The following is a 72,089-nucleotide window of genomic DNA, read 5'->3' as shown; positions in this document are numbered from 1 at the left end:
AGGACTCTGTTTTCCTCATCATTGAAGCGTGCAGATGCAACCACTGAGGTCTCCTGCTGCTGACTGCCCTCCCCTTCTTCTAATGGAAGAGACTGAATGAGACTCTCACCAGCACTCACCCCACCACCACCACCACCACCAAAATGTGTCCACTCCCAATTAAGCGATTTCTACACCAAGACAAATTTCCCTAGCCAATTCCAGTCTGGGTTTCGTCCCAAACACTCCACCATAACTACCCTGCTAAAAGTTTGCAATGAAATCCAGTGTGGAATGGAACGGGGACAACTCACTGGTGCAGTATTCCTAGATTTTGCAAAGGCTTTTGACACAGTTGATCATGCTATCCTGCTTAACAAACTCCAGAGCTCTGGAATAGGGAAACATGCTTTAAACTGGTTTCAGTCCTACCTATCAGGAAGATCCCAACATGTGTCCATCTCAGGCTCTAACTCCAACCCCCTGGATATCACTTGTGGTGTCCCGCAAGGCTCTGTTCTGGGGCCCCTACTCTTCTCAGTGTTCATTAATGATCTTCCCACAGCTTGTAAGGAAGCCTCAATACACTTGTATGCAGATGACACAATCCTGTATGCACACAGCCATAGCCTCTCTGACCTTCAACACATACTTCAGTCTGACTTTTTGAGACTCGAAAACTGGATTTCCCAAAACAAACTGTTTTTAAACACTGACAAGACTGTAACAATGGTATTTGGGACCAAGACTAAATTTGTAAAGCTTCCAGTGACTGAGCTCCTGATTAGAACCAACGCTACCACCACCCTAACACCTGTCACTAGTTTTAAATACCTGGGCTTATGGTTTGACTCCCACTTAACATTCGGGATGCACATTGATACCCTGACAACCAAGACCTATGCCAAACTAGGGGTACTTTACAGGAACAAATCCTCCCTAAGTCTCCTGGTCAGAAAGCGTATTGCACAGCAGATGCTAATGCCAATTATTGACTATGGAGACATAGTATATGGCTCGGCTCCTCAAACCCACCTTAGCAAACTTGACACCCTCTACAATTCAATTTGTCGTTTTGTTCTCCAATGCAACTACAACACACATCACTGCGAAATGCTCAAAGAACTAGATTGGTCATCACTAGAGTCTAGGCGCAAAGTTCACCTTTCCTGTCTCACCCTCAAATACTTTCTGGGCAAGCTACCCAGCTACCTGAACAAGCTCCTCACCCCTACCACATGCAGTACCTATCACCTGAGATCAGACTCCAAAAGACTATTCATGGTCCCAAGACTCAACAAAGTATCCGGACGTTCCTCCTTCTCCTTCCGTGCACCCCAAAACTGGAACAACCTACCAGAGACTCTCATATCCACCACCAGCTTAAGTTCTTTCAAATCTAAGGCTGTCTCACACTTTAATCTGGTCTGTAACTGTTTCATACGCTCATAATATATATTTTCTTTAACTGTGCATGCAATGTCTTGTATATAAATGTATACCTTGTTCATTTATGTAACTGTATTTGTAACCATGTATTATTTGTTTTACTCTGTGCCCAGGACATACTTGAAAACGAGAGGTAACTCTCAATGTATTACTTTCTGGTAAAATATTTTATAAATAAATAAATAAACCACCACCACCAGTCACACACCAGTCACACGCCAGTCACACCACCAGCACTCACCACACCACCAGTACTCAACACACCAGTCACCACACTATCACTCCACTGACTCACACTTGCACTCACACACCTACTCCCACTACTCCCAGCCATACCTAAATCAATCACAAATAAACAACAAATATATTAAATGACACACTCTCAATCAAATTTCACTTTCGCAAGACGAAAATTTGGTAAATAAAATAAACAACAGAAGACAACACTATCAAAATTCAAAACCACTGCAGCAAAACCAAATCCTCCAAACAGCCAGCTCTGTCTGTCTCTCACTCACTTGTATGTCTTTATTTATATAGCGCCAAAAGTATACTCAGCGCTTCACAAAGAATACAGTACAGGGAATTATAATTATGCAATAAGTGCAGCAAAATCAGACAATAGGAAAGGAAATCTTTGCCCCGAAGAGCTTACAATCTAAGAACAACACAGAGAAAGGTTACAAAGAATACAACACTTAAATAAGGCGCTCGACTAATTGTTTGCCTCGTGAGGTTCTCGCCCACTGTGGCAAAAGTTTTATCAACATGCCACGCAATTTCCTAGTTTTTACAGACATGATCATTCTCGCCATTTTTGCAAATGTTGCTATCACTAGTATGCAGACCTTTCTGCATACCGTGATAGCAACGCTGTCAAAAATGGCCATTTAAAAACCCTGGTGATTTTTTCTATCGGACTTTACTGCATAGGCCCCTTAGAGAGAGTTGAGGTTCCTTACAATGCATCAAATCTCAGACACACTATTAGAGAGGGTTGGGGTTCTTTACAATGCATCTGATCTCAGAATCGCTATTAGAGAGGGTTGGGGTTCTTTACAATGCATCTGATCTCAGAATCGCTATTAGAGAGGGTTGGGGTTCTTTACAATGCATCTAATCTCAGAGGCGCTATTAGAAAGGGTTGGGGTTCCGCAGAATTTCACAATATAATTATAGGGTTCCTTAAACAAAAAAAAGGTTAAAAAGAAACACTGGTCTAGTGTGACGGTGAGCGGGTAACCCCCAATAATAAATGTTAAGCAAGGTAACCCCCAATAATAAATGTTAAGCAAGTTGGTAACCCCTGATCCATGTTTTGGGGTCCTAAAGTGTCAGCTCTTGGACCCCCGGCTGTCGTTTATGCATTACTGTGACTATGTGTAAATTATGCGACCATTGAGATTTTTGGTGTTTTTACCTTTCATGGGATGCCAGCAAGCCGGAATTGCTAGGCTGATAGTTTCAGGGTAGGTTTGACGGAGAAAGTTTTCACAGATTGTGGCTATGTAGCGGGGTTCCCGAGTTACAGGATACCCCAAAGATGTAGAAAGGTGGAGGGAAGTATCCGATGCCACTGCAGACAGTGAAAATTGAATCCAACTCCGGTAATAGTGCAAAAGGCTTTATTTAGAAAAACACACACTAAAAACAGCAGGCTACAACACAGCCTCCTCCTCTACGCTTTTCACGCTGTGGTAACGCTTCGTCTGGGAGACCCAGGACGAAAGAACTGACAGGGGTAAGCTTACTGCCCCTGAGCCCTGACTACATGGTGGTCCCTCTCCATTCTCCGTTTTGCTGTTCCCTGACAGTTATCTACACCATCTGGTGTTGTATTTACCCAACGTTATGCCTGAGCGCATGACAGTGTAAACATTCCTACCCCAAAGATGTACCCGGGAATCAGGTAAAATTCTTGGATACATTGAAGCACACTGCTCCGGTCAAACTCCTACCCTGAAAACCTTTTGCCACTTACCAATAGGATTTCTGTAGCAGCACAGAAAGGTAAATGGGGCATAAGAGGTTAATGTATCCCTGCAACATACCCGGGGTCCCTAGTATAAAGGTGGGATGCCCATTATATGCCCAGGTCACCCTGTATCCAGTATAGGGGTTCAGGGGATACTCCAGCTATATGAGAGGTTTTGGTAAAATAACAGGTCAGGTTTTTACAGAGTGTTAGGGATAAGGCTAGTGAGTATAAAGTAAAGATTCACATTCTATCCCTCGCACCAGAACAGACTTTGTTATTTTAGCCAAGTGTTAAAGCATATTTTATTAAAGTGTACATTTAATACAGGTATATATGTTTGATGCACTGTATATGAACTGTGGTATATCCAAGTCCTGGGTTCCGAGAGACCAGATGGCCACCAGGCTTGGTGCCACTGTGTCTACTTGGTCCCAGACTTGAAAGCCTCAGGGATGCCAAGGTGATAGGGCAGGCGGAGTTCTGGAGTTACACTCAAGTACCCCAATCTGATAGCACAAAGGGCTATCCAGCCACCATTTGCCCAGCCCCCAGACTTTGCAGAGCCTGGACAGCGGGAGGGCTCAATATGCTAAGAGGCAGAGGTGCAAGGTTGGCGCATGCCCCTTTGCAGAATTGAAATCGGTGCCCACCCGGCTTCAGTATACCGGCAAATCGGTGATAGGCTGGCAGGGAAATTCCCACGCGCTAATTGACTGTAGTGATTTGTGAATGGGACTCCAAAACCTGTAAGAAACGTTGCAGCCAATCAGGACCTCAGATTCTAAGCGCCAAACCATCAGCAGCAAATTCAAAGATGCTCTGGGAGAAATAAACGCGAGCCGGCTTCAGAGATTTCAAGGCAAGACATTTTCGAAGTCCCGCTATTCAGGGGCCAAGTTCTAAAAATGAAACGTAGCGATCGTGGCTGGAATTGCATGCCAAATTGTTCCAGGACTTTTGTGAGTACCTTCCGGTCAATGGAAAGGACTCGTACGGACTTCATTTTGTAGCCATTTGGACTAGGAAAGTTTAGTTCGTTAGCCAAGATCCCCAGTAAGTGTATTTTCTATTGCATATTGTGATCCATTGTGTGTATGTCTTTTCCTGGAATAAATTACAATTTATTTTACCTCCTTGTTTTGCTCAATCATATGATCCCGGTATAAAAGGTGTTAATAAACCTGGTCTCCCGTGACATCTTGCATGAGATATACAGAACCAAGGGACAGTTAAATAAAGAGGCAGCACTGGATGGTTTAACATAATTATCTTTAGTTATTATTATTTTTGGCAGGACTGGATTGGAAAAAAACTGGAGGGCCAACTCCTCTCGGGCCAGATCCTACCTCTCTGAACTGAGGCCTGTAGGTTGGCAGCAGTAACACTAAAGGAAGCAAAATAAAGGCCTGTCAAATCTCACTCACACATTGAGCCTCACTCATTAGAAGGTCATTTCACCTATTCGTATTCCTGAAATGCAGTATAGTTAAATTATGGTAGATTGAAATACCACTCGATGTAAAAAAGTCATTCTCACTGTAAGGCAAATCTTGGAAGGCAGTCTCATTTACAATTAGATAGTCATAAGACACTGTAAGACAAGATGCTTGGCATCTAATTAACAGAATCTATAATGCATAAGACATCAGACTATGCGGTGGCAGGAATCAGATGACAGCAATGGGAAAGGGGTAGTAATTGCCTGTCAATAGGGCTTTCTGTTTCCCAATGAAGGCCAAATATGACACCAACCAAACAACCCCTACGTATCCCACTTTAAAAATCCATTTATTTCTGACGCCGGGCAGAAGGTGATGAGAAATGGGCAATAATAAAGATTCTGACAATGTACAGTACTTCAGTGGGTTAAGCATGGGAATATGTCTAGGATTTGAATTAATGATTGGACCAATGAAGAAACCTGCAATTACAAAATTTGTATTTTTAATCTATTATACATTTTATCTACATTCATCTAGATCCTATCTCTCACTGTCAATGTGTTTAATGTGTAAAAGACCAGGTCTGTTTAGAAGGATGACCAGCTATACGTTCCTATTGCCAGGGCAACCACAAAACAGTTGAGTGTAATTGTTTTTTCCTTTTGTAATTGCTATTGAAGTGAAATGTAACACCAACCACTTCCCTTCCTAATCTTATGTACAAAGACTTATTTTTATTTGAACATTTTGTGTGGGACTCTTTTTTCCTCTGCACCGCTCCACGTAAGTGTCAGACCAAATATACCTGAGCTAAAACCCGCTACTAGAGCTCCCACTAGAGCTCCAAGACTGGAATAATACTTCTCATTTTGAGTTCTTGAAGTAAATTCATTCTTCCAACTATCCATTCCAGGACTAATACTGTATGGCTACTAGCACTTGAGCAATTATCGAGTCTGAAACACAAGAAGAAAGACAACCTTTTAAGAAATAGTTTTTGCCAATTAATTTGGCTTTTAATGCACAAATTGATTTTTACAATTACATTGAACCATCTCTAAAGCACTATAACCTAAAGAAGGGAATGTGGTTGTTTGTGTTTGCACAGAAACATGTGTATCTTAATGTATGTGTAAGTATGCCTGTGGGCATTGAGCATGTTTGTGTCATGTTAGTGTGTTAGGGCAATATATGGTGACCATAATGTGAGAAAATCACCAGGGACAGGCTCAGCCTCTACTAATTGTATGTAGCCCCTCTTCCGGGACTACTAATTCTATAAGGGGTTAACAGCCTTAATGAATTAACCAGGCAGGTATTGTCCCTCCTCTGTGTTTCTTCTGATCAGTGGTATCAATGTAGGGAGAAAGAAAGGTGTATATAGCTTTATTCAATGTTCTAGAAACAGGTTCTACAGAATTTTGACTGGGGTCCTCACTGCAAATAGGTTTGTGTGTATAGCTAAGTGTATTAAGAAGTGTCCTGACACAGTGGCCAAATTGATACGGGTAAAGTACTTTATACATTATGGGTTACCCGACAAGACTTTGGTCCAATCAAAAAGAGATTTTGAAAGTCGTCTCATAAAATAATTACTGTCTTTATGTGGGATAAGAAAATCTAGGATGATGCCATATCCCCCACAAGGTAACCCTCAACTGGAAAGGTTTAACAGGGCACTGCTAAATATGTTGGGCACTTAAGAGACTATACTGTATGTAGCCAGGTCTCCCCAGCATTCCAGCACCCCCCTCACCTGACTGCCGATCGCGGGGGCCGCCGCGTTCAATGGCGGCTCCGTTCGGCGATGGCAGGGGAGAGGGCGGTTAGGTCCCGGCTCCGGGGTTGCCGGGGACGCGTGCGGCCGGTTGCCAAGGCCGCACGCGCGTCTCAGGGCTCCCGGCGCTCCCGGAGCCGGGCGAATAGGGCGCCGCCATGTTGCGCCGGGTCGCGCATGCGCAGTGAGTCCCCGGCGGCCCGAGATAGTCGCGCATGCGCAGAAGATCGTGCGAGGGCAGGGAACAGTTGCGTGAGGGCAGGGAAAGCGCAGGAGAGTCGCGCGAGAGTAGGGGTAGCTAGTGAGAGGCTGCGGCGGCCATTAGGGGTTAGTACAGGCGCAGGGAAGGTGCGCACGTGGCCCCAATGTAAGTACAGCCTCCACGGGACTACAATTCCCATGAGGCTTAGGGCCAAGCACACCAGGTGCTTCATAGGAGCCAATAGGGCTGCAGGACTGCCAGGAGAGCAAGTGGATACATTTCGCGGGCAAAAGAGCACACTAGTCAGTCAGAGACCGGAGCAGCCCAGGGAAGGAGGTAGGGTACAGGAGTCAGAGACTCCCTGTACTAGGCCAGTACCCCCAGGGCCAGAGATAGCTCAGCTCCCCAGTAAGGTGAGTGTTGCCAGGGGCAGCCCTCAGGTTAGGGACCCTGCCACTTACATTAGTGGGAGCTGGAAAAGGAAGGTTACAAAGAGCTGGATTCAGGGAGCTGTGAGGGAAGGAAGGGTGCGGGGAGCGAGTGCAGCTCCTGCCCCACATAGGTACCCACACCCCAGGTAGGCTCCAACTCCCCACTAGTTGGGTGGGTAAGTGCTTAGGGAGGCCCAAGATAGGGACGCTGCCCTTAGCATAGAGTGCTGCGCTGTTAGAGTCACAGCGGGCAGTGCTGTGAGGTCTGACAGGCAGGCACCTTGTTTAGCAGCACGTTGGCTGTTAGAGTTAGTGAGGCTTAGGGATGTGGGTAGTTAGGGGAGTGGGACAGATCCTGACCCTTTAGGCCCATAGGAGTATCCCAAGCCACCATAGGTTGCTGTATTATAGGGACGGCCTATAGTGCAGCACGTGCCCCTTAGATAGGTAGGGACACAGTGAGGATTGCTGTTCCCGTGAAGCGGTTGGACCCACGTTGGGGTCCACAGAGACTGTTCCGGAGTGGGACCGCTTGAGCGGTCCACGTACAAGGAGTGCCGTGGAGGATCAGAAGGAGGCATCGCCCGACTGATCCTTTGAGAAGCTTGTTGCTGACCCGAGCACCGGAGTGCTCGGCAGGTATTATACCAACACATGTGCACCAACAGGCCTAGAGGTTCTTAGTGACTGCGCAGTCACCCATTGACTATCTCTGTAGGAGTACGGGACATTGGGTGGGGTTCTTGGGACACTGGGTGGGATCACCTAGTGTTGGGGAATCGTCCTGCGAGACGTCACGGTTAGTGTCTCCTAGTGAGAGGGACACAGGTTATTATTATTTGTTAGTAAAGTCATTAGTTATATAATCACTGTGTGTGTGGTTTCTGAGTGGGTTCCTATGTTAGGGTCATTCTACATTTCTATAGAATCCTACATAGGTGGAGGCGCTGAAAGAAGATCCGTTCCAGAGGATTCACCCCAGGCTCTCATTAGCGGAGGCTCAGACCTCCTGTGAGCCTGCAGGTATACGCACCACACCGGTAACACCGCATGTTCTACTCACCCACACTATATATGCGATTGGGTGGGGTGGAATACCCGTTACATGTAGATAAGGGAAAGTGTCATCAGCATGTACACCATTTAGTACATGCATACAACTGTACTCATAACAAAGCCACCAGGTACTCCCCTTACTACCTCATGTTTGGACGGGAGGCCAGGTTACCGGTAGATTTATCCTTTGGCGTGTCAGCAGATGAAACATCGCCTACTACATATATGCAGTAAGTTCAATGGCTTAAAGAACAGTTAAGTGAGTCATACAATCTTGCCACTAAAGCACCTGGGTCTGTGAATAGGGATAACTAAGGCCGCGCTTATAGTCCTTGCTACGGCAATGGCGTGACATCATCCATCGCCATTGTAGCAGCGATTTTTGCTTAAAGTGTTAGTGACATGAGACGGCGACAGGGGGTGTGGCGCGGGCGTGGTAATAGAGAAGTGATAGACCCTGAACTGACGTGGAGAGCACTCTGCCTATACTGTAAGTCCTGATGAATGATTGAGATTCTTGCAACGGACATCTTGGTTGCGGTGATGTCACGATGTAGTGATGCGGCTACGCATCACCCAAGTGGTGCGGAACCACCGAGATACCGGAGGAGTGCAACCTGATGGACCGGTCTGATGGACGCATCAGCAAGAGTTCGTGAGGATCCCTGCATACAGTTCCTGGACTACGGAGACCCTATCAGCTATACTGTTCACTGCTCTTGATGCACAGACATGTTGTAAGTGCATTTTTATTCTTTGTGCCTACTAAAGGAAATCATACTATACTATGAGGTGTGCGCTTCTCTCTTGTTTATATTTCTATTGGGTATTTAGTAAAGTGCTCAGCTCAGAACGAGGGCTCTACTAAATCTCCTACCACCCGCTGTTCGGATCAAAATAATCATCCAACTGCTACCTGTGAGAGGAACGAAAGTGATGAGTTTGACAGTGACAAAGAGTATTGTGAGGAAAGATTACTAGGTCATTTGTCAAGTATGATGGACACTAATATGCTAACTCTTGATCATAGTATGGCCTACCACAGGGCCCTTAACCTAGTGCCCCAAGTGAGCTCGATCCTGAAGCTAATGAGTTTTTCCCTCGGGAACCCATTCTAGATGAGGAAGGGAGTGAAATTGAAATATCCCCGGAAGAGTATGTAGATGATCCAAGAGTAGGGGAAAGGGACCAAGAGAGACAGTCAGACTTAGCCCCCAGCGAGGAAATAGCAGAAGTACAGTATTATTAGAGCCTATACTACCCCTTCCTAGACCCAAACAGAAAACTAGAGCATCAATGGGATTAACCTATGACGACCCAGGGGTATCTAGAAAAGACCCATTCGTTAGTATGACCAAATATTGACCAACTGTTGACCAACTCAGAAAATGTGATACCTGGTGGTGCACAAAGAAATCAGAATGTAGAACTTGTCATTAAAGGATGTCACCTATTGTTATAACCGCCAGTGTTTAGTTAGGTATCTAACTATCCGACATTGGGGGGGAGCTGCTCTGTTGCTCCGTGGGACCGGGGGAGAAAGTGGCAAGGGCCATCTTGGGAAAACCGCCGCCATACAATTGAATGGGACTGAAGTTGCGGTGGCCATCTTGGAATGGCTCTGCATGTAGTGAAGCGGGACTACGAGTCCCAGAATTCTCTGGGGGGGATAGAGCATGTGGGCTGTGCCATCCAGCCCTTTCGGAGCAGGATATCCTCTGCGGACGGAGAGCCTGCAAACCAGTCACGTGAGAGCCGAGGAAGAGGAAGGTAGTGTCCAGGGAGCAGTTAGCTTCCTGGACTAGGCCTGTAGATTCCCCCCAGGCCCAAGATAGGCCCCGATCCTACCACAGAGCAGTATTGTAGGGAAGGCCCTAGATATGGACCCTCTTGATTAGAGCTGCAGCCTGCACTACTGAGCTGGCAGACAGACGTCCGCGCAGCAATCTGCAGCCTGGACAGAGCTGCACGTGGCAGCAAAGGTGGAACACTCCGGCTGGAGATTGCACCGCAGACCGCACCCTGGATATGGTGTGAGGGTAGTTGTGTTGGAGGCCCCGCTGCGTGAGAACTGATCCAGCATCCTCCTCTCTTTATTCCCTGGTCTGGCCTGTGAACAGGAAGGTACCAATGTGCCCCTACACATCACAGGGGCATAGCACTACCTCATACTTGGGTGGGATTGCTTGTGTGGACACCAGGGTTATAGGTGCCCCAGGCTCCCTCAGTACTTTGGGGGAACCCTTCTGGGTGTTGTATTATTGCATTATATTATTGGTGTATTGCATTGAGTGTGATATATGCTATATACTGTTACAGTAAAGACTATATATATATATATATATATATATATATATATATATAGTGTGTTATTGTTATTACTGATTGTATTGGTTCCTATGAGGAGTCATCCCGACAATGCTGGGATCCCTTATAAGTTGAGGTGCTGCACTAAAAAAGAGAGAGAGCTCATCCCAGGCTCCCAGAAGTGGAGGCTCAGGTATTAGCAGCATGAGTAATCGCCCACGGTTTCCTTAGTCAGGAGGATAGGGGGTTACACTGAATATGATGCTCAGTAGTCGTATGGGACATAAGCGAGCCACATGGGGGCTGCAGATTGCAAATACAGATTGTACTGGGATTTACACTTGGTATTTTCTCCGGCACTGAGAATAGTAAATCTTGCTACATCTATACTGTACAGTACTTAAAACAGTATTGTTCCAAAAGTGCCATATTTACTGCATAGGGCAGATGGCGTGTTGCACATTTTACAATATCTGTGCCCTTGTATGGCAGGAACACCACAGGTGTCTCAATACGAGATACAATGTAGAAATAAACATTTTAAACACTGTCTTTCTTTGCTTAATGACCTTGTACTTTTCATCAGAAGTACTGTTGCAGTTTCACACTTTACTTAAATCAGTATTCATTAAACAAATTTGTCTCAGTCCGTTTATACATGTCATGGAACATGTCACTTTCTAAACCAGCCTGCAGTTATGCTACGAAGAAAAAAAAAAGGCTGGGAGAATTCTATTCATCATAACTTAAACATTAATGATTGCTTTATTTGAATAGCACACCAAGGCAAGCGGGGTAAGTACTGGGGACTACATACGTCATGGATTGGTATGTTTTATTATGGCAACTTTTGAATGAGAAAGAGATTGAATAGACCTTTCTGAACCAATCACTCTGATCTGCTCCCACCCAAGTAACTGCCCCAATACCATCACCAGTACGGACTAACCAACTCTGAAAATGAGATTAACCTATACCCTAACTACACGATTGAGTCAAACAACTGCAGGCAGCACACCCCTTTCATCAGGCCTTTCATCAACTCATACAACTTCTACAATGGGTTGCTTCCCATGGATAATCAAGATAAATATAAGTTTAGATAGAGCTGTCATTCCAAAATGACCCTCATATGCATTCCATATAACATGCATGCACCTACATTCAAAGACACACATGTCTGTTTTATAGAACACGCATGCGCCTACATTCAAAGACTTGCATATGCATTCCATAGAACTTTAATCATTCTTCTTGATTATTAATTAGTAAAAATTTCCCAATTATATCACAGAATGAAACTGTAGAAGGAAAAGCCTGAAGAAGATTTAAGTATAATAACATTTTAAACTTTTATCTACTAACTTCCGTTACTTGCAAGCCCCGATCAGCTTTTCGCCGCTTTAAAATTGAGAATTTCTCTCCAAACTGTCCCAGCACAAAAAGTTGGCAGGAAGGTGGGGAGAAGCGGCGGGGGAGCAGTGAGGCGGGACTTAGGAAAAAAAGCCATTCTGAAAATCTATGTTTTAAGCATGGAGTCAATGGAGCTGAGACATACTACTTTGTATTAGTGCTTCCATGGTCTTTAAAAAAAATCATATTTCTAACTTGAATGTATTTAGCTTATTGACCTCCTAATAGTGTCACCGTGTACGTTAATTATGTGTAAAGATATGACTTGCTAATGTTATGATTATTTACGGGATACATGAATCTTTATGTTCTGCGAGGTCAAGGGATAGTCCTATACTAACCTCTTAAAGGAAAAGTTTAGATAATATGAAACATGTTTGTAAACATAAAAAAATATATTTTTCCTTATACAAAAATAGTTTGGACTAATAACAATGATCATGCCCTACATTTTTCATTTCATTACATTATAAACATTATGTATAAAGCATTATTAAAGTTACACATTCTTCATATTCATAAAGTTTACACTGTTTTAACCCCGCCCTCTCTTTAGCAGGGTATCAATTGTATCTAGTAACTGCCCACTCAATAACATTCCAGGACTACATTGGACACAATGCAGTGCAAGAATGGAATGTAATAACCCTGCTCAAGCTATCGATTACAGGACAACGGATCCAGATTGAGTTAAACTAATCACTTGCCATTGTACAGATCGATTGCATTGATGCACATTTTGTTTAAAAAAAACAATGTCGTTTATGTAAACAATTGATGCTTGAAAAGCACCCGATTACGTCAACATGCTTCAATGATTTAATAACAATTATCGTTCATCGATAAATACAACTTCTATTGCACACAGTTGCGTACATAACAATTATTTGCATTGTAAACCTCGGTTTCACTTTGTCGAAACAATGTTTAAGAATATTTACGTCACATGTTTTCTAATTATCATCTTATAATGATTTTCTGTGATAATGAACATTGTTCAGTTCATTGTTTGTAGACACACATGGAGCTCAGAATTTAAATATGTTTGTTTTACAACTTTCATTTATTTAAATCACATGTCCTAATCACATAGCCATTTAAAGGTGAACAATTCAACACTCACTGTGAGGTAGAGATGGAGATGGATCTGGGAGTTAGACGGTTGTTCAGGAGAAGGCGGAGGCTTATTCTGGTGGAGAGGAGAGAGACAGGATGTGAGAGGGAGAGGGGAGGGAGAGGAGAGGGAAGAGAGGTGATGCCCCGTCCACGTGTGTATCGCAAAAGGACTGTTTTAGATGAACTAAGTGAGGAGGAGATCATTAGTCGCTATCGATTGAGTTCAGCAGCAATCTTATCTCTTTATGAAGAGATAAGAGAAGATCTAGATTTTGTAACAGCCAGAGGTCGTGCAGTCCCTGGCCTTGTTAAAATGCTGTGCTCATTACATTTTCTTGCTTCTGCGTCTTTTCAGACAACTGTGGGCATAGTAGACGGGGTCTCGCAGTCGTCATTCTCGCGTGCCCTTAGCCAGTTTCTATGTGCACTGACTAGACGCACTAGGAATTATATACATTTTCCTAGAGAGCAGACAGAGTGTCTGGAACTGAGAAATAGCTTTTATACCATAGCCAGGATGCCATGTGTGATGGGTGCAATCGATTGTTGCCTTGATCCCGCCTAGTCAGAGTGAGCATGGATACCGGAACCGCAAACACTATCATTCCATCAATGTGCAGGTGGTATGCGATGCCAAGATGAAGATTAGGAATGTGGTAGCCAAATTCTCTGGTTCCAGCCACGATTCCTCTATCCTGAGAAAATCATCAGTTCTCCATGCATTTGAAACTGGCTATTTTGGGCATGGTTGGCTGGTGGTTGAGTACATATTATTAAGTGTACCACTATGAAGTGGTCAAATGACGTTTGTTGCATGTATATTTAGTTTACAAGTATCATTATTATGAACAAGACATATATATTGTTTCATATACTTAAAACTAAAAATAGAAATTGTTGCATTTCATTGGTACAAATTAGAAAATATTATTAATAACACTATTTGTGCAGTGTATACATTTTGGATAATATATACAGACACACACACAATAACACATTTAACATAAAATGCAGCTGTTATGTTAAACATATGATTAACCATATCTACATACAACCTCGTTATCATCACATCACGCCATTTATTAATTACTATACTATGCATGTGTAATTTGACATTATACTATTTGATCATACCTTTTTAAATTGAGATATGTGAATGTTTGTTGATCCTCTCATATATGGATAAACACCTCGTGATATATGTAATGCGCAAAAACAAATCACAATCAGTAGTTGTCTCAATAAGCTCAATAGGGAATAGTGGGTGAGGAGGGGCTTGGGGGCGGTGAATGTAAATGACCAAATAATGTTAACAACACTCACACGGCCATGTGTGAGCAACAACCCATAATGGGAAGTGTCTTCTCTGCGAAGTTTTCTTCTTTTTCTCCTCCAACCAAGACCGTGGTAATCTCAGGGAATAGACAAAAAAAACAGAATCGGTGCACGTAGGTACTTGTGGTGTAATAATAAATGCCAATAATAGATATCTACACTCACATTTGCATATGTGAGTGAAGGGCACTCAGAGGATCCCCAGCCACATATGTCGTGGTACACGGTGGGTCATCAGGTAGCACTCATTCAGCAGCATACAGATACGGATGGCAGACATAGATTCAATGAAGTTTAATCAAACAATAAAAATAACAATGACGTGCCAAATAGGAGAGACATTTACATAAAAACAGTGGAGTGGAGAATGAACAGGCAGACTCACTGCAACTTCCCTCAGCACTCTGCCCGGAATGAATCCTCCCTTCTGTGTCCGGTTGGCACGGTCACGAGCAGCTACTTCATTCAGCTGCGTTGGCTGCCTGCTCTCAAAAGACCTCCGCAGAGCTACACATTTCGTCGTTAGACTTCCTCAGGTTCTCTGGTACACATTGTAAAATGTGTAATACTAATTTTTAACGCTGTATTGACTCAGGATATATGGGATCCGATCATGGCTCTTAACCTCACTGGCTAACTCTCAATCACTTGCAGAGGAGCGATATAATTTGGCACACATATCCACTCGGTCGGTTATTGAGCGGACATTTGGACTGTTAAAAAGTCTGTTCAGGTGTTTACACAGAACTGGCGATGCCTTACAGTACAAGCCTGAGAAGGTGTGTGACATAGTCATGTGTTGCTACATTCTGCACAATATTGCACTGTGTCATAATCTTCAAGGCGATATACAGGAGGGTCTGGAGAAGGACCCTCCTGTACTTGCTGCAGGTGAAAATGAGCAGAGAGCCAGAGGGGTTGAGACACGACGGAATGTGATCAACACCTATTTCTCAAGCAAGCAACAATGTATATGTTAATAGGAATATATAGAGTACTTCAGGTTTATTACAATGACGTGTTAAATTCTTAATATCAGAGGATAGTGATGCATCTCCTCTTCAAACCTTTCTAATCTCTGCTGTTTTTACAAGTACATCTGGCTATGGTATGTTAAGCTGCAACACGTTGGATACAAATATGTCAAAAATGGTGTACAATGTTTGAAAGTGTGAACAATGTTGTGCAAGTACACATTTTATCTAATTGTTGGTGCTGTCTATGCGTTAAAGACATGTAATATTTATTTCACATGAAGAAGTGTTACAAATGAAAAAGTGAAGTTGTCTTACAAAAATTAATGATATAAAAGTATATCATCTTAGCTAGTTTGGATAACATGGTTCATGTTTTTTTTAACTGGTAAGAAATAATTGTACATGTAATAATTGTACATATGTGCATGTAAATTGTAAACATAATTTATTATTGATCATTAATCAGATGTATGTTTCTTCTCATGTTGAAATGTATGGACTGTTGATGGCAACACACTGTGCCCCTGTCCAGTTTTCTTATGAGCACCTGCAACCTGTGAGCTTGGCTGATGTTGGCTGGACTCCTCTTCTTCCAACAGAAGAGACTGCATCAGTGTACCACCATCGCCACTCTTGCCACTATCGCCACCATCACCACCACTAGACACCCCACCACCACCAGACACCCCACCACCACCAGACACCCCACCACCACCAGACACGTTACCACCACCAGACACCCCATCTCCACCAGACTCCCTACCACCACCAGACACGTTACCACCACCACTCCCCCCCACCAACAGCACTCACACCACCAACAGCACTCATACCACCAATAGCACTCCCCCCACCAACAGCACTCACCACACCAACAGCAGTCACCCCAGCATCACTCCCCTGACTCACACATGCACTCCCGTGCCTACTCATACGACCACCACTCACCTCAGCATCACCAGTCACACCAGCATCACTCCTCTGACTCCCATGTCTCCCGTCCATACCTCTAGCACTCACAGATAAAAGAAAAACAAATTAAACATCAAGCTCACTAAACACTTTCAAACTGACAATAACAAAAATATGCAAACAAAACAACACACGACAAAGCAATCACAAAACACACCAACTATATCAATCAATAATTCTCTCTCTCTCGCTCTCTCTCTCTCTCTCTCCTCTCTCTCTCCTCTCTCTCTCTCCTCTCTCTCTCCTCTCTCTCTCCTCTCTCCTCTCTCTCTCCTCTCTCTCTCTCCTCTCTCTCCTCTCTCTCTCTCCTTTAAATAGGCTGCCTGCTCAAGAAATTGATTTTCTCGCTAGATTTTCCCGATCATCACAATAACATTGGCAAGCACACCACGCCATTTCAAAGTTCTCGGAGAGACGAGCATCTTTATTGTCTCACACGTATTCGGCCTTCCTGCATAACATGAGATCAACTCACCAAGAACATGGCGAGTTCAAATCCATGCCGAAAGTTATTTTTCGCTGCTTACTGCATAGGCCCCATAGACTCATACTTTTATACTAAGGGAGTTTCACTGAAATAAACACATTATAACTGCAATGGGCTGTTTCATGTGTATTGAGTTGACATTAGTGTTGTGGTATTTGGCCACAATACTGACACAACATGCCTACACTGTTTACTGCATTGACAAGGGGTGCACACAGTGTCCCCCTCCCCCACTTCCTGTTTATAAGGTCTGTTCCTGTTCGCAAACAAAGACGCCCGCTGAGAAATTCCAGTGGCTAAGGTTCCATCTGATTTTTTAGCCTTTCATTCATGTGATGAAAACTCCCCTCCCCCATCCTCCTCTAACATTGAAATTCAAATTCACATTCAAAGACAGGCGTTTCATAGACGCATGCGCTTAAACAAAATATGCACACAGTACCATAAATCTTTATTTCTACAAGTATTCAAGTATAGGAAATATAGGCAAAGTGACTGTGTAATGTTTTCTACTTTTTTTATATTGTGTGAATCCAAGGATCCCCTGCTAGATATTAGCCCGCTGTGGTGACGTCATCATGGCGCGACTCTGTCACGTAGAGCTGCTATTTCTGGACTCAATAAACCTTGCAATATGTGCTACCCACCCCATATGCCCCCAACAACCCATATACACCCCTAACATACATTATATATTTTAAAGTTTAGGAATGTTTTTATAGGCTGGCTGGGCACTCAGGTGGTCCCTGCAGGTTTCTGGGGGCCCTCGGTTAGTCCCCGCAGGTGTCTGGGGATTACAATTTACAGATGAAGAAAAAAAAAGAAGAAAAGGACTTTGGATTTTTTTTACCTGTGGCCCGTTGCTGTTTGGGATTGTGGATTGGTTTGAGAGCTTGTGGTAACCACAGGAATTGGAGAGGGAAGACATCTAAAGGTAAGAAAAAAAATTAAATGTATGTTATTTTTCATTTTCAGGTTTTATTTATTGTATTTTTTTGGTGATTGCATTTTTTTCACACATTCATTCCAAATGTATTTATATATGGCCTTTTAGCGCTACACATACATACAGTAAGAAGCAATTGTTGTTTTAGCAAATGCTTGCTTGTATGTATTTTAAATGTATATTGGTTATTTGTTTTAAAATTTAAATGCTATTTATATTGCATATTGATGTAGTGTATTGGGAATTTTTGGTGGTGTTTAAAATTATTTATTTATGGCTTTTGATTGGTGGATTATTTTTTGACTTTTGATTCTGAATGATGCAGTTTATTTAGATATTTATTTTATTTATTCATGGTTTTGTTTTGTGTTTTAATTGTTTATTCTGGTCTTTAGTTTGGATTTGATTAATTGATTGGTGGTAATTTTGTTCTATTTACTTCTTTATTTGTTTTTATTTTGAGATTGTTTTGAATGCATCGGATCTTGTTTGTGATTGTTTTTTTTAGGTTGACCATTGACTGGCATAGTGTTAAATCATGTCCATATTATATGGGCATGATGTACCCACTGTGCCATTCAATTGTTTGATTGGCATTAGTAATATGTTCATTGTGCAATGTAATGTTGTTTTATTTAGGCCTGTTTTTTTATTCCTTCACCATTTCTTGCTATTGTGGTAAATCATGCCCATATTATATGAGCATGATGTACCCACTGTACCAATGAATGGGTAAAGAGTGGAGGCAGTTGCTTGGGAAGGGTGGTTACGCCTCCTGGGTGGGTAGTGGGAGAGGGTGAGTTAACCCTTTGATTACTACAGCAGTTAATAACCGCTAAGGTGATTAAGGGTTTAGGGGACATTAGATTGTATTTTTGATTGTACTGCATTGTTTGTGGCAACGGAGAATGAGAACGGCCTTCATTGTGGCAGCCTGGCAGGCATGAGTGCAAGTTTTATTTATTTTATTTCTGCAGCTTAATGTTTTATTTGTAATGGACAAATGCACTATAATCCATATCTGGATAAAAGTAATTTTGACCATTAATGTACTATATGTGGTAGGGGGAAGGGGGGTGTATTTTTTCAAAGTATTGCCTGTTATGTTTTTTTGGCCACATGATTGGTACCGCAGGCCAGCGGGGGCCCCTGGACTCCCGCGGGGATTACCCGAGTGCCCCGAACTCCCACAGGGATCACCCGGGGACACCCGCGGCCTGTTGTATTAATTGTGTGGTGAAAAAAATGTAAATAATGATTTTATTCATGGCCCCATTTCTTTTGCGCCAGCCTTTAGCTGTGCAAAAATCTGGCGTGCTTTTAAAGTACGATTCACTTATCACTGCTTAGTGAATCGCGCTGACTGGCAAAAAACGGCACGTTTGACATTTTTTCCCTGATCGGACGTATTTTTTTTTCACTTTGTTTTTTAGCTAAAAAATGCCTTTTACGGCTGATAAAGCACTGTAATCACTGCTTAGTGAATCGGGAAGCAGGCAGTATCAGTCTTAAACGCCATTTATCATACTTAAAAGCAGTTATCACTGCTTAGTGAATCACCCCCACTGTCCCTGATCTGTCTGGCAACAACTGACAGGAAATATGGGATTGGGATTAGAAAAAAAGAAAACAGGTAGAATCTAGAGACCAACTATCGGTCTGAGACAGAGACAGAGATAAATAGTGACAGACAGTGAGAGGCACACAGAGATATAGCCCAGGTGACAGTGAGATGAGTTTAAGAGAGACAGCCTGACACTCAGAGAACTGAAGAGCCCACAGCAAGAGGGATCCAAATACTTGTCAGACTATTAAAGTGCAACTGGATAACAGACAACCGGGAGACACTTTCCTGCAACTTTAACAGCCTCAATAGGTTAACAGCCTTAATGGATTAACCGGGTGGGTTCACTCTGGTATAGCCCCTCCCCACAATGTGATGTAGGATTTCTGGGGACCAGTGTTTTCACTATAGAAGGGTATATATAGCTCCACTCAATGTTCTAGAAGCAGGTTTCTTGGAGTTCTGGTAAGGGCCTCATCATGAGTCTTGCATATAGGTTTACGAGTGTAGTTATGTGTAGTAAGGATTGTAAGGAGCCGTGATTTGCGCCCTCCTCAGCGTGCTCTGTCCTTACATACTGTAGATCCGTGATCAGGTGCTCCACTCCCGGCAGCACGTCATCCGCACCAGCCACCTCCAGCTGCCCCATTAGGTGCGCACATGCATCCCGCGACCAGCCCTACCTTCGCCCCTCAGGAACTCCGCTCTGTGTCCTGGTGCTGTGTGAGGACCCCATGGGGAGAAGTCCCTCTGCCTCTCTCACCTCGCTCACCTTCATGGCGCTGACTCAGGGGGAGTCATGGGGGTATGGAAGCCCAGAGTATGCTTAGCCCTGCTGCGCAAGCGCTGTAGAGGGGAACCTTGGCATCTCTCCATCAAGCGCTTGGAGAAGCTGTCTACTGCTGCTCTGTTCCTGAGACGAATCTTCCATCTACCAGGTGAGTGCGGTAGTGGCTCTGTTAAACCGCCCCCCCCCCCCCCTTGCACGTGCTGTCCTGTACTGCTGACAGAAAAGAACGTTAACATTTGTATTTGCACTGGTTGCAGGCTGCACTTAAGGACATTTGTCTTGCACTGGTTCCCCTGGTCTCTCTCTGCCCCCCCCTTTCCTGGTCTCTCCCCTCCCAGTCTCTCTCCCCCCCTCCCTGGTCTCTCTCTCCCCCTCCTTGGTCTCTCCCCCCTCTCCCTCTCTCCCCCCCCTCTTTTGCCCCCTCCCTGGTCTCTGCCCCCCCTCCCTGGTCTCTCTCCCCCTCCCTGGTCTCTCTCCCCCTCCCTGGTCTCTTTTTCCCCCTCCCTGATCTCTCTCTCCTCCTCCCTGATCTCCCACTCCCTCCCTGGTCTCTCCCTCCCCCTCCTCTGGTCTCTCTCCCCTCCCTGGTCTCTCTCTCTCCCTTCCCTGGTCTCTCTCTCAACCCCTGTCTCTCTCTCAACCCCCGTTTCTCTCTCTCTTCTCTCTCTCCCCGTCTCTCTCCCCCCTTCTCTCTCTGACTCCCCCCTCGTCTCCTGCAACTACCCAGCACCCTGAAAAGGTACAGTATGAGAGACCGAGCACTGCCACTGTACATGGCAAGAGTTTGACTCATCCGGCGCTAATATACATGAAGTAAGTCAATTATAGGTAAGTAAATACGTGATCTTTAGTGGAATAAAGCAGAATGAAACACAGCCAAAAGAAGCATGGAGCATTGAGTAGAGGTATAAACTTCTGTTGCTCAGATGATGCTCCATTTGGGTCAGGCGATGAGGATTATGAACATGGAAAGAGACAATGCAGATATAGTTGAACACTGTGCAATATGTAACAATCTACAGATAGATACTGGCTGTGATTGGCCACTACAATAGTAGCTGGGCAATGGTATACAATTAGAAGCGTAGCTCTATGGATTGGAGCAGTCAGTCACAGGACTGACCGGAAAAATTGGGAATTGTAAAAACGATCTTTTAATAAAATATTATATAAGAAAACAAGAACAAACACCAAATAAACTCTTCATCTTCATGGATTGTAAAATTTGACTATTACTCACAACAAATTCCTTTGGTAAATGCAGGTAGATATTAGGCAGGTTCCTGATCTTAGCTGTTGGGATCAATGATGCCGTGAGGTCACTGATGGACGTCGTTCCCGTCCCTCACTGGTGGCATGTAAACTTCGGCTTCCCGTACGGGAACAATGTAGGTGTATTTATTTGTATTTTAGATTGCTGAAATGTAATTGCAACAAATTTGTCAATTAGTTGCCTAGCTACCTATGTGTATAAATATTCTCTGTGCCATAGACTCATTACACACTTTTCCTGAAGAAGTTACACTTCAGAGTAACAAAACGCATTGGGACTCTGCAACCATCGGTCTGGATGATTGCTGTTTGCAGAGTCTATCAGCTGGCGTGACTATTTTGATATTGTTAAGCAAAGAGAAGGGAGGTTGGACAGCTTATCGCTCTATGGTGAGAACAACAGGTGGTGTTACTTATTTCTACGGAGTGACCAACTTTGTGATGTGACACTCAGGACGAATCACTGGTTACCTGGAGGCTTTCTGTGACCTTAAAACCAGTTCTACCTGCCTACTGGAGCACTGCCGGCAGGCAGCTAATTGAGAACTGTTGGTGTAGTTTGCTTCCCTTCCTGGATCAGTTGGAACACATCAGCATTGCACTGCCGTTCCTCTACTTGATCCTGCTGCATCATCTGGTGGACTGCACGCCATTCATGCACCTGCTGTGTGAAACTCCCGGAATCAAAAGTGAGTTTTTTCTCTGTGGGTTGCCATACCCAGTTATTCTCACTATATGGGACTTTGTTTGTACTAATTATCAGTGGTGCCTGTGGCATTAAGTAATAGTGCCCTAACCCTATTAGGGCAACTTTATTGTATATATACAGTACATTGGGAGTTTTTCTATTGCAGACCTTATTTACAAATACAAGGACTTGTTCTTCTGATGCACTGGCGTTCTATACATCCTGGATCAGTTGGAGCCAGGGATCCCTATGACAAACTTATCCATTACGAGTTTTGATCATACCTGTAAGTCTTTTTTGTTGTTAAATATATTATTATTACAAGGAAATGCGGGTCAGCTAGATATTGTTCTGTGCAGTTTAAGGTCAAATTGTCATCCTAATTACTGCTGTAATGCTATATTTCTTGTTATAATAGTATAATCATACACAGAGATGTGGAGAGATTTGTTTTTCCAACCACGAGTACCAACCCCATAGAACTTATGATCTAATGTGTGACACCTATGCCACAGAGAGATAAAAGGAGTAATTTGCTAGGGTAACTAAAAGCTGGCATTAGGATTAAAACCAGTGACTTAACCACAGGACAATTCATCCTTATGAAAGGGTTGCTACTGATGCACTTATTCATAACACATTGTCACGGAAGAGGCATGGCTCCCTTAAAAAATAAAAGGTGAAGCCAAGCCTGCTGCCTCCTTGCCATGTCAGGTCCCTTAGTTTTAGAGCAAAATTTCTGGAAAATGTATTTTGCAATAGTGTACAGCAGAGGTCCCCAACTCCAGTCCTCAAGGACCGCTAACAGTGCAGGATTTAAGGATAGCCTCTCATTAGCACAGGTGGCCCAATCATTTTGACTGAACCACCTGTGCTCTAGCAGGGGTATATGTAAAACCTGCACTGTTAGTGGTCCATGAGGACCGGAGATGGGGACCTCTGGTGTACAGTATTATGATATACTATACCCCACCCCCTCTAGTCACATCCACCAGAGGCCCCCCGTGGTTTCTCTAACCTGGGTACCAAGTAGCTTCTACCATTTGCAGCATAACCCCTTCTGAGATGTGGTCCTTTGAAGTTCCCTATTTTCAGACTAAGTGGCACCATTGGTTGGGAAGTCATTAACTCCTTCTGGGTTGAAATCCCTCATATTCAAATTTCAGTTCTGGGATTGGCTGAAGATTAAATCGTCCCTCATTGGTCCAAAATTTCCATGGGGGAGAATAAGCAAGGAAATCTTTAAAAATCACTGCTTGTCTATCACAGAAGACCAGAATTTATCACCGGGATCAAAGCACCAGACAGGACAAAGCAGTTCAATAAACAGTATTTATTCTTGCTGGATCAAGCAAGCACAACACAAAATCACAAACGGAGATTACACTCACCAACACAGGGAATACAGGGGAAATCCTAGCTACCTAGGTGCCAGGCGCCACTTCCACTCCTGTGTGGTTAGAGACTGTCTGGACCATGCTGGTGTTATTCGTGGAAGAGCACTTTCAAATCTCCTACTAAAAGTCCTGCTCCCTGCTTAGCCAGCTCAGCGACAGTCCTGAATTGCAAATAAAGTTAAAATGTCCCCCTTTGCAGTGCTCTCTGAGTGCCTCTTGTACAGACTCAGAGTACATTGCTTAGTCCGTCTACATGACAGGCTCAGCATCAACCTCTAGAGCGCTAATCGGGTGCCCCTTTTCTATCTACCCCTCTGCCATAGGAAAGCATGGTAGAGGGGCTGGCGACCAATCAGAGCACGGATTCAGCTCACGGACCAATTAGGAAGTGAGGGCTCATCTCCATGGACCAATCTGGGCTGGGGGTGGGATTTCAAAGTTAAAGTGCTTTGTGGAGGGAAATTCAAATGAGCCAATGAGTGCAGCACCTCTCAGGGGACTCGGCAATGGCTCCCCCTGGCTGACCGGATATCTCCCACTTGACTGGTGCTGCTCTGAGTGGTGAGGCAGCAAATGGCTCCGGTCTTAGAGCGGATGCCCCCTGCCCGGTCTCTGCTCCTGGACACCATTGCCTTTGTCCCCTGCCCCTCTCCTCCCCCTTCAGACCCAGCAGCAGCCATTTTCTGCAGACTGCACAAAGGGCATTCTCAGTCCTGCATGTCCAGAAACTCTGGCTCTGCTTCATTGTTGCGCAAATTACATTTTTATACTACATTTACACAACAGGAATAAAAGAATCACGGTACAGGGTATGCCGGGGTGCTAAATAGTACATTAAAACCACGTAGCCCCGGGGTCTGGTGGCCAGATGAGCCCCAGGGAAGGAAAAACCGAGTTTAACCTTTACTATACTGGTCCCTGGGTCACTTTGGAAAAGACATTTCAATGCTGTGATCTCTCTTTTGAGTACATTGACCTGTGCAGTTGTACCACTGTCCGAAAACCTTTATCCCGTATCCACAGTTAGAATTGCACTACACTGGCAACACACTTTATTCGAGCTCAGCTAGTCCCACGAATTCGGGTATACTCGGGTGTATTGAGGTTTGTGACTGTTTTCTGCCCGAGTGCATTGCGTTATTTTCCAGGCAGGGATTGAAGCATTTTATTCCCGCTGGCTGCAATACTGCACAGTATATATATATACTGCATTACAATTCATGAATTTATGCCATCTGGTAGACACGCGAAGCATTGCAGCCTATTAAATCCTAATCATTATCATTCAACAGATCAGCCGCCCGTCAGCCAGGCATGAACCATGGCTGGGAAGGCAAACGCAACGGGGCTTGTCAGAGGTGAGGAGCGGCGCATTCCAGGTATCTGCCAGGTACATACTGGGTATTTGCTCGAATAAAGTGTGTCGCAGCAGTACTTGTAAGTTTTCAAAATCCTCCCTCCCATTTTATTTGCTACTGCTGACTGTATGTTACAATTTGTGTACTGTACCCTCCTAGATTAAATTCTGGTTTAATATCTCTATTATTGTGACTGAGTGTTAGCTCATGTGGGTTTGTATAACTTGTGATTGACTGTATATTGCGGTATTTGCTTAGGGTATCCACTGGGAATTCTGTCACCCGGGCAGTTGACTGGGATCTCATTATCCCCAGTAATCCTTGGATAACAGTACAGGTAGAAATTCTAGTCATTGAAGTGGAATGGACTAATTGTGTGTCAGGGATTACCAGTAGTGGGTGGGCATGTAACCTGTGCGGGCTCACTCATAGTCTCGTTTATGACAATGCTATCCCCTAGGGCAGGTGTGCGCAAACTAGGGGGCACTGCAGTAACATAGACCCTGAATTGTTCCCCAAGGCATTTAAATTAAATGCCTGAAAACTGGGCAAGGCCTCTGTAACTCACTTACAGTAGGGCCCCGCTTCTCGTCAATCTGTCAATACTGCGGTACCCAGAAGGGGGTCGCCATGTCTGTGCATGCACAGAACGGGGAAGTCCGAGGTCGCTCATGCACAGAACGGGGGGTGCCAAGGTTGTGTATGAGCAGAATGGAGATCGCGCATGCGCAGAAGGGGGAATTGCAGGTATGCGCATGCGCAGACAATGAAAATCTACGGTTCCGCTTTCCGCCGATTTTCGCTTTGGGCGGGCCCTTAGAACGAAACCCACCACATGACCGTGGCCCGCCTGTACCTTGATTCAGCCGGCTTTGGGCGAAATGTCGCCATGGCAACGTGGTGTCAAATGACATCGTGGGGTCATGTGACATGACGTCACATGACCCCACTGTGTTATTTTACGCCCGTCGCCATGGCAATGCGTCATATGATTTCACGTTACATGACCCCGCGGCCTCATTTGACACCGCATTGCCATGGCGGCACAAAGGTAAGGGGGGGGGGGGCACGAACACTGTGAGAGAACAGACATGGGGGCGCAGAATCAAACGTTTGCGCACCCCTGTCCTAGTGAGTTTAGACAAGGGTTATTACTGTATGTGCACTGTGATTAGTTAACTTTGCTGCATGCTCTCTGGGAGCTCTGTGACTCTCTAAGTTATGTGAAGATCCCAGTGTTACTAGGGACCACCAGTGTAATAGTGGTTGGGCTACAATCATGATGTGTGTATGGGGAATGTGTAACTGTTTGAGTGTGTTGTGGGAGCCCTGGTACTCCCTGTGTTCACAGAGGTCCCTCTGTCCCAGCAACCCACCAATGTATTAGAGCAGAGGTGCTAAACTCCAGTCCTCAAGCCTCCCCAACAGGTCAGGTTTTCAGGATATCCAAGCTTCAGCACAGGTGGCTCAATCAGAGGCTCAGTTGAAGATTGGGCCATCTGTGCTGAAGCAGGGACATCCTGAAAACCCGATCTGTTGGGGTGGCTTGAGGACTGGAGTTGAGCACCACCGTATTAGAGTAAGGTTGCTATTCCCAGCGAAACTCCATTATCATCAGGATTGGGTAGGCAGTATCCCAGGTATAACAGAGTGGCTCTTGGGTTGGGCTCCCTAGTGGTTCTGGGTTGTGACTCTACCATCCAAGCAAAGTCAGGCTAGGATTTGCAGTGTGTAGTTTGAGTCAGTGACCCCAGGAGTAGGTGGGAGGTATCCCAGTATAGGTGTGTGGCTCTTGGGGTGGTTACTCCCTAGTGGTTCTGGGTGGTGATGCTACCATCATAGCAAAGTAAGGCTAGGGATAGAAGTGGGTGATTTGTTGCACATTTTTTGCCCTAGCTCAAGCTGGAATCCCTCGTGGTCAGTAGGACCGAGGCGCTTTCCTGGAGAGTGGAATCTGGATAGACTCAGTATACTGGTGAGCCGCTGTTTTGTGTACCGGTGATCTGGAGCTCCGGCGTGACTAGGCCTTTCCATGATGGCTGTCTGGGAATTCTATGCCTGCCTTTAAGAATGCACATGGTCTCCCGCTTCTTTCTTTTAAGAAACTGGTTAATAAGAAATTGTATTTGACATTGTCATAATATGATGGTCTTTTACAGCTTTGAAGGGGTTAAACAGCAGACAGTAAAGATGGCAAGTGTGGAATGAAGCAAATTATTACATTAAATGAGTTACTGGTGACCTGGGGACGGATGCGAGGCATATGAGGCACTGTAAGGTAATTGCATGCTACAGTACATTGGGACTTTGTCCCTGGAAAGGTTAATGAATTGTCTTGATAGAGTATATCATCTGAGAGCAGGCAGCAGAGATTTACACCTTCCTCCCCCAGACTAAGAAAGAATGTAGTCAGACTACTTACAAAGGAAGAAAGGAGGCAAAACAGGCAAATAAAAATCAAAGGTTGAATAGAAGAGTGGAAGAGGGTCAGGAGTTCTGAGGATGCGAACCCCTTTTCTTGTTCTTTAAGGGTCACCACCTAGCTCCAGATTGCCATTGCAGGCCTATTCTGCCTTAATTCCATCTGAGTTGTCTTTACTGGAAAGAAAATTAAAAAGCTAAGATACAACGATACATAAATATTATCTGTATTTAAAATCAAGTAGAGGTAGAATCTACCCTGCTTAGGGTAGTCAGATGTAGTCTCGTATCGAGAGATGGCTCATTTATATCATGTTTTTATGACTTAAAGAAGAAAAGCAGGCCTGTGTCTACCTACAGTATACCAGCTACAAAAGGTTACCTGAGCAAAAAAAGTTCCGAGATAGCCAAATGTCTAAGCACCAAGGAGATGGAAAGATACAAAGAAGACAGGAATTAAGAGAGAGAGAGAGAGGAGGGAGAGAGAGGAGGGACAAAACAAATTAAGGGAGAGAAGGTGAATGCAAAGGAGATACCGACAATTGAGAGAGAGAAGAGAGAGAGAAGAGAGAGAGAAGAGAGAGAGGGGAGAGAGAGGGGAGAGAGAGGGGAGAGAGAGAGGAGAGAGAGAGGAGAGAGCGGAGAGAGAGGAACATACATAAAAAGAAAAGCAACTGAAAAATTGAAAGACAAAGATGAGAAAGCAGGAAGGGTGGAAAGGTGGAAAGGTAAGGTACATTGAGAAAAAGAGAACAAATGTATTATATAACATTACAGTAGGTATAATTATTATTATCATTTATAATGTCATACCATTTGTTGAACATGTTGGCATGTTATAAATAAAGGATAATAATGGGGACGTGAACCTTTAACAATACAATTACAACATTGGAACAAACACTGGTACTGTGCACGAATCCTGCTCCAAAGAGCTTACAATCTAATGGCTTTCCACCTTCTCACTGCCACTGACATTTAGCTGTCAAAGACCCTTTACAAGCGCTGAGTTCGTAAATGTTAAGGGCCATTCTTTATAGGCACCAGAGGAGAGCGGGACGCTGTTTTAAAGACCTTAGTTAATTGAATTAATTTGTCATTTAATTGCAAATTGCTTTGTCTCTGCAGTGAGAAGGTTGACAGTCCCCTGTTCACACTCTGTTATGATAAAATATTCCGTTTATTCTGCTTGGAAGTGACTGCCAGTCCCCCTAGTCTGTGCATATTTCATTCACTTTACCTCACTCATTCGTCCTCGTCTTTACTATTATTTTTCTCTCATCATGGCGGGCTGTATTTATGAAGCCCTGCTAAGTCCCAAGTAACCCCACGGAAGGTGCCTTACGGCTTAGCACCTCTTAGTAAATGTGGCCTTTTATCGTTCGGCAGAAAAAATAGGAGAGTGGAGCTCCCCTCTGTGTGCTCCAAAACAATAACAGCGGATGCAGTGAAATGATGAACAATGTAAATAAACGTAATGGGACGGCAAATGAATAATAATGGATGGATAGGGCCACGGTGAAGGTTGAAGTACATATGTGATGTATATCCCAGTCCAGTATATGTCTCCCCCTATGAATGTGACCGGGTGAGCCTCTCCGTGTCTGGTAGTGGCACTGAAGAGTATCTAATGTGCCATACCCATTACACGGTGTATAACGGAGGCATACCGGCATATGAATATGGTGAATGAACAGGGGGGACACTTAACTGAAAGCTGATCCTCAATGATGGTTAAACCGGCGTGCAGGGCAGTCAATCCCTCGGGAGGAACTCTCAGTACTGCCAGCGTCATGTATCCGCTTGTAGACTCCATGGAAAGTAGCGACGCTATGACGTCATCTTTCAGCGACCCGCCCACGCTGGTTCCGGACAGCCTGTGTCTCTCTACCGGGACCGCACGAACACCGTATCTACTACACACACCGTCAGCCGACCACCACCCCAATCACCACAGGGGTTGAAGACATGCCGTCCCCCAGCGTGCTCCGAATGAGACAGCAAAGTAGAGTAGTAGAAGATATTCGGGCACTGCATACAGTGAAGAGTGAGGCTGGATTAATCTTCAAAAAATCCTTTATTATGGCATATAAACCAAAATTAAAAGCACAGAGTCTCCCCTGACGCGTTTCTCGCCTCTCAGGGCGCTTTCTCAAAGGAAAGCGCCCTGAGAGGCGAGAAACGCGTCAGGGGAGACTCTGTGCTTTTAATTTTGGCTTATATGCCATAATAAAGGATTTTATTCAAGATTACTCCAGCCTCACTCTTCACTGTATGCAGTGCCCGAATATCTTCTACTACTCTACTTTATCGTTCTGTAGTTCTCACTCTCTCTAAGGCATTTTCTCAAGTATCTCTCCCGGTGCCATAACAAATGAGTGATACTTAGCTAAATGCACTAAAGCACAATCAGTTCTTGTATCTCTTTATTTTAAGGTTGTCAGCTTTTGTTGTATAGAACTGTACATAGAATAATTAGCCCCCCCTCACTGCAGGAGTGGCATGCAAGAAGTGCTATGAAGTGAAGGGGTTAATGCAGCAGTTCATGTGTCAGAACTATTTAATAAAGATGCAAAGCAATGCATTGCAGCAGAGGGGTTAAAACGCTTCAATCGTTGCTGCCAGGGCAGCTAAAATCAGAGCATTATATAACCACAGTGCACATCTAAACCTTTCCTACCCAAAGCCACTGGTACAAAGCATGACAGCAAGCTATTGTGACTGCTCCGCTGTGCCAAGCAGCGTAAGTGCTTCTGCATTTAAGGTTTTTGTGAAATGAAATCTTATTTTGGTAAGCTTGAGATGTGGGGGAAGGCAGGGGAATGAAAAACAACTTAAAAAAACACACAGCACATCAGCTTCTGTTCATATGTAGGCTACCCATATCTCGGACGTGTCTAGCACTCTGCAAAAGCCCTTTGTGAAATGTCCCTGCCTCCTCTAGATACAAATAAACATACCCAGAGTGACCTTATGGTTTAAAGCAAACTACTTTATACTCTTTGTGTGGCTTCAGAGAGATCACAGCACTGCATGCCTTTATAGAAGGTGTAACAGTGTTTCCCTCACCCTCTGGGAGATGCCCTTGTTACCAGGTGTGTAGTGGGGCTGAGTATCTGTTGGCTCACAAAAGATCTGAGATCCCGCCAATGTTATTGGGGAAGACAAGGCAGGCTTTAGGGGTGATAGCTGGTTCCCCCTCACTCTTGGTTCAGCGCCTCCATCTGTCGCAGGCTCCAGGAGGGCTGGAGGCAGCCCTTGCGGAAAAACTCTCGGATACTCCTCCTCATAGACTGCAAACTCAGGCAGGAATATATTTTGTAACAGGAACAGCTTTATTCTCTCAGCATAGAATACAGAAAACAGTCAGCAACTGCATACACTAACACTTGGTCTCCAGCCTTAGGATGGTCCCTGGACTCAACCCCCAGTCATGGGCCCCAGAGGTCGGTCCTAGCTCTTCCCCCTACTCCCTGATGGAGCAGGAGGTATGGTCCTCACTCCCACTCCCCTATGGGAGGAGATAGGTGACAGAGCCCTGTGCACCTCTTCTGTGGGCCGAGTCGCTCTCATGGGAGATACATTCTGGCTACATTTAGGAAGTATAAAGGGAGATCAGGAAACCCACATTAGCACTCAATTCCCTAGACTGATTGGTATATGATTGATAAAAAAATAATTGTGTATTGATCATCAATGATAAAAGAATGGGGGTTAAAATCCAAATAAGGAACACACACATATAAATCCTATGTCGAGTGCAATCTGCACTCTGGATTATAATAAAAACGAAACAAATGAGTGAAATTAAATCAATGTTTCGAAAAAGGGACTGATGTGCAGCTGGCCTTTGGTATTGAGGTGTTTATACAACAGTATTGTATGGGCAGAGACTGAATGAGACGTGTAGAAGCCTGTGGACTGGCCCCTGGGGCTGAGTAATACCCTGTAGGGGGGGGGAATGTGTAGTTTTCCCTCCGAAAGATACCAGACGTATACCCAGTGTGACACCATACTGTACCAAATGATAGGTACCGAGACTGCAATGGTATATACAGATAGTAATTGTGTAAGGTGTCCTATCATGAACCTATTCACTGGTGAAGTGGTGACTCAGCTGTAATTGCTAGCAGAGGAACCAGGAGTGCGGTGTGGCTATTAGTATGCCTGTGCCCATATTATAGAATGGGCACGACCACTGGTACTCTACACACTCACACTCAGCAGCTGTAAATGCCCATTAGTGAAAAAATGCCGCTGACAGTTTGGGTATACACTTACACAGATAGGCTGTCATGTAACGGTGTGGCTGTAAGTATGCCCATGTCGATATTAATGAATGTCACCCACAGCACCTTTCCCAAGACTACCATCACCACAATTTCTAAGCTGAAGCGGGGTACCCCTCTTATACATTTAGGAAGTGCAGCCCCTTAAGTACCCTGGGGGAGGGTCCAAGATCTGAGCCCAGGATTGGGCGGAACACAGGCCTTGTCCCACCCCCCCTGTCACTCAAGGGAGCTGCTCACTGCTGCGGAAAACCCGGATTGGGCCTAACAATGTTTACACTTTACCAGGGCTTACATGTCAACTAGTATTCCAAAAGGACCGGATAAGAAAAGATTTAGAAGTAGAAGGGTCACAATATTATTGTAATTCAATTTGATACGTGAAAAATGATTGTATTTAACACTTTGCAAACCTTTATAACATCTGTACCATATACATTATCTTAACTTACAAGTGAGTTCCGTGTGAAAAACTGCATTAGGTGCTTAAGCATTACGCGACTGGTATGAAATTACCAGGGAATTAAAATTACCTATGCAATTAAAGAGCTATACAAATGTAACAATACAGTCATTGAGACATAATTAGTGTTTTATAAGGTGGTTGCGTTACCCAGAGAATGCTGCAATACATGCAGATTGACCTGCTTTAGTTTGGCTTTATACAATACCTGTGTTTTCCCCACTGTAGCGGAACAAAGAGTGTAAAGATGATCAGCAATTCAAGTTGATGTCGTTCCCAAAGAAGCACAATGCAGAGAATAACGTGAGAAATCTCAACATGCTGGAGCATCCCTGATACTTACAATGTGGCAAAGTATAAGATGACTAACTCATTACTCCTTAGGGACAAGGGACGCTTTTATCATGTTATATTATACATGTACAGCTCAACCCCATTATAACGCGATCCATTACAAAGCAAATCCGCTTATAACGTGATGCAAGCGTGGCTCCCAATTTTTGTATTTATGAATACTTTACAACACGATTACTGGTATCTTAAATACTTTATTGTACAATCCATACAATTGTACATTATTTATAACGTGATCCGCTTATAACGCGATGTGATTCTTTGGACTGCAAGCACAGCGTTATAAGGGGGTTGAACTGCTGTATATATGTATTATATATATATATATATATATATATGTATGTATGTATATATATATGTGTAACGGGTTTTGTGAACCTGCCTGACCCACCCAATCTCACATTGGCCCGTGGTCTAACCGGTCCCCATAACAGTGTGGTTGTGTCTGGTGGTGCACCTGTTGGCAACAGGACTCCTGAGTCTCCCGCATGATGGTGTGTGGGGAGGACCCGTCCAGACAGGCAGCTGAGGTAGTGTGCTGAGTCCTACCTAGTTCCAGTGCAGCGCCTCCACCTCATCAGGGTCCCTTCGGTCACTTGGGGATGGTCCTGGCGAGGAACTCCTCTGTGGTGCTCCTCTCTGTACATTCACTCCACACATATACACGAGAGGGTTTGTGATTAAGAGCATCTTTATTGGTTGAGGTGGCTAGCTGCCCCTCGCAGTAGCTTCTCTAGCCACTCATCATCATTCAGTGCTTCCCTTTGAAAGGTGTAATTCTCCTTTAATAGGGATTTCCTATCCCAGCCGGGATGTCCTTACTCTGTGCCAGGTCCCTGGACACAGTCTTCCTACTCAGCTACTATAACATAACGCTACTCAGACTTCTGGCAGAACTACTCAGAACCACGCAGGACACAGAACTACTCAGAACTAACTTTTAGACACAGTGCTGTGCCTTATGTACACTCTGGAAGCTGACACACCTCTGACATCACTAACCATGGAGTCAGAGCATGTGACCACTCCCATCCATACACAGGGCACCCCACCAGGGTGTGAAGGCAAACCTCCATAATTACTGCTGGCATGCCCACAACTTACCAGGCCTTACTGTCAGCAGGAGAGATGACTGTAGCCATTTTACATTCCCGCTACATTCTCCCCCTGGTGAATCCCATCGTCCTCGCTGGGACCTAAATTTAAATACCTTCTTCCAGGAAGCACTGTAACACAACACATAATTGTTAACATCACAGATTGTACATTATACAAAAAAAATGAACACAGTGACATCTCGCCAAGCCCGCCCCGACCAGCAGCCACGAGCCCGCAAAATGCCTTAGTACCCCCTAATAATAGTGACTCGGGTCAGGTTTTCTAACCTCTCTACCACCCATGTCCAGGACCGTGACATGATAGTGCCTAGGCAGTCCCCTCTCGGGCCTATAGGTCACCCTGTGTTTGTGTATATTCCTCCCTATACTCCACACTCGCATCAGGTGATCTATTCTGTCCTCTGCCCTCCTTCCTGTAACTTCACTCCCCTTATTGACTAGGTACATCTCGATGGTTTCCCTAAGCCACCTTTCCCTGTTCTCTTCTATCTCCTCCATGAGGGGTTCAGGGACATAAGGGTACTCCAACCCGTGGCAAGACTTATATCGAGCCATTATTGCCCGTTCCGCTCTACTGATCCTAATTAGGTCAGCCCTACCTGCCCTCCCAGGTAGCACCCATGATAGGGGTTCGTCAGGATCCACAGGATCGGACAGTGTGTCGGGACCCATGGGCTCTATCTCCCTGTGCTCAAGCTTATACCACCGTTCCTGCAGCTCCCTATCTCGCTGTTCAGGGGTGAATTCTCCCTTGGCCCACCAAAAATCAACTACATCCTCCCTTCGAATAAGGAATCGCGTACGATCCATCCAGGCCGCATAACCTTCAAAGAGTGGGGCCCACCAACGGTGTTCCTTGAACCTGTGTGAATCCCCTGAGTCACTCTCTTCCTCATCCCCCCATGAGAATACCCCCGATGTCCGTGCCGACCGTGGTACGGACCACCGTGATGATCCCAGGGCCTTGTCCTCTGTTTTATTGGTCGCAGGAGGCAACCACCGGCCTACCGCGGCCTTGCCTAATTCTCCCCCTCCCCGAGAAATGCCCTCCGTAGCGCAACTGCGCTGTCTTTCCCCAGTCCGTCTCTCCTCCCCCCCCAAAGGTATGTCCACAAGTTCCAGGCTAGGCGGGGACCCCGGGGAACAGGTGATGGGGGCAGGGGTTTTACCTAGGGCGTGGGGTTGGGCGTAGGGGCAAGATGGGATACGCCACGGGACTACGACCCGTTCCCGGCTGTCCATGGACTGCTCCAAGGAAGATAGCTCACCCTCATCCGTCTGCGGGTCTCCCATCCAGCTCTTGGGCCTTTGAGGTGATCGGGGACCTTCACCCGATCGCCGAAGTGTCGCTGCTTCCTTCCCAGCGGTTCCGCCGTTGCCACCGGAAATGATGTCCTCACCGGAACCGGAAGCGCCGCCATCTTGGGTGGGACCCCCATGCGGGATCTCTTCCTCGATGACGACATCCGGAAGCTCCGCCGTCGTCTCCACCGGAAGTGGTATCTCCTCCGCATGTGCGTCTTGGGCCTGGCATGGCCTTGTTTCCGCTACACCGTCTACCGGAGCAAGGTAAGTGAGTGGCTTTTTCTTACCATTCCGCAGGGGTGTAGGCGTCTCTCACCCGTCGCCGCCATATCCTGGGGCGGAGGGACTCCGTCTCTCGGCTCGCCGATCTGCGGGGGACGCCCTGCTTCCCAGGCTGCTACTCACGCTACAGGGTGTCGTCCTCCCCGGTTCTGTCCTGGGCCTCGATTTCACCTCCGCTAGCTCGCGGAGATCCTCATCCGAGTATTCTCCCTTCCCCGACTTAGGGGTCACCGATCGGGGCGATAGTCTTTTTCCAGTACGGTCGGGGGGTGACCCAACCATCTCGGTTGCTGCTGACCCAGCCGATTTAATCGACTCCAGTCCCCTTTCTCCGGGACTTGCACGATTGATCCACAGTGCACCAGGGGACTCGGCGGAGCGCCTAGCCGTATCCCCCGGGGGGTCAGCAGATTGGATCGGAATGAACGTCAGCATTGGCCATAAGTATAATGTCCCGCATTGTGGGCAGCGTGCCGCCGTGTTAACAATGCCTCCGGGCAGCCCGCATTGTAGGCAGAGCCCGACCACCGTCTCGGTGTTGGCCACCCTGACTACCAGTACCCCGCCGGGTACCGAGTAGGGCTGGGTGGAGACCATAGTTCCCCACAGTGGAGGAGCAGGCCATTCTTTTAGTAGGGACCACTTTCAGTATGGGTCTCTCCAGGTCAGTGGTTCCTCGCAACTGACCGGTAGAAGCTTCTGGGCCAGCCACTTCCTGCTTCGGCTCCTCCTTCCGCTGGCATAGCTGGAACCCGCCCCCAGGGGTTGCAATTATGGGCGGATCCCACAGGGGAATAGCATGCCCCTTAATTAAGGCCCACCAGGACTGAGAAAGGCGCGGTCTGCGTTTTCGCGCCATTTTCCTCATCAGAGTGGGATTCTTGGCCCGCGGCTAGTTCCCGCCTTCTCCTGGCAGCTGCTTTTCGTGCAAAATATCCCTCCTTTTTGCACGTTACCTCCGCGGCCGGAACTACTTCTTGTAGTGGCGCCGTCTGGATATCAGTCCCTGGGCCCAGTGGGTGCATTCCCACAGGCCATAATTGAAAGTCACTCCCCCTGGTGGAAATCAGAGGAGGGTCCCATAGACTAAGCGGTTGACTCAGCACAGGGGCCGAGTGAGTCACTGTCCATGAAGGCGCAGGCATAGCTTTCGCGCCATACCCCCCATCAGGGCGGGGCTCTGCTGTTCGCGCCATTCCCGGCCAGCTTTTTGCAAGTCCTGAATCAGCCATTTTCTCTGCGACTGACCCATGCGGTCTCCCTGCGAACTGACAATACCCTGCCAGCCCCTGACCACCCCTAGGTCCGTCCCTACGCAGCACAGAGTGGCAGCAGATGCTCTCCCTGTTTCCCAGTGTGCCTAGCTAGAGCCTGTCCTGTTGACAGATCTGATCTCAGCAGCTCACCTCCAAATGTAACGGGTTTTGTGAACCTGCCTGACCCACCCAATCTCACATTGGCCCCTGTGGTCTAACCGGTCCCCATTACAGTGTGGTTGTGTCTGGTGGTGCACCTGTTGGCAACAGGACTCCTGAGTCTCCCGCATGATGGTGTGTGGGGAGGACCCGTCCAGACAGGCAGCTGAGGTAGTGTGCTGAGTCCTACCTAGTTCCAGTGCAGCGCCTCCACCTCATCAGGGTCCCTCGGTCACTTGGGGATGGTCCTGGCGAGGAACTCCTCTGTGGTGCTCCTCTCTGTACATTCACTCCACACATGTACACGAGAGGGTTTGTGATTAAGAGCATCTTTATTGGTTGAGGTGGCTAGCTGCCCCTCGCAGTAGCTTCTCTAGCCACTCATCATCATTCAGTGCTTCCCTTTGAAAGGTGTAATTCTCCTTTAATAGGGATTTCCTATCCCAGCCGGGATGTCCTTACTCTGTGCCAGGTCCCTGGACACAGTCTTCCTACTCAGCTACTATAACATAACGCTACTCAGACTTCTGGCAGAACTACTCAGAACCACGCAGGACACAGAACTACTCAGAACTAACTTTTAGACACAGTGCTGTGCCTTATGTACACTCTGGAAGCTGACACACCTCTGACATCACTAACCATGGAGTCAGAGCATGTGACCACTCCCATCCATACACAGGGCACCCCACCAGGGTGTGAGGGAAAACCTCCATAATTACTGCTGGCATGCCCACAACTTACCAGGCCTTACTGTCAGCAGGAGAGATGACTAGCCATTTTACATGACCGCTACATATGCAAATACAACTGTATGCTCATCTGCATGTCTTAGGCAGGTCTGCAACCCCACCTTTCCCCATTATCACCCAGCACACAGCACTTCCACTGCAGCAAGGGATTCTGGGAAATGATATGCAAATGAGCACACAGTTCCACTTTTTGCTTCAAAAACCATTTTTAACATAGTTCCCTATAGGCTTAAGCTTGCTGCATGGTCACAGCTTTGAGCACAGCCAGGGTTAAGGTGCATACCCAGAAAATGTGTGCTCATTTGCATGTCATTTCCCAGAATCCCTTGCTGCAGTGGAAGTGCTGTGTGCTGGGTGATAATGGGGAAAGGCGGTGTTGCAGACCTGCCTAAGACATGCAGATGAGCATACAGTTGTATTTACATTTTCATATTTGCTTTGCTGTGGAGGGTTTTTGTCACTTTTTTTACTCACCATAACTTAACTCAGTATATATATATATACAGTGGTTGACAAATCACCAAAAAAATCTACTCGTCACACAAAAAAAATCTACTCGCCACCTAGTACCAAACGTGTGCTGCTTGGGCCAATATTTACTCGCCCGGGGGTTAAATCCACTCGCCCGGGGGGAGCAAATGTATAGGTTTGTCGAACACTATATATATATATATATATATACAGTGTTCGACAAACCTATACATTTGCTCACCCCGGGCGAGTGGATTTAACCCCCGGGCGAGTAAATATTGGCCCAAGCAGCACACGTTTGGTACTAGGTGGCGAGTAGATTTTTTGGTGATTTGTCAACCACTGTACAGTATATATATATATATATATATATATACATACTTACATTTAAAAAGGAGATACATTGGTTTGTGAGACAAGCCCCAGACTCACAGCTAGTACCATGTGACAAGTCACTTCCATAACCCGCAATCACAAACATTAGATTATAAACTCTTAGCAGTAGAGATTCTGTGTAAACCTCTGTTCTGGAACAGCCCAAACGTGTCTTCTTCCTTAATGCCACAATGGAAAAGCAAACGATAAGAGGAGAATTAATTGCTTGTGGTGCTGCGGAATCCTGATAAAAAAAAATGGACATTCATCTTTTTATTATAGACCGTGTATAGCTTCTAAATGCAAATACAAATGTTTTTTGCTTACATTAAAGGACACATTTTAAATAGGCTTATAACTATCACTAATCCACAGGGCCACCGACAGAGTAGAGAGCCGGGTCAAGTGTCATGGGCCCTGTGGTAGTGGGGGCCTGGTTGGCCGGTGCTGGAAGTTGGGCCTGGCCAGAGTTGCGTCTGGCTGCCGGGCCTCTGGTTACCGCCGGACCTGGCTCTTCCCAGCTGCTGCGTGTCTCCTGCCAGACATGCCACGCATGCCTCTCTCCCACCGGTGCTTGCCAGAAGCTTCCGACGTGCACCGGCAGGGGAGAGAGGCTGGCCAGGCAGGAAGCCTGCAGCAGCTGGGGAGAGTCGCAGCAACCAGACGCCTCAGACCATCCCCAAGGTAATTGTGTGTTGTATGTGTAGCCTCCTTTCCCTTGTGTCAGGGCGACTATGTGTGATGCTAATACCTGCGCAGCAAACAGGAGGCCTAATCCTCCGCCACCGGGAGCCTGGGGTGTGTATATAAATATCTGCTAAACAGCGCCTCCACCTGGGAAGGATCCTCACACAGTAGGATAGCCCGTCCCAAGACTATATGCCCAGTAATACACGCACAAATTATGGGGAACAGTATTTACTGGTAGGTAATAAACAAGAACCATGAATACACACAATATACATATACAATATGGCTCATACCGACCAGCGGAGTAATCCCACAGTACTTGGGTGCAGGGGAACCAGTGTCCCCGTGTCCAGGCCATGAAGGCCTATCCCACCCTCAAGTGTGAGACAGCACTGCCCCACGATGTGTTGGTGCACTTGTGGAAATACCTGCCCCGGGGGTCGCTGAGTAAGGCCAAGTAACATTCAGTCTGTTCCACCGAAGATCCGCCTCCGTGTGGGGTGGCTTCCCGCGGGGAGTGTACCACCAGCAGAAAGTCTCTGAGAGGATGGCCTAGTCTGGTCCCAGACGCAGGCGGCACACACCGAGTGAGTCTGTCACCAGTGCACTGACTAGCATTAATGTATTAAGGGGAGTGTCCCTGCCTTGGGGCCTTCCCTACAACACACAAGCTAGTATTGAGGAGTCTAGCTCTATTGAGGAGTTAGCTTGGACCTAAGGGGGGTATTCTGGCCTAGTTCACTGGAGCACCTCTCCCTGAACCTTACCTATCCCCTTGCTGTCTTGCTTCCGACTGCCTTACTTCCCTGAGCATGTGAAATGTATCTTTCTCCATGCAGGATATTCCGGCCGTGCGATTGGCTGCGGCAGCCCATGTGTCTAGCAGCCCCAATGGCCGTGCGATTGGCTGCGGCAGCCCATGTGTCTAGCAGCCCCAATGGCTGCTGAGGATTGTCGTTCCCCTGTGGAGTACTTCATAATTGCCACCACTGTGGGAATGCTCTGCACATGCGTGAGGTGTGCCAATATGGCCGCCGCAACCCAAACCGGCACTGCACATGCACAAGGAGTCCCAAGATAGCCGCCGCCTGTGCCTTGGAGCCCCAATGATGCGCTCGCCTGCACTAACCTCCCTGCACCATAGGTAAGTGGAGGGGAACGCAGCTGAACCGGGGACCTGAGGGGACCAAGGGGACCTGGCTACATATGTATTTGGGGATGGGAGGGTAGTGTTGTATGTATTTGGATATAGTGTGGTAGTGTTGTATGTATTTGGATATAGTGTGGTAGTGTTGTATGTATTTGGGGATGGGGAGGTAGTGTTGTATGTATTTGGGGATGGGGAGGTAGTGTTGTACGTATGTGGGGATGGGGGGTAGTTTTGTATGTATGTGGGGATGGGGGTAGTGTTGTACGTATGTTGGGATGGGGGGTAGTGTTGTATGTATGTGGGGATGGGGGGTAGTGTTGTATGTATGTGGGGATGAGGTAGTGTTGTATGTATGTGGGGATGGGGGGTAGTGTTGTATGTATGTTGGGATGTGGTAGTGTTGTACGTATGTGGGGATGGGGAGGTAGTGTTGTATGTATGTGGGGATGGGGGTAGTGTTGTATGTATGTGCGGATGGGGGGTAGTGTTGTATGTATGTGGGGATGGGGGGTAGTGTTGTATGTATGTGGGGATGGGGGGTAGTGTTGTATGTATGTGGGGATGGGGGGTAGTGTTGTATGTATGTGGGGATGGGGGGTAGTGTTGTACGTATGTGGGGATAGGGGTAGTGTTGTATGTATGTGGGTATGGGGGGTAGTGTTGTACGTATGTGGGGATGGGGGGTAGTGTTGTACGTAAGTGGGGATGGGGGGTAGTGTTGTATGTATGTGAGGATGGGGGGTAGTGTTGTATGTATGTGGGGATGGGGGGTAGTGTTGTACGTATGTGGGGATGGGGGTTAGTGTTGTACGTATGTGTTACGCCGGTGCTGCCCGCAGACCAGACCCATCCCCTGTGCTGAGGTGGGACGTAGGGATACACGCACCTGCAGCAAAGGGAGCGTGTCCGGAGTGTGGTGTTATTGTTGCCAGGCCAGGTATAGTAGTGAAGACAATACTTGCCGGTACCGGTAGTAGAGAAGGAGTGGTTATTGCCGTTGCCAAGATCAGGGATGCCAGAAGTCACGAAGTCCAAGTAGAGCCAAAGTCGAGAGCCAGAGGGGGTAGTCGTCCAATCCGTGTCAATACCTGAGGAGTCACTGAGAGAATAGTCAAATGCTTCCATACAGAACTATGTCGAGCGATGAGTGATGGGAAGCACAGGCATAATAAAGCTGGGCAGGCCAATGGGAAAAGGGGGCAGGCCTGGAGGACTGCAAGGAGTCCTCCCTGATAGGAGAGAGGTGTTACAGCCCAGTTGAGTGTAATCATTGCTTTGCATTGAACTGTGTGATGCTTGGGGTGGACGCCTCACTGCAGAAGCAGAGGTTAAAAGTGCTCTGTTAGGCGTGTGCTCTGTAAGCTGAGAATGCATGCACATAACGTCTCAGGCTGGCGTGCGTGTAGGAGGGCGTGGACACGCCCGGCGCTGAGTAGAGGAATCGCCGAGGGGAGTGATCCCGCGACGGCGGCAGGGGCGAGGAGCTGTGGAGGCCGGTAAGGCAGGATTGTTTTGTGTGTGCAGGGGCTCCCTGCGGAGAGGGAGTGCTCTGTGTGTGAAGCGAGGAGAACGCCGATTCCTGACAGTACCCCCCTCTTCAGGAACGGCCTCAGGACGGTCCAAGAACGGTTTCTCTGGAAACTTTTTCCTGAAGGACTTAAGAAGGGCCGGGGCATGAATGTCCTTTGAAGGTACCCAGGATCTCTCTTCAGGGCCAAAGCCCTTCCACTGCACCAAGAACTGAAGATGACCCCTGGATAGGCGAGAATCCAAAAGAGAGTGAACTTCGTATTCCTCGTTATTTTGTACAGTAATGGGATCCGGTTTACGAGTCTGATCCGGAAAGAATTGACTGGAGATAAATGGTTTTAAGAGGGACACATGAAAGACATTGGGAATCTTCATACTGGGTGGTAGTTGGAGCCGGAATGCCACAGGATTGATTTGTTCACAAGTAGGGAAGGGACCCAGGAACTTAGGTGCCAGTTTAGGAGATGGTACCTTGAGGTGGATATTTCTAGAGGAGAGCCATACCAAATCCCCTGGTTTGTAACTGGGCGCCGAACGACGACGACGATCGGCCTGTAGTTTCGATCTGCGGGAGGAGTTGAGAAGGGTAGACTGAATCCTGGACCATGTGGTTTGGAGGGAAGAAATGTGTTCATCTACGGCTGGTACTCCAGATGGAATGTTGGGGATGGGAAGACAGGGAGGGTGGAACCCATAATTTATAAAGAAGGGAGACTCCCGAGTAGACTCGTTTTTTGTAGAATTGATGGCATATTCTGCCCAAGAGAGGAGTTGAGCCCAATCATCCTGGAAATCGGATATAAAACATCTCAGGTACTTCTCCAGGGATTGATTGATTCTCTCTGTTTGTCCATTGGACTGAGGATGATAGGCGGAAGAGAAGGAAGAAGAGATGCCCAATCTCTTCGTGAAAGCTCTCCAAAATTTGGATACAAACTGAGAACCTCTGTCAGAAACAATGGACGAAGAGATCCCATGATCCGCTTGAAGTTTACCGGAGTCCATCATAAACCCCTCATCGGAAATGATTTACCCCAGGAACAGATTAGAGGTCGTATGAAAGGTGCACTTCTCCAGTTTGGCGTACAATTGGTGTTCACGGAGACGGGAAAGGACGTAGGAGGTGTGGCGTATATGGTCCTGGAGATCTTTGGAAAAAATCAGGATATCATCCAAGTATACAATAACAAAAATATTGAGTACCTTACGAAAGACGTCGTTGATGAAATCCTGGAAGACAGCGGGAGCATTACATAAGCCGAAAGGCATTACCAGATATTCGTAGTGTCCACTACGCGTGTTGAAGGCCGTCTTCCATTCATCCCCCTTCCTGATGCGCACCAGGTTATAGGCACCACGTAGATCCAACTTGGAAAAAATCTTGGCCCTCTGTAATTTATCGAACAGTTCGGTAATAAGGGGAAGGGGGTAACGATTTTTAATAGTGATGTGGTTTAAACCCCTGTAGTCGATGCAAGGCCTCAACGACCCATCCTTTTTCTTGACGAAGAAAAACCCAGCCCCTGCTGGGGAATTGGAGTGACGAATAAAGCCTTTCTTGAGATTCTCCTGGATATATTCATCCATAGCGTGAGATTCTGGTAACGACAAGGGGTAGGTCTTGGACTTGCGTAGGGAGTAACCAGGAACTAGATCGATTGGACAATCGTAAGTCCTGTGTGGCGGCAAGAGGTCTGACTGTACCTTATTGAAAACGTCCCGGAATTGATGGTAAACGGAAGGTAGAATAACTTTGGGAACAGAGGTATTGGCCAGCAGTTGATGAGTCTCGCCTGACCTCGGCCTCCAGGAAATGGGAGCGGAGGAAGTCCAGTCAATGAGAGGATTGTTAAGCTGTAGCCAAGGAAGACCAAGGGTGATGGGTATCCCAGGAGCATGAATGGCATCGAGAACTAAGGTCTCCTTGTGTAGATGTGAAGACAGAAGCAAGGGAGCCGTCTCTAAGGAGATGTGGGCCGAGGTAAGAGGACGTCCATCGATACCGACGAGTGCGATGGGAACCTTCTTCCTCACTAGTGGTATGCGGTTAACCCTGGCGAATTCTAGATCCACGAAGTTTCCTCCAGCTCCTGAGTCAATGAAAGCAGCGGTAGAAGTCTTGAACTTATCGCCTGAAAGGAAAACTGGAAATGTAAGTTTCTTAGGGAGTTCACCTTTAAGAAGGGGACGTGGAGACATTACACCCAGAGAGAGCCTCTCTGTACTCACTGGGTGTTCCCGTTTCCCGGACACAATGGACACTCCCGAACCCGATGTTCCATGGATCCGCAGTAGAAACACAATCCCCCGGCGTGGCGGAACTGCCGTATCGGTGTGCGGATGCGTTGTACCCCCAATTTCATTGGCTCTGGCAACTCCAGTGCAGGACGAAGAGGTGTGGTAGAACTTGAGGGAGCAGGAGTGCTGCTGAGAGTACTGGAGAATGGAACTTAAAAGTTATGAAAGCGAGCGCGCTGACGCTCTGAGCGGCGTACCTGGATGCGTTGATCCACTCGGTCGGCCAAATCAATCAGGACCTGCAGTTGATCCGGCCTGGATTGGCGAGAGAGTTCGTCCTTGATGGGATCTGCCAGGCCTTGCCAGAATACGGAGACGAGAGCCTCTTGTCCCCTGTTAGTCTCGGCTGCTAGAGTCCGGAATTCCACAGCATACTGTGTCACCGTTCGCCGTCCCTGCGTGATCTGGAGGAGAGAAACAGATGCCATCTCCCGACGAGCGGGGGAATCGAATACCCGTTGAAACTCAGCCTTAAATGCTGGGTAATCTTGGGTAAGGTCAGAACGTCGCTCCCAAACCGGGGAAGCCCAAGCCAGGGCGCTGCCAGTGAGGAGGTTATAAATGTAGGCTACCTTCTTGCGATCAGTATTGTAGAGATGGGGGGCCATTTCAAACTGCACCTCACACTGTTTTAGGAAACCCCTACAATCTTGCGGTTCACCTGCATAAGGCTTGGGAGGAGGAATCCTTACATCTGAGCTGCTAACTGCGCTTGCGGAGTGGGGGCTTATATCTGGCGGGGTCGCGGTCGGTACCCTGTCTGAGAGTACTGCGACCTGGCGTATAAGTGCCACAATTTGATCCGCCATGGCCTGGTTTTGCTGAAGCAGATTAGAGAGAAACTGCTGTAGTTCGGTCTGGTCTGCGTCTTGTGGGCTTGACATAATGTTACGCCGGTGCTGCCCGCAGACCAGACCCGTCCCCTGTGCTGAGGTGGGACGTAGGGATACACGCACCCGCAGCAAAGGGAGCGTGTCTGGAGTGTGGTGTTATTGTTGCCAGGCCAGGTATAGTAGTGAAGACAATACTTTAGGTACCGGTAGTAGAGAAGGAGTGGTTATTGCCGTTGCCAAGATCAGGGATGCCAGAAGTCACGAAGTCCAAGTAGAGCCAAAGTCGAGAGCCAGAGGGGGTAGTCGTCCAATCCGCGTCAATACCTGAGGAGTCACTGAGAGAATAGTCAAATGCTTCCATACAGAACTATGTCGAGCGACGAGTGATGGGAAGCACAGGCATAATAAAGCTGGGCAGGCCAATGGGAAAAGGGGGCAGGCCTGGAGGACTGCAAGGAGTCCTCCCTGATAGGAGAGAGGTGTTACAGCCCAGCTGAGTGTAATCATTGCTTTGCATTGAACTGTGTGATGCTTGGGGGCGACGCCTCACTGCTGAAGCAGAGGTTAAAAGTGCTCTGTTAGGCGTGTGCTCTGTAAGCTGAGAATGCATGCACATAACGTCTGAGGCTGGCGTGCGTGTAGGAGGGCATGGACGCGCCCGGCGCTGAGTAGAGGAATCGCCGAGGGGAGTGATCCCGCGACAGCGGCAGGGGCGAGGAGCCGTGGAGGCCGGTAAGGCAGGATTGTTTTGTGTGTGCATGGGCTCCCTGCGGAGAGGGAGTGCTTTGTGTGGGAAGTGAGGAGAACGCCGATTCCTGACAGTATGTGGGGATGGGGGGTAGTGTTGTACGTATGTGGGGATGGGGGGTAGTGTTGTATGTATTTGGGGATGGGGAGGTAGTGTTGTATGTATTTGGATATAGTGTGGTAGTGTTGTATGTATGTGGGGATGGGGGGGTAGTGTTGTATGTATGTGGGGATGGGGGGTAGTGTTGCATGTATTTGGGGATGAGGTAGTGTTGTACGTATTTGGAGATGGGGGTAGTGTTGTATGTATTTGGATATAGCGTGGTAGTGTTGTATGTATTTGGATATAGTGTGGTAGTGTTGTATGTATGTGGGGATGGAGAGGTAGTGTTGTATGTATTTGGGGATGGGGTAGTGTTGTATGTATTTGGGGATAGAGAGGTAGTGTTGTATGTATTTGGGGATGTGGTAGTGTTGTATGTATTTGGGGATGGGGTAGTGTCGTATGTATTTTGTGGTGGGGATTGTGTTGGTATTGTGGGAAGATAATCATTGTGAGGGGGGATTGTGAGGGCATTGTGCAGGTGGGAATTGTATATGTATTTGGGGAGATTGTGTGGGGGGAATTGTGTGTCTGTGTGAGGCATTGTGGGGAGGAGGAAATGAGTGTGAGAAGTGGGGGAAGTGCGAGAGGAGAGAGAGGGAGTAAGAGAGGGAGTGAGGAAGAGAGAGAGGGTGAGGGGGGACGAGTGAGTGAGCAAGAAATGGGGAAAGAGAAAGACAGAGGGGGGAGAGAAATAGGGAGGAGGGGGAGAGTAAGGAGGTATGAAAGGGAGGGGGTGGTGGCTGTCAAGACCACCACCATGGGGGGGGGGAGGGGGGGTGAGGGCCCCGGTAGAAACTCTAGTCCTGCGCCCCGGGAAATCTGCCGCCGGCCCTGCTAATCGTGATGCATTTTAAACCACTCTGCATTAATGAAAACATCAAATCCTAAAATAACATTCATCTGTCTGTATTAAGTGCAGGAAACATGTGATACCTTTTACAGAACCAGTATGAAATGACACAGTGATGTTACTGTTCACTAAGAACACTTTCGTGATACGAGAAAGAAGGACACGCACACTCTTGAAACAACTTTTCAAGCTTGTTGTACTCTTGTTATCATAAATTAAATTCATAAATCCACATATAGTTCAGCTGTGAATTCGTGTGTCCAGCTGCAAATTCTAAAGACACAAATGTCGTTCAATTTCCTGCATTTCTGTGAATCTGTCACATTGAGAGAACTGGAAATTCAACGCTGTTGGTACAGTTATGTCGTGATTCTATCAATAAGCAAAATACCTGATTGTTTAGGCCCCAGTTCACTAATTATTAATCGGAACTTTGATGCATTTAATTGCTTATGTAATCTTAATGAAAAATGGCTAATTTAATTCAGAGACGTGCATGATCCCAATTATTAATATTATAATTGTTGCATTGCTTGCGGGGCAGAGAATATGGTGAGATGGTTGTGGGTGCCTTACTGTGTGGAACATTGTTTAGGGACCACATTGGAATAACATCCTCTCAGCAATGATTTGTCAATGTCGGTGTGACTGTGTAACTGTGTGAGTGCATGTGTGAGTCAGTGTGTCACTTCTTTGCTTCCATGTGTTACACTATGCCACTATGTATTTGCGTCACTGTGCATCTAGACGAGTGTGTTTGCCACATCAATATGAGTAAGTACCTGCATCAAATCCCTTGATTGACAACTTCACTCTCAGATGTCATGGGGGTTAATGGGAATTGCAGCACTGGGATGCTGTGCTCTTTAAATCTCCTCACGCTACCAAAACACAGCAAATTGGGATCAGATTTTCCATTCCATCTGGTCTCCCCCCATATACTGTATTTCCCTCACGAGGGTAGGGGCTCCTGCTCCTCCCTCCTCTCCGTCCTACACTAACCTATAATGAGCTGTCAGAAGTCATCAGGTCCCATCACCTGCATATACGTAATCATTGCAGAGTCAGTTGTCTCTGGGCAGCTGCTGCTCTTCCAGTGACAGAAATATATTGGTCTGTTAAATGCTCACAGGTGTGATTATGCACACAACTGTGATGCAAGGAAAAGAAGAGACAGAGGCCCTAAACCGGGGCCATTGCCCAATAAGGCCATCAAGGACATTTGGTCGCGACCAAATCTCTGCTGGCATTTAGCTGCTACTCACCCGGCCGCAGGGGCCTTTCGCCGCCATGCTAAGTCCCTAACCTTACCCCCTACCCTAAAAACCTCTAATATTAACCCATAATACTAACGCTACCTGCTACCCTAAAAAGTTTAACCCCTTACCCTAAACACATTATCCTTAATCCACTACCCTAAAAAGCTTAACCCCTTACACTAAAACCCCTATCCTTAACCCCCTTCCCTCACCACTAAATGAACTCTTAAATTAACTTACCTTGGTGAAGCAGCCAGCGGCTGAGTGTCCAGGAGTGGAGTGGCTGCAGCTGGGGGACCCTCTATGGCCGTAGGCCAGCGGAGACCTGGTTGCAGCAAGACGACCACGACCAAATGTCTGATTTCGCCCATAAGGGCTGCAGTGTTACACAGGGAAATGCTGCGGTTGTCTCCCCCATCCCCCTCTCCATGAGGTTAATAAAAATCATGGTGTACGCACCAACAGGGGGACACGGGGGCAGCCGACCGATACTAGGTAGTTTAGAAAGGGGGTGGGGCTTGGGGATTAAATAGCCTATGCCCCCGGCCAGAAGTGACTAATTGGCTCTTTTCCCACAGATACTTACCTGCTTCTGCTACTACGATAGAACCAGGCCCAAGGATGTTCCAGGACCCAGCTACCTCCTACCCAGCAGCTCCAGTCCCTGGCCCTGCAGTCGGCGCTGACACCAGTCCTCCTCCATGTGTGGTAAGCTTCCTGCTTCTAACCTTAGCCCTTTCTGCCTTTACCTGCCATCCGACCCCATTTGGTCCCTACTCCAGTACACTATCCTCCCGATCCAGCCCTCCAGTCCCTGCCTCCAGATCCACAAATCCTGATGACCACCACGCCGGCCCCGCCGTGCATCCCGCTGCTTAATGGCGACAAGCATCCCCCTGGGGACCCGCATGCCAGTTAGCCTCCCACAGACCCCTAGTCCTCCTCACTATCTTGCTCCCTCCACACTGCGACTGTGAGCTCCTGCGGCCCTGTCAATCTTCACCCCCCCCTCACAGGTAGTTCTCACCCCCCTTCCAGGTAGTTCTCAACACCCTCCCGGGTAGTTCTCCCACACAGCGATGTAATTCTCCTAACAAAATTCCAATTTCACAGCAATCTTTAAGCACTGCCTCATGACAGGCGGCATAAATCCCCCAAATTATTGGACACCCTCCTTTAGGACCTAGCAAGGTCTGCCGGTAGGGGAGATAAAAAACTGGGGAGATGAAAATCGAATGCATATAGAACGTATATTAGGGCAAAGCAAAAAAATAAATAAACTGTGTGCAGTGCTAACATGTTTTCTGTCTCCTCAGTGGAAATATCTTAAAAAATGCACGATGTCTGGCTGATAGGCCACTCTTTTGTTCACTAGGTACAAGAGCAGCTCAGAACAGACTGCGACTAGGCGTACCACAAGAGTAATAATAAGAGGGTAATGTGCTGGTTAGATTTGAATGCCTGGTAATGCCCTAGCAGACTTTAAGCGCAAGCCAGGCGTAATCATCATCCACCCGTGGGAACGATCTGGGCGCAAGTGAGCCACTAGACCTAATCTGCCAGATGCAGGTTAGCCTTAAGGGGGCCTCCAGCAGAGTGCAGAAGGAATGGAGGTGCACCACAGATGAAGGTCTCAAATATTCTATCTGTAACCTCAGGCAGCCTCTCCAGGCAGTAAGCAATCAGAGCGCCGGGTCACAGCTTGGGTTGTGTGTTGATCCCCAGTAAGTGGCGTAATGGGTCCTCAAGGTGGCGGAACTGTCATGCCAGCCAGCTTAAGGGTGCCGAGAAATGCTAAGAAGTCACCAACTTATGCGGTTGGGCCTGTGGCTTAAGGCCCCAGAAGAGATTGGACAGGCCGAAGGGGCCAATTTATGCGACAGGGCTGTACCAAGGGCATTGCCCAAGTCTTAGGAAGCTGGGCGCCAACTTGTGTTGTTAGGCCCAGGCTGCCAAAAGGAGGGACAGAGAGTGGAGCATTCCCCAGCCAAACATGGCATAAGGGTCTCCCGTCATACTACTTGCAGGACTTACGGGGTCGCCTGCATACAGGGACTATATGCAGATGGGCTGACTGACAAGTTTAATTTTTAATGTTCTTACAGAAATAAAGCTGTGACCTTATTTTTACTTCCACAAAAACTGTGTTGTCTCCATTTTTAGGGATAAAATCAAAGGGTGATCACGTTAAGCCTTTAAAGGTATGTATAAGGATATGTAATAAGCACTTGGGATGAAAATAGGATAAATATGTAAATATTAATTCAATGCAGATATGAGATATATATATATATATCCTGTGTAGCGCACTTTCCCCCAGCCCCTGGGAGATATGGCAGCTAGTATGTGTGGTGCATTACCTGCGGCTCACAGGAGGCCTGAACCTCTGCTGCTGGGAGCCTGGGGTGTACCTGATACATCTGGTGACAGCGCCTCCACCTGCGCAGGATCCTAACAGTGTTGGATAACCCTGTGCAGGGCACTATATAAATAATACACACTGGCATAGTATATCAAGTTTACTGAATGCATGATAATAATGATAATACAGAACCACTCAGGCCTCGCAGGGCCGTACCCCCACACTGTGCCCAAACACCGTGTCCACACCCCTGGGCACCCAACCAACCTGGCATCCACACTCAACCCACCCAAAGTGTGTGTGACAGCGCTGCCCACTCCCGCGTGTACTGTTGGTGCACTTGTGGAATCTTGGTATACCTTCCAGGTGCCCCAGCACCTGGTATCACCGACTGAAGATAAGGGATACGCTGATCAAGCGACGTTGTCAGTGATGGCTTCTGCCTCCACGTGGGGTGAATTCCGGTGTGGATATCACCATGAAGGTAGTCTCTGTGCCTTGCGGTGGTGGTCTGGTCCCAGACGACAGGCCACAACTACTGCGCAGCGTCCTTCTGTCTCCCTGACACTCTAAATGCTAAATGGGGCAGTGTCCCTGTAGCAGCCACAAACTGAACAGGGGAGTCGATGCCTAGCTGGGGCCTATGGGGGGTCTCTGGCCTAGTGCAGGGGTCACAGACGCCCTGCACACACAACTATGCAAGACAGGTATACACACATCTATGACAATCAGGATAGATACATAAGCAAGCTAAATCTTCTTTCACTTGAAAACAACAAGTCCTACGGAGCACACCATAAACTACAAGTTTACACTTCTAATGCCCTCTTAATGCCATAATCCAGGGGTGCGCAAAGTTTTCTTCATACGCCCGTCTGCCTGCTCTCCCCCCCTGCTTGCTCCCCCCTCCCTGCTTGATGCCGTGGGGTCATGTGATGTCACGTTGCCATGACAACGCAACGTCACATGAAATGGCGCCGGGTTGCCATGACAACACATCACTGGAAGGCAAGGTAAGTGAAGTTACAGGGGCCTCACGTGATCCTCGGCATTTCATTTAAATGCCTTCGGGGAAGCGCGGGGCCTCTGTAACCAGCGCACCCCCAGAAAGTCTTGCACCCCCCACTTTGCGCACCCCTGCCATAATCCAAACCAAAACAGTAAGAGCTAAACACCTACACAGAGGTATGGCCCTTCAATTGGTTATTACTGTGGGTTAGATCAGCGGTGCGCAAATTGGGGGGGCGCAAAAATTTTTAGGGGGGGGGGGTGCAGGCAGTTCCTGAGGTCCCGCGCTCTCCCCCCAGGCATTTAAATTAAATGGCGGGGGACCACGCGACGCCTCTGCAATCTGTACTTATCGAGGTTCAGCCGGCTCCAGGATGCGTTACCGTGGCAACACAGTGTCAAATGACGCCGCAGGGTCATGTTACGTCACAGTTGCCACGGTAACGTGACGTCAAATGATGCCGTGGGTCATGTGATGTGACGTCTCACGACCCCGCAACGTCATTTGACTCCGTGCGAGGTAAGGAGGGGGGTGCACCAAGGAGGAGAGCAGGCACGGGGGGCACAGCAAAAACAATTGCGCGCCCCTAGGTTAGATGACAACCATATAAGATAAACTTGGCAGATCAGACAACGGCTGGTGTGTCAGGGCTTCTTTAATGAAGATGGAGCTTTGGGGGAGAAAATGTTGGAATATTATTAATACAATTGAATAGCACATTTTGCATAGTGGTGGGAATCACTCCTTCCATCCGATCAAACGCGAGTTGGGTCTTTAAGACACATACTGTACCCTTTTTTTTAAGCCTAGTAACACAATCCATCAGGATGACAGCTTGACAGGGGCGTATTGATGATGATTCTCCCCCATCACAATCGGGTGCTTATTATCTTGTCACATTTGGGAAGCTTCATTACATCCTCGCAGGGAAGGAAAGGGAAAGAAGTGGGGTGGATCAACCCCTCTGCTGCCAGAAGGGCTGCAAAGCATTGCAGAAGGTTGGAGAGGGCTAACATACAAAGTTTTACACTAGAGTTATGGAGACAAAGGAGTCAAAATATCAAGTGCTGGCACTGGTTGGGTGTTAACTCCGTTGCTACCATGCAGTGAAGGAGTTAACATTGCACTGCAAAGCATCAAGGGGTTAAACAGAGTCTATAAACAAGTCATATATAGTATGTGTCAATTTATCAAGAAGCGATCAGGAGAGTGGTTTTACAGAGCCACATAAGACGTTTCTGACCAGCTTAGCATTTTATTACTCGTTTTAATATTCAGCAATAAGATTCACATTCTGACCAACAAACGTGTGGTAGAATCAAGAAGCATCATGCACAGACGCTAAAATAAGGAATCGTTTATCGCTCTGCAATGAGTCTGCCTGTAGACCAGGGGTGGCCAACTCCAGTCCTCAAGGGCCACCAACAGGCCGGGTATTAGGGATATCCCTGCTTCAGCACAGGTGGTGCATTCAACTACTGAGCAAAAGATTGAGACACCTGTGCTGAAGCAGGGATATCCCTAATATCTGGCCTGTTGGTAGCCCTTGAGGACTGGAGTTGGCCACCCCTGCTGCAGGGCTTCCCACCATCAACAATATGCTGCAATACTGAACATGTTGGTGGGTTTTTTTTACCAATAAAGCTTAATGGCATGATTGTGCCATTTCCTCATAATACATTCCTAATATCTATTCACAAGTGTGTGGATTTGGGCCAAGGTCACTCTTACTAATTTGCTAATTATGAGGTTCCAAATGGCCTACGCTGTCCCAGTTCTGTTTAGCTTCCAACCACAGTGCATCCTGGGATTTCAGAATAAAGAGCACATATTCCCAGCACTCGTTGGCATTAGAGTTAAATGAAAGATGTGACATGCTGTAGTAGCGATACTACGGTCTTTGAAGTGGCAGTGCCCCCTTGCAACCTTCAGAAAGTCACTATCTCCCTGTGCCATAGGCAATGAAAATTCGGCTTGACATTTCTAAGGGGTAGAATATTCTCATTACAAAATCCTGCTAGCACAAAATATAGTAAACTGACATTATTATTAATGTAGCTAAAACTGGGACAAATCAAATCTGGTAACTGGATTCATTGCGAGGAAAGTCCTTGCAATCAGCACAAGACCAGGGAGCAAAAGCAAGTGTCTTTAAGGTTTTGTACAGAACTATGATGGAAGGTGCTTGGCAAATCTGTAGCAGTGAAAGGGTTAAAGCATCGTGCTCTTTCATGTCTAGTCTTTGAAGCGGAATTTGATGATTGAAAGCCAGGCTGCCGCAGAGGAAATGTCTTATGCAGATGAGGGACTAGTCTTTTAATTAGTCAGACAATGTAGCTGATCAAACGGATTAATGAAGACGTTTTTACCATAGCTTCAGAACAGATAATAATTTGAACCCTTTAATTCTCAGAACTATGTAGTTGTGGCATGCTGAAAATAAGGTAATTAGCACCCTCAGGTGCTGGAAGACCTTACTACAGGGGTGGGCGACTCCAGTCCACAAGGGCCACAAACAGGTCAGGTTTTCAGGATATCCCTGAATCAGCACCGGGGGCTCAATCAGTGGCTCAGTCAAAGACCAGCAAGAATGGCTGATCAATAAATGCTACTATAACTGGCACATAGCTTAAGACAGAAAAGACAAAAAGTAGTTGTCGGCGATAATACCAGTCTGAATATGTTCAAAAGGCAAGTCCAGAAACTGACTTTCGCAAATACTGAACCATACTGTATAGTCTGGAACCAGTTTCCTTGATAGCAGATCAGCTAGGTTCACTATTATAACAGTGTTTGTGATTATACCCGGGTATATTGTGACTTAATGGAGAGTTCCTTAGGGGGGACCCCCTGTAGTCACGAGGTTATATTATCATACTGTGATGTTTTTCACTGGTTTGTGACTAAGGCCGTTTAATATTAGAGTTCCACCATTGTTTTTAATTGTTTTCTTAGTGAGAGATGTCCAATTAATTATGTATTTTGATATATTGCAATTAATCTTTATATTTTTTGACTGCTTTATCTCAGTGCCATACTTTAGGAGATGTCTACCCTCTTACTTTAAGAGGGATTCAATTGGTTTTTGTTTAGTTTTATATCTTGTGTGTGAGCACCGTTTTCCTCTATATGTTTAATATATATAGATTTTATCTGTACCTTGGAAATTATGTTTGAGCAGAGGTCATTTTTTTAAAATTATTATTATATTTAATTTACTTTGTTGAGTGCTACTGTTTTTTTGTTGGTTTTTTTTGTCCTATAAAAGTATTCAGTATCACATTGGGCTGAATATTCAAATGAATCAAGAATGTTCATACAGTACTAGAAGCACGGGAAAAGCCAGTTACTGCTGCTCTGGACTGCAAAGTGTTTTTAGTAGGTGGATGAAGTCCACAGGTGACAGGCTGATCACTTTTGAAGCCAATGTCCCCATTAGTGTGGTATCCTGTGACAATTCCTCTCTGATATACTCTCAGTTGCCTGGATTGTGCATGAAGTCATACATAATGAGAACTAGCCACTTGCAATCATCCAAACAGAGGATTTGGGGGTTCTGGGAGAAAAGAAGATATTTAAATGGAAAAGAATTGAGTTGGATGCTGGAGACTCTACCGAAGTCTATGAAGTCCAGTGATGCTAAAATAATTGCATCTGACACCGAGTCAGTAAGACTCTCTAACTCAATTAGACTTGACAGGTATGAATACTGCAAATAAAGATTCACTTCAAAATGTATAAGGGCCAAAGGGTTGACCTAAGTTATTGGATCTGCTCTGTGCATTACTGTAACTTCCTCAACATAAAACAATTACAACACAGAATATGGGCTAAACATAGCAGGGACTTGTCTTATAATTTTGGAGCAGCGGTCGCAGAGAGATGGCTCCAGGGGGCACCGAGTACCATTGCTTTCTTGTGTAAAAAAAAACCTTCCTCATTTGTTTGGAGACATGCATAACCTTACTCTTTAAAATGTGAGTGTGTTACTAATCACAGATCCAATCTTTGTTACTGTACAGGCATACTACCTATGTCTGTTTTCTGCTTCTTTGTCTCTTGTTCTGCACCTAGGTCATTCTGTTTTTTTTTTTTGTTTTTTTATAACTTAAATTTTATTGAATCAAGACAGCATAAAATACATTACAGAATACTTTTGTCTTGTATGCAAACAATATTTTAACAATTATATAAGTAACAACGAGGCCCTGCTGTGCTTCGGGACCCGGTCTTCTGGGTACTTTGGTGTGGACTATATAGTCAAAGCCGACTCTACTTAAATGGACAAACAGACACATATAACTCAACTTAAAAGGGGAGACAATACATACTCACAGAAAAAAAAAAAAAAAAAAAAGGAAGGTTGAGGCGGGATGGGGAGGGGAAAGGGGTAGGTTGGGGGTGAGGTAGGGGGAGTGCATTGGTAGTAGGTGCGACACGTGGCTCTGTGCTAAGCATCACATATGTTTGCAAGCTGAGTCGTCTCTCTTATTACTTATGTTATAATGCTGCTATAAGGGGTCCTGGGTGAATAGAATACTTCCTGTAAGCCCCTCCCAAGGAGAACGCACCTACTGTTATTAGAGCCATATTGAGGACCTCTCAATCCCCGGGATATCTGTCTGTGCCAGCCAAGGCGTCCAGACTTTTAGAAAATTGTCACCAGTATCATTAACTAAACTCGTTAATTTTTCCATCTGGCAAATGAACCAAATTCGATTCCGAATCTTTGGGATGGTTGGAATATCAGATTGTTTCCATAATGCTGCGATCTCGCACCGCGTTGCAATTGCAAAATGGGCAATTAGTTTGTTATTTGTTTTGGAAAGGCCCGTCAATGGCCTGTTCAGTAGGAACAACCACGGGTCTGGGGGAATGGTGAGATCGAACAGTCTCTGTATCCAATGTCTAATCGCCTCCCACAGTGGAGAGATCCGTGGACAAGACCACAGCATATGTAACAGGTCGGCTGTTCCTCCGCACTGGCGGGGGCACAGGGGAGAGGAACCCGGCACAAACCTTGATAATTTCAGTGGGGTGAGGTACCATCGCATTAGGACTTTATATGCGTTCTCCTTGAGCGTGGTGCATATGGAGCTCTTCGCTGTGGCCATATATATGGCGCTCCATTCTTCATCTTCTAAGTTTTCTCCCAGATCTGTTTCCCATTGAGAACGGAATGAGGGTATCTGCTGCTCATGTTCACCAGAACTGATCACTTCTCCGTATAGCTGAGATGTAAGTCCCTTCGTGTCGGTCTCAGCCAGACAGAGGTTTTCGAAAGATGTTAATAGGGGGTATGGGGCAAGTTTGTTATAAAATGCCCTGATCTGGAGGTATCTAAAGAATTCTGAGTGAGGGATCTCTTTTTCTTCCCTGATATGGTCGAATGTTTTGATTTTTCTGTCGTGACCCTCCAGATCTCTAATCCGATTGTAGCCCCTCTGTCTCCAGATTGAGATATTACTGACTGATAGACCTGGAGCGAAATCAGGGTTATTCCAAATGGGTGTTGCCATAGAATTTTTTGTCGTAAGGGAATGCCGAAATTTCGTAGACTCCCAAATTGACACTGAGTTGGTCATCGAGGAGAGCGGCATGGCGGTAAATTTTCGCGCCGTTTTAGGTAACCAAATTAAGCTGCTCAGTTCCAGAGGTGCACATGCAGCATTTTCTAATTCCACCCATCTCTTTAATTTTGGGTTAGAATGCCATTGTACAATCTGACTTAATTGTGCCGCCTTGTAATATGATACCAGGCAGGGTACAGCCAGGCCGCCCGCCGCCACAGATCTTTTCATATTTAATTTACTTACTCTCGGTTTTTTACCTCCCCAGATGAATTTGGATATTTCAGATTGAAGTGAGTGCAAGTCCCTCCAACTGAGTGGCACTGGGAGAGTTTGGAAGAGGTATAATAAACGGGGGAGTAAATTCATTTTGACACTATGGATACGTCCAATCCAGGATATCCTTTTGGATGTCCACTTCCGTAAATCAGATTTTAAGGTCCGAATCAGGTTGGGGTAATTTGCATTGTACACGTCTTTTACAGTTTTGGTGATGTGGACACCCAGGTATTTTATGTGGTTTTGTTGCCAGTTAAATTTGAAATTCAATTTTAGTAATTTCTCCATGTGTCTAGGGAGGTTGATGTTGAGGGCTTCCGATTTGGAATGAATGATTTTGAAGCCGGAGACCTTAGAAAATCGATCTAGTAGGTCGAAGAGGTTTGGTAGGGATGTAAGGGGTTTTGTGATAATCAAGAGGATGTCATCCGCATACAGGGCCGCTTTATGGGTCTGGGAGTATGCGTTTAACCCTGAGATGTCTGGGTTTCCTCTGATTTGTGCCGCCAGTGGTTCGATACATAGGGCAAATAAAAGCGGGGATAATGGGCAGCCCTGTCTCGTGCCACTCTTTATTTGGAATGGCAGAGAGGGGTAGCCTTGGTGTATGACCCTGGCGGTGGGGCCAGAGTACAGCGATAGAATCGCCTCACTCACCCGATCTCCAAAGCCAAATGTCGCAAGCGTCTCTTTTAAATATGGCCAGTCTATCCTATCGAAAGCTTTTTCTGCATCCAGACTTAACAACATGCTTTGAGTTGCCTTACTATTTGCCAAATCCAACAGATCAATAAATCGTCGTGTATTATCCGCTGCTTGCCGGCCCTTGATAAATCCGACTTGATCTGGGTGTATAAGTCTGGGTAGGATGAGACTAAGTCTATTGGCCAATAATTTAGCGTATAATTTAACATCAGTGTTAATTAATGATATAGGCCGGTAACTTTTGCAGTCTAGCGGGTCTTTCCCAGTTTTATGAATTAGTGATATTGACGCCTTTAACATCTCCTTGGGGATGGGGGCTCCCGCTAAAATAGCGTTAAACATGCGGAGCAACCTTGGGGCGAGCAGCTTTATAAATTTCTTATAGTAAAGCCCTGAGAATCCATCAGGCCCAGGGGCCTTTGATGGCTTCAGTTCTTTAATGGCCTGAGATAGTTCTTCCATAGTGAAGTCAGCATTCAGAACTGCTCTATCAGTGTCCGTCAATCTCCCTAGTTCCGAGCTGGCTAAGAAATCTCTTAGGGCACCACTCGTTGTAGAGTTATGTGCCACTTTTTCACCGTTATACAGTGTTTCATAGAAGGAGCCGAATTCGTTTACAATTTTCTGAGGATTAGACGTGGGGGTACCAGATTTTAAGCGTATAGCTTGGATGTTATACTTAGCTTGCCTGTCCTTTAGCATGCGGGCCAGCATTGTATCCGGCCTGTTCGCTTTCTCGTAAAATTTTCTCTTTGACCAACTCAGTGAATTGTCAGCTCTGGAAGCTAGTAGCATGTTAAGTTCAATTTTGACATCTTTTACCTCTTGTAAGGTTTTGGGGTCTAAATTCTTTTTATAGTTAGAGGAGAAAGTCTGTAATTTGTTTTGGAGATTGATAATTTTGGACTCTCTTTCTCTCTTTCGTCTGGCTGTGATGTTTATTAACGTGCCGCGTAACGTTGCTTTATGGGCTTCCCATAGGACAAGCTGTGAGTCAACAGAGCCCGTATTGATATTAAAGAATTGGTCAATCTTGTTGCCAATAACATCACATATTTCCGGTATTTTTAAGATTGATTCATTAAGTTTCCAGTTCGTCCCAGGTCTATCAGTTCGGATATTATTGCACCTTAGCTCTATTGGTGCATGGTCTGACCATGAAATATCATGGATCCCTGCTCGGGTAACCTTAGGAACCAGTTGACAGGACACAAAAAAGTAATCAATTCTGCTGTACGAGCCGTGTGGGTGAGAGAAGAAAGTGTAATCCCTGTCTGCCGGATGTAGTTCCCTCCATATATCTGACAACTGGTTGGTCTTGAGGCCCCGGCGCAAAGATACACCCGCTCCTTTGTTGTACTGACCCACGACCCCTGACCTATCCATGTGCGGTTGCATGACTATGTTAAAGTCACCCGCGAGCACGACGCTCCCTTGGGCTACTGAGTTCAGGGTTCTGAAAAACTTATCGAAAAAGATCGTGTTCTTCTCGCTGGGAGCGTATAAGCAGGCCAACGTGATTCTCTGCCCCCTAATTGTTCCTACAACAATGATGTATCTACCATCCGTATCACGTTTAGTTAACTGCACCTCGAACGGAATGCTGTTCCGGAATAGTATAGCTACCCCCCGTTTTTTGACTGCTGCTGCTGATGTGAAAACCTGGGTGAAATCTTTGTCAAGATATTTAGGGGTACTTGATTTACTAAAGTGTGTCTCCTGTAAAAAAAGGATTTCAGCATGTTTCCTTTTATAGTCTGTAAAGGCCAACTTCCGTTTGGTTGGGTTGTTAAAGCCCTGTACGTTATGGGAAATAAGTATCAACGCCATTTATTAAAGTGTGTGTGTGATAGCTTCGTGAAATCTTTGGACTCACCCAAGAATCCATCCCTGGAGCATGTCCGGTCCGTAGTGCTGAGACGCATCTGTACCATCTGTTGTGTGTTTTGACGGTGTGGACGATGTTCCCCTGAGAGGTGAAGGGAGGGAGAGGTGGGAGGGTGGGAGGTGGGAGGGGGAGGGGGGGAAGGGAGGGTGGGAGGGCGGGGGATGGGGGACCACATGTAGGTAGAAACATTAGGGAGGAAACAAAAAATAACATGCATATATAACGTCAATATGGCAGAGACATCAAATAATAAAAAAACAAGAATCCACCTCGGGAGCCCCCGAGTGTGTCTCTTGCGCCCATGGGGTTGGTCTCCTGGTCCAGTCTTATAGAGGAATCTCTCCGTCTTGCTGGGACCCGACCTCCCTGGGACTTGTGTGCGATCCCTCTTTCTCAGGGATCGAAAGTGGAAATGCATGCACGCCAATACGGGTGATCCCGCCGGCGTGTTTTTCATAATCAGCTACTATATGTAACTCCGTTAAACTCTTCAACGATGGAAACTGGAACAGAAACTGCATATCAATAAACACCTCCCAAACATAACGAAAAACTTTGCCCTGTGTCTAACCTTCTGTCACCCTCCCTGAACCACGTTACCAATTTGGAGCTCATCTACTTAGTTCCTTGGAGACTGTTAACTCATATACCTCCAGTCTGAAATGATCATGTCCATAGCAGCCCTTTTCTTCTGGGTAACTCTACCATGTATGAGGATATCTACACTGATGAACAGATGTACCCTGCCCTCCGTGAGTCCGAGCCTAACCTATCAAGTGATTAATCCTCGTCAGTCTGTCTATACCCTCCAAAGAGCCTATCCCCTCTTAGATTGTGAGTTGCATGTCTTCTAGTAGCCCTATGCAGAGATCCCTCTGTGCATGTGCCACAGACGTAGCGGAAATAACCTGTCTCCCTGCCCACTTATGTCTGCGCTATCTATATACCTCCAGAGGCTACGTTGTTCAGCATCTTAGCGGCTCCTGTACTCATCACCAAGGTATCTCAGGTCGGGAGTCTAGCTTCCCAGATAGCGCTTTATAGGGAGTGATAGGGTTTAGTCTCTCTAGACCGTGGTCGAGGGATTTAAGTAATTTAATTTTTTTTTTTTTTTTTTTAAACCTTATATTATGAAGCCTGTGGTGGGATTGGCTTGTTTTTTGTTTACCCAACCAGTTGCCCTTTTTCTTCCTCCCCCCTTCTTCCTCCCCTCTCCTCCTCTTTCTTCCACCTCTTCTCTCTCCCCCCTCACTCCACCTCTTCCTCCCATCTCTCTCTCTTCCTCTCTCCCACCCCCCTTCTTCTCCTCCTCCTCCATCCCCCTCTCCTTCTTCCTCCCCCACCCCCCTTTCCCTTAGATCCTTTTTATTGTGTGTACATCTGCATCCCCTCTCCTCCTTCCTCCCCCATCCCCCCCTTCTCCTCTCCCCCCTCTCCTCCTTTCCCCCCCCCTCTCTTCCTTCCCCCCCCCTCCCCCCTCCCTCCCTCCCTTAGATCCTTTTTATTGTTTGAATATGTTTTATATGCGTGTATATGGATATGTGCATATGGGAGACCACAGTTCTGGGGCACAGGCACAGGCGGAGGCTGCTATGCACACTTCCCTGCAGCGCGCCTAGAGCTCCTCTATGCCTGTGTCCCCGTCAGCCTCCTCATTCTGTGTGGCAGCGCTCCTCGACGGCCATCTTGGTGAGGGCAGCAAGCCCCTCTGCCTCCTCTCTCCTCTGCGCAGGCGCCGGGATCCCGCGTGTGGCAGCGCTCCTCGGCGGCCATCTTGGTAGGGGCAGTAAGCGCCCCTGCCTCCTCCCTCTTTTGCGCAGGCGCCGGAGGTCCCGTTCGTGGCAGCACTCCTCGGCGGCCATCTTGGAGAAGGCAGCAGGTGCCTCCGCTTCCTCCCTCTACTGCGCAGGCGCCCGGGATCCAGCTCTCGCGGGAAGACGGTGCGGGGTGATGACGTCACTGGACAAGCCCGCGAAGATCAGTGAAGTTCCCGCGCGCCTCGGGGAAGGAGCAAGGGAAGAAGCAGGGGAAGATGGCTGCCGGCAAAAAATGTGAGTAGGACCTGCTGCGTTGTAGGGCGCTGATTCTCTTCTCCAGGGACTGGTGAGAGCTGCGGAAGGGGTCACAAACGGTCCCGAGGGCATGAGGGGCAGTGTTGGGGTTGGTCCATACCGTAGATTCTGGCGGTTGTGGCTAGTGGAGGGTCTTTCATGCAGGGCTCAGTGTATCCGTCGTGGGTTAGCTCATGGCTGCGCGGGGGCGCCATCTTTAGCCGCCGCATGGCGAGGGGAACTCTGAGTTGATCCTAGGACCCTCCTAAGGAATCCCTCAGTGTCTTCCATATTTTTGAGGATATGTGCCACTCCGTTTTTAAAGACCATGAGGGCACATGGGAACAGCCAGCGATATCTAATCTCTTGATCTCTTAGCGTTCTGGTAACTGGGGTCATTGCTCTCCTTTTTGCTAGTGTGGCAGGTGACAGATCCTGATACACTTGGAATTTTATTTTCTCAAACTCCACTACCTTCAGTTCCCTTGCTATTCGGCAAGTTTTTTCTTTGGTGCGGTAACAGTGGAATCTAAGCACCACATCCCTTGGGGGGTCTCCTTGCTGAAGTCGTCCCCTCAGTGCCCGGTGGCATCTGTCAAGAACTAGGTCTCTGGCAGCCATGTCTGGAAATATATGTTCCAGCCACCTCGAGGTAAATTCCTCTGGGTCAGTTATAGCTTCTGGGACCCCTCTCAGCCGAATGTTACAGCGCCGGTCGCGGTTCTCTGCGTCCTCAATTTTATCCTCTAGGGAAGTGACCTGTGCCTTTAAGGCGGATATTTGAGCCTGTGTTTCTGCTGTGGATGTAGCTGTCTCATCTGCTCTGAGTTCCAAAGCGGCCGTACGCTCCCCTATTGCGTCCACATCCTTCCGAAGTGCCCAAAGCTCAGACTTAAAGAATTGTTGCATATTGGTGCAAAACTCCTTCATGTCTTTACGTCTCATTATATCCATATCGTCTGGTTCTTCAGGTGCGGAGTCCAATTCTGGGTCTGCTGATGCTGATGCTGTCTGCACTGGAGATTCAGGTACGTCAGCCCTGGCAGCCTCTTTGCTCTTAAAATAAGTAGACACCGGCTGTGTTTTTTTTCTTAAAGTCTTAGTTGATGCCATGTCTGTATATTTAGACACGTTCTGCAGATACTGGATTATGCAGATGCTGTGTTTTTGCTGGAGTTAGATCGATTTGAAACGCCGGAGGGGATGGAGCTCACACTCTAAGCTGCCATTCACCTCCTTGTCGTGCACGCCTCTCCTCTGTTTTATATATATATATATATATATATGTATATATATGCAAATACAACTGTATGCTCATCTGCATGTCTTAGGCAGGTCTGCAACCCCACCTTTCACCATTATCACCCAGCATACAGCACTTCCACTGCAGCAAGGGATTCTGGGAAATGACATGCAAATGAGCACACAGTGTCACTTTTTGCCTCAAAAACCATTTTTAACATGGTTCCCTATAGGCTTAAGCTTGCTGCATGGTCACAGCTTTGAGCACAGCCAGGGTTAAGGTGCATACCCAGAAAACCACCCACAGACAGCTGTTTCGACCTTAATGGGTCTCATCAGTGTGGGGTTGATTAACTGGGTATGCAAAGAGGCTATGGGATAGGCTATACCATAATACTGAGTTAAGTTATGGTGAGTAAAAAAAGTGACAAAACCCCTCCACAGGAAAGCAAATATGCAAATACAACTGTATGCTCATCTGCATGTCTTAGGCAGGTCTGCAACACCACCTTTCACCATTATCACCCAGCATACAGCACTTCCACTGCAGCAAGGGATTCTGGGAAATGACATGCAAATGAGCACACAGTATCACTTTTTGCCTCAAAAACCATTTTTAACATGGTTCCCTATAGGCTTAAGCTTGCTGCATGGTCACAGCTTTGAGTGTGTATATACATATATATTATACTATGTCACTATATATATATATATATATATATATATATATATATATATATATATATATATATATATATATTGTGACATAGTCCAAAGATGTTAGGCAGCTTTCTGCCCCGTTTTAGGTCAGAAAGTGCAGAAATAGTTAAAAGATGATCCATTCCACATTAACTCAGGCAGCTGGATGGAAAATCCAGGCCACAGATTACAATGGGTCTAGTTCTCCCTCACCTGCTCTCCTAATCACTAGCACAGGTATTTAGAACAGAGAGGTTTGCATTTCACTCTCTCTCCTTAGAGCCTGGAGGCTGGGGGTATCGCTGCTCCCCTGTTTCCAGTTTCGGGGTGGACGGCCCCTCCAAGTATCACAGTACCAGAGGATTTACCTGGACACTTGGGACCGTGTTCCCACCACGAACAGATAAGACAAAACAAATGTTTATTGCTGTTGCTAAAAGACTGTGCTGTATCTGGTGACCCTAAATGAGAGGGCATTGTTTTAAGCTGGGTAACCAGGTTAGTTGGCCCAGTTAGTTCGCAGTTAGAGGCTGATTCTGATGTGTAGTTAGTTCCCTGAAAGGGATAGGATTTCTTTATATGATTTGTTTTTTATTTCTTAAAAGTGACACTGTGTGAAATGCTATGACACTGATATAAGTGAACCGCTGAATGAAAATATCTGAGTGCCTCTAACCTACACATGTTAAAGCTGCAGTACCTTACTTGGATGAAAATAAAGCAGGCAGAAGCCTGAGTTAAGCAACGTAATACTTTGCATGTTCCTGTTTGTTGTATAATTAACCCTAGAAGACTGTGTCGGGAAGAACCCAGACAGACGTCAGCGCTACAAAAGAAGGGCGGTTGTCACAATATATATTTATATATATATGTGTATATATATATATATATATATATATATATATATATATATATATATATATATATATGTATATGTATATGTAAAAGGTGGCAAAAAACCTTCACTGTATCGCATATAGCAAATAAAAATATCAATTGTGAGGACATTCATATGTCATAGACAGGTCTGCAGTCCTGCCATTCACCATTATCACCTAGCATACAGTGCTTCCATAGCAGCAAGGGATTCTGGGAAATGACATGCAAATGAGCACACGTGTCAGCTTTTTCCTGGAAAATCCATTCATATGGAGCCCATATAAGAAAATGACTGTGAAGCAGAGACCAAAGTAACTGCCCCTGAGCCAGAAGAGTCCGCCGAGACTCCCGTTTCAGCAGCCGAATCCCCACAAGATCCTTGGAGGGCACCTTGACCACCTTTAATGGAGGCTGATGGGCACCTCTCGAAGGAGCACCGGGTAATGGGCCCGCGCCTCAAATACCATCACCATTGGCTTCAACAAGCCATCCACTTGACCCATTAAGCCCAAACTTTGTGCCAAGTAGAGACATTGTTCACCAAAGTTCACCCCTTATGAGAGAGTTGAGGCCTCAAGCCCATGATGGCCTCTCCAACGAGGAAGTTACCAAGACAGAAACTCACCGGAGTCAGCAAGTAAGACGCCCTCCCACTAGAGTGGAAAAAAATCTTGGAAATGGTGGTCACTGACATCCGAGTATAGGAAACAACCAAGCGTAGTATAATAAAAGTTTAGTATTTATTCATCAAAGCGGAAGGACATACAAGGAGTGTATACTCTAACGCGTTTCGTCTCTGATGAGACTTTATCAAATGTCAGTGACCACCATTTCCAAGATTTTTTTCTACAATTTCTATCGGCTGGAGCACGGCATGTGAGTGGTGTGTGTAGGGGTCCTTTTCATGTTTCAGCACAGACAGGCGGACACGGACAGCTCATCGTGAGTACCAGCCAGCTGACAGAAGGTGTGGGACACAGGGTGCGGCAAGGGAAGCTATGAAGACGCTGTGAGTACTTTTTAGACACGCTGTACTGTATTCCTGTCTATCTTGGAACTCTTATGCTTATATAACCCCCCACCCTGGCTGAGTCCACTGAAAACACACCGGATGAATATATTTATATGTAACGGACTTTCTGGACTAGACTGACCCAACCAAACTCACATTGGCCCCTGTGGTCTAACCAGTCCCCATTACATGGTCGTGTCTGGTGGTTCACCTGTTGGCAACAGGACTCCTTAGTCTCCCGCATGATGGTGTTTGGAGAATGTCAACCCAGACAGGCAGCTGAGGTAGTGTGCTAGAGTACTACCTACATACAATGCAGCGCCTCCACCTCATCAGGATCTCTGCGTCCGCAAGGAGATGATTCTGATGAGGAACTCCTTCTAGGTGGTACCTTCCGCTGTGGAGTAACTTCACACTCACACAGTGGGGTTCTTGTGAACAAGGGCATCTTTATTGATTGATGGTATAGGCAGACTGCCCCTCGCAGCAAACAGCTTAGCCGCTGATCTTCTTCTGTGCTCTCCTTTCATCTGTATTCCATTGAGGAGGACTGACTTTTCCTTCTGAGATTGCATCTTCTGTAGTGTCGTCTGTGATCAGTGGCATGGCCTGGGTAGAGGGTGTTACACACCTTTGCAGTATAGATTTACTGCACATGACACAGTCATACAAACAATCAGAACTGCAAACACACAGACAAATCCATTCATCAGTTTCGCTTCTAGAAAACCAACCAACTTGGTAATTTCTAACGGGACCCACCTCTTATCTCTGCCTTTCCTTAATCTCTCCTGTATCTCTGCGATCTTCTCTACCTCATGCTCAATCTTACCACCTTGATCTCTAAATAACATAACATTGCTCTTTAACTAGGGCACATATGCTAAAATATAGTCCAGAGCCATTCTATTCTGTAGGGCCATTAATCTAATCTGTACCTGTTCTTGATTAAGTAAATTAATGAATATAGTTGTATGATTGAGAACATCATCCAGTACATCCGTAAGTACATTCAGCCTGTCATATAGCAACTCAACTCCTACATTAGGAAATAAGCTAGCCCAAAATTGTTCTTTCCATAGACTACTTTTCAACCCCTGTGCGTTGGAAGTGGCTCTGCTATTCTTGATCCTGCCAGTGGGTCATTCTTTAGTCATTGTAAAGGCAGGCACAATTGTACCAAGATAGCAAGACCCCGTCCAACCACATGGTAATACTCTGTAGGCCCATTTTCCACAAAGCCAATACACTCCCCTAGGTAAACTAGAATTTGTGCAAGCACCTTTTACTATCTTAATTAAAACTGAAAAATTAAGGCCACATCCTCCCTGTAAATTTTTAGTTCAGGGCTGTAAATACATTTTCATACAAGTTTCATTGGTTGGTGGAGACACCTGACCCATAAATTGATTTGTTGTTCCCAGTGTAAAATCCGGAAAATAGCTGAAGCGCTCAAATGCAGGTATATCTCAAAATGATAATAAGCCAGACCACTGTACCAGGGTACTAACAATTGATATAGTACCTATTGTGTCATATAATGGGTACTATCCTCCTGAAGACAGGTGGTGTGTGGTGCAACCCACTCACCATATGTCTCATTGGCAGGTTCCCCTGAAAAATATGCAAATACTCACATCCTGGTAGGGCAGGCAGGCAGGCTGTGCAGCTACTCAATGCAATACAGGGATCCTAGTAGGGCAGGCAGGCAGGCTGTGCAGCTACTCAATGCAATACTTCATATTTTATAATGGTTGTATTTCCCTGGTTCCTATGATTTAGGTACACAATCTGTGTTATGCAGTATGTATGTGTAATATGTCTTTAAATTTACTTTTCTTGCACATTTTTTTAATCATGTCTAGAGGTTTTTATTTTTAACTTTTTTTTTTGTATATAACTTAGTTGCAACACAGCTAGTTTTTTAATCCACCTTGTTCATGTTTTTCCTTGATATAATAGTACCCTTTATTAAGCATTAGTTTAGTTTAATATAGCTTTATTTCGTTTAAATATGTTTGTCCAGTTAGCAGCAATGTATTTTGTTCTGCTGGAATGGTCAATAAAGCTTTGTTATTGTGTTCCTATGTTTGCCCACATCCAAAATGGCCACACTGCCTTTGGTACTTCCTTTTGCCCTTAGATCGGCACTGAGTCGCTCTGTTATGACGTCATCAGGTTCTGATTTTTGGCGCGAAATGGCCCACAGGTAAGAGGGTATATAATGGATGTTATCACATTGTGTTTTATCCTTGAAAAAGAACGCTGCGACGTTCGAAATGCATTGGATGGGTCTTTTGCCACATTAAAGTGCCCTTTTAATCATTTTTTTGTTCTGGTTTCTTCCTGCTCCGTTTGTGCTGGTGCGCTTTTTGGTCTCCCTTTTCCCAGTGTAAAATCCACCTACAGGAACCTCATTTACCAGTGGAATTCGGTTTAAAAGTTTAGAAAAAGTTCCCTGTAAACAAATTCAAATTAACATTTCATTTTTTAAATTCGGCATTAGTGTAAGGTATCCCTACTCAAGGGGTTAAATGTAATTCTCTCTTACGTCATTGGGGGCCACTAGAGTATGGCAGGGAATCATTATATATATTCCCATGTGACCCATTAACCTGTGTAGTATTGTGCGAGATTGTATGATTGTCTGCAAAATTATGTGACCACAAAACAATAAACATTACAAATATTTCAAAACTGATCATCCCTTGTCATCATCTGGATGGCGTAGGCTGATCTTGCTTAGCGGGGCATACATCTTAAAAACACACTCTAAAGCATGAAAAATTATAATATTGAGTCCTGAAAAAACAAATTGTTCGTTTAAGTCCGGGCCTTGATAATATTGAGTCCAGAAAAAAACAAATTGTTCATTTAAGACCGGGCCTTGCCTGAAGTCTTAATTCCTCGTTGGTTAAATGTTCTAGGATTATTGTGCCTAGATACACTAACTGTTGGTCAAAAACGCTGGCTTGATGATTCTTTGTCTTTGTTAACTGATTACGGTGGTGCCGGCACTTTTTTTTCTTGCGATGATGCTGCTTTGTATTCTCCTTGGTAGACTGTATAAGCTGCACCTAAGTTTGGAGAGACTTAAACATTTCATTAATAAAAAGAGCGCTTTTAACCACTATAATTTAGTATCAGCACAAATTTTTTGTTTTTCACCACTGTCTTGGCATCCGCATATAAAATAAACACAAAAACACTTTGCTCACCAACTACAAAAGAAAGAAATCACAACTAAAACGTATACAACTTTTTTTACAAGCTAAAAACTGACGAAATGCATACAATGACAACTAAAAAAACATAAATAAGAGTCCCCATGTGAACGAAACGGACAGTAGTATACGGTAAACAAAAATGCTAATATGAACACAAGTGTAAAGCCATATCAGAACATGAGGGGCCAGTGTCCATAATATACTAACAATGCTAATTAGTTTCACCACAAGACACTGCAGCGTAGCAGCTTATCACATTAATACTTAGTTCCAAAACAGACTCAAAATAAAGCTATCCAATAGTTATGCTGGAAAATGTAAAGAGGAGGGGTATATCCCTCTCTACATGAATATTCCTGAAATAACATGTTGCTATGTGTAGCAATGAGTAGACAGCACCAAAACACAACACAATATGAATGGAGTTATATCGGCAAGAAATGTTCAAGGATAAATAACAAAACAACGCACATAAGGTAATGTTGCAATGAACAAAATAGGCACAGTCCGCATATAGACCGGTGTGTTATGTAAAATCATATTAATGATCCTCTCTTTTGTTCATATGCAAATCCTATACCATGTGAACAATATACGACATAAAGAATGATGGTATTTTAAACATCAGCAGCTTGAGATTTAAATATATATATATATATCATGAATTTGACAATAGCTACTGCTTTAAAAAATAAAATCTAGATAGCCTACAGTTGCATTCTTTAAAATGAGAGGCTATAGATGAAGATTCAAATTAAGACACCTTTTGGAGGGAAAGGAGAGGTAATGGTTAAAAGTTATAAAAATACATCACATACAGTATGCAGTTAACTTTATAGGAAAAATTATTTCATATCTGACTTTATGCTTACTCGTTTATATTGTACGCTTTGTGAAGTACTGAGTATACTTTTGACACTATTCAAATACGGAAATACATTTTAAATATTATTGTATTGTTAATAAAACAATTATAACAAATAGAACTAAAAAAACATCTCCTAATTAGAACAAATAGAATTGAAATGTGTTTACTGGTTTCTGCGTAGAGGTAATTTGGATACTGCATGTGGGGATTATAACCCCTTCTTGTAATAATTCCTCCATAATAGCACCTATGCCATCTAAAGCATTTCTGCTGAGTGGGTATTGGCCAATTCTGGGGAGGGCAGCGTTGGGAAATAATTTAACCCACACTGGTGCAGCAGACCAGACGTATCCAGTATTGTTGTTGGGAGACGCCCATAAACTATGAGGTATTTATCCTAAAATAGATACAAAAAACAGACAGCACAATAAATAAGCATAATTTCACACTTCTCTGATACAGAGCAAAATTAACTTTACAAAAAATAAGATAAAAAAAGACAAAACAGACCTGTTTGACCCTGCAAACTTAGTCCAAAAATAAATACATTACAGAATCATTCTCTTTCCTCATACTATAACTAAGCTGCTTTTAAACATATTTTTTTTCTTTTTCAGCTTCTAGTTAACTTTTCATGTCTGGAACGTGGTCTTTGTACATTCCTTAAGCTGGAGGAGGGGGGCCAGCCCGCTTGGCTGCTTTTAACCTTCCCTCTTTTAAATGACTGCTGTTCAAAAATTAGACGAGCAGTGTATTTAAGAAAACAAACCGTTAGTTTCCTATTATAAGTTTGAACAGAGAAACCTTGATAACTAAAAAACAAAAACAAAACATCTCTGCAACCCTTCCTATAAAACAAAAATCTTATTGTTTTATTTACTATATATTTGTAATTCCTTATCTTTCTGACACACACCCACACACTCTCTGAGAGTTTATCTTCCATCAACATTCATTCTACTTTCTACGGGCAATTAACAAAACTCCAACATGATCTTAATCCCGTGGGCCAGAGTAAAACTTAATAAAGCTTCCTTACTTCATAAGATCAGACTCTTTCTTTTGTTTAAATAAAAAATAAACATTTACTTTTTAAAACTTTGCATTCTAGATATACCTTGCTTTTAGTCCTGACTCCTCTAAATCAGCACATAAAATGTAAATTTAAAACTTCATTTAAATATTGTAACACAGTATCTCCCACGCCCAGGAACAAAAATGTGCTACAGTAAAAAATACAAATTCATACTTGAGTCAGGGTGTAAAGAATTCTTTTTACAACTGCCAAATTTTCATTCTCTTTTAAAATATTACACTAACAGATTTTAACATACAATACTTCCTAGGTTTATTTTAAATGCTACTGTCATGCCTTGTAAATGGCAGCAGGCTTAATACACTTTGACAAAAGGGTTTAAACTTAAATGACCCTTTTACACGAGATTATTTGTTATTTTTATGATTAGTACAACAAGTGACAATGTGAAGCGCTATGTACACTAATGGCGCTATATGAATAAAGACATTCATACATACATACATACATTAACTACCAGAGTGACACACAAACACTTCACTCCATGACATGTATATTATTATGCCTTCAAACTAGTTTCTATGAGCTTTCTAAGATAAAAACAAAAAACATTTAAAGAGGATGTCCCCTTCTTTTTCCATGCAGTATTAATGCATTCATTCCTAAAAAACTACTTTAACATTCTTAAATTCAAGCCATTTCTTCCTAGGTTAATAATTAACTTCCATGTCTCACAGGCATGCAGGTCCTGTGACCTTTCAGTGAAAAAGGGTGAGGGAAGGGGGATTAGAAAAAAGGGGGGTGAGGAAAGGGAGATGAGGAAAAGGGGATTAGAAAAAGGGGAGTCCACTAATGCTGCAGTTATTTTTAAAACAGAGCCTGGTATGTTTCACTTTCCTTCTTATTTAATATATTATGCGCCACTAAATATCCATTTTAAAAATATTTTATTGCCATAAAGTCCACACATAATTTCAAGGGACGTACCCTTCACCGGCGACTGCTGAGAACGTAGGTTTCCCCATAATTCTCCTGTATTACACCGATCAACGTTAGCTGACCATGTACCTTACACCGATCAACGTTAGCTGACCATGTACTGGTACCAATATTACACCGATCAACGTTAGCTGACCATGTACCAATAGGGTGCCCCAACACTTGGTATAATATAAGTAGAATATAGAGTTAAGGACCAGTGGTATTAAAAAATAGTTACCTGCTGTTCCTTAACAATACACTGGCGACACGTTTTATTCTTATTGGGCTAGTTCTGCAAGCCGGGAGATTTCCCGGCTTGCTAGCCAAATCCCCTCGGCTTGCCGCGCATCACCGATGCGCGGTCACGCTTCATCGGGTGCCTGCGCCCCATGCGCGCGTGCCCAGGGCTCCCCGAGGGAGCCCTGGTGTCCCGCAATGTGGGGGACGGTGGTGGGGGGTTCCGGGGGACCCGGCGGACCTGGAGAGGGGAGGGGGAAGCCCGATCAGAGGACCGCTCCTCCGAGGCTTCGGCGCGCGCACGGGACACCCCGGCGCGCGCCCGGTTACTGTCGCGGCCGAGACCGGGCAAATGTAAGAATAAACTCGGCCGCGACAGTAGTTCTCTCCCCAAGTTCTA

At 45.7% G+C, this 72,089-nt stretch overlaps 1 long non-coding RNA gene across 1 annotated transcript; it reads right to left on the bottom strand.

Annotated features, from left to right (window-relative positions):
- Nucleotides 1-13,157: 13,157 nt before the first annotated feature.
- Nucleotides 13,158-48,126, bottom strand: LOC142494447 (uncharacterized). The gene is made up of 4 exons (XR_012801444.1): nt 47,885-48,126; nt 21,462-21,638; nt 17,772-17,849; nt 13,158-13,223 (listed from the first exon to the last, which is right to left on the bottom strand). It is a non-coding gene; the product is annotated as an uncharacterized LOC142494447 (long non-coding RNA).
- Nucleotides 48,127-72,089: the final 23,963 nt, after the last annotated feature.

This window comes from Ascaphus truei, chromosome 5 (genome assembly GCF_040206685.1).
Source record: "Ascaphus truei isolate aAscTru1 chromosome 5, aAscTru1.hap1, whole genome shotgun sequence".
NCBI lineage: Eukaryota > Metazoa > Chordata > Amphibia > Anura > Ascaphidae > Ascaphus > Ascaphus truei.
Note: the sequence above shows the minus strand (reverse complement) of the source record. Positions and strands in the feature narration are given on the sequence as shown.